Source organism: Tursiops truncatus, chromosome 18, assembly GCF_011762595.2.
Source record: "Tursiops truncatus isolate mTurTru1 chromosome 18, mTurTru1.mat.Y, whole genome shotgun sequence".
NCBI lineage: Eukaryota > Metazoa > Chordata > Mammalia > Artiodactyla > Delphinidae > Tursiops > Tursiops truncatus.
Window position 1 is genome coordinate 38,047,750 of NC_047051.1, and position 72,089 is coordinate 38,119,838.

Consider the following 72,089-nt stretch of genomic DNA (forward strand, 5'->3'; position numbering starts at 1 on the left):
AATCATTAATGTGAATAGGTCACAACTTTTTTTGTATGGCACTAAATAAAATAATTGTGTTACTAACCTGGACTCATTAAAAGGTTTACAATGTACTTGCTTAAGTTACATGGGGAACTATTTCTCAGCCATTGAAAGCATTGTATTAGGAGTTTGAATTTAAAAGGGTTATATAAATTTAAGATACAAAGTGGTAAATGAAGACATTGCAGGCTAACAGTATCAGAATTGCAAACAGCAAGTATAATTCATACTGATAACATTTTAAAATATAAAAGAAAGGAAAATACTATTGAAACAAAATCAATAAAAATGGCCACAACTGGAAAACTGCAAAACCCGTGTAATTAAATGCTCAATGTATGTGATCTTTTTTTAAGAATAAATTATTTGAGTTGGAAATACCTCTATGAATCTCATAAAGTATGAAGTCTTAGTAATAAATCATATTTTAAAGAAAGATTACATATTTTTTTCATGTAGACTTAATTTCCTCCATTCTTTTTTGGAGCCTTTAAAAAAGACTTTCAGAGAAAAATAAACTATTTTCTTGCTGGGTGATTGAGACCTCATAAAAGGTTAACGGAATGCTAGAACCTGATCATTGCATATATTTATTTCACTTCCCTCAGGAAGCTGAGTTTGATTAAGTAGATAATTCCATGTTGCAAGAGAAATGCATGTGGTGTATCTGTGCAGTAACTTTAAAAGCCAGATGAGAATGGCTTCAAACTAATTTGAAAACCACTACAACCCCAACAGGAGATTTTTTTCTAACTTGCGGAGGGAGGGAGTGAAGAGGAAGGAAGAAGAACGGAGAAGCACAGAGGGCATGGAGGTAAGCAGCGGAGTTCAGTATTGGAGGTGTAATTGAGTCGTAGGGTGTTCCCCAGGAAATGCAGAAGTGGGAGTGGGGGACGGGGAGGAAGATGGAAAGCATTATAAACGTTAGCATCCAAGACAAATTGATGAATTCGAGTCTAATCAAAACATAGAGCACATAATCCAGCAGGTTCGTATTTGGTGGTCGGAGTCCCTTTACCATGATGACGCCAGAATCAGGCCAATGACAGTATTTGGTTCTTCTGATGTTCTATGAATTAAGGCCTATTCCAACCAAAAAGGGAAGAGGAGCCTAGCACATCAGGATGAGGCTTCAGGATGTCTGCCAAGCAGGCTGAGATTCTGCACAGGTGTGGGAACATGAGGGGCACTGAAGGGAAAACCAGGAAGGTGGAATAGGGCTGGGCCAGTGGAGGTGGACACACTGGTGCAGGCCGAAACCCTGGGGAGTTCGTGCTCAGGCCTCACCCTGTCATTGAAGATTCCTAGTGAATTCTCCGGTAGGTTGCTGGCCTCACCTATTGGTAGACTGGGCTCCCAATCTACTCCAGGTAATGCTATTGATTGAGGATATGTGGGCTGCCTGCCGCGGCTCAGGACTGAGGTAGCATTTCAGAGCTTGGGGAGGTCTTTCTGTTTGGTTTACTTTTTCTTTGGTCTTGTTTTTGTCCCTCTGTTTTCTTTGTTATTTGTTTTCCCATATATGAGCAATGATTATGTTTAGGCTTTTCAAGACTGTGCAAAAGCCCTAGCAACTAAGATGGCAGAAAAGAGATTCTCTTTATTAAGGCTCTTTCTCAAATGGCTTTGCAAACGTAGAAACGTACCTAGCCGTGAATTCATTTGTTCAATTACAAGTGACCCTCTTTCTTCTAATGTTTAATATCTGCCAAATGGTAAAGTGGGGAAAACTGTCTTTATACTCTGATGCTGCGTGATATCCAGGTTATCACGCTCTTCATCTCGGATGCACAATAGCTCTGGATATCATGCTCTTCATCTTGGATGCACAATAGCCAGGCAGATGAGCAGGCAGGCATGACAGAGCCGTGAGAGGTGCCGGTTTCAAAGTGTTTTCTGTGAGTCACACATTCTACATGCAAAATGGCAGAGGAAATTAGATGTGCTGAATTTGTCTTATTAAGGCAGAAATAATCAGATGACTGGAGGCTGTTCTAAGTGCAACCAGCAGAGGGGATGCTGTATTCAGATTAATGCGAATTAAGCAACCCATTTCTGGGATATATTTCTAAATGTAATATAGGGTGTGTGTGGTGGGGGGACATTTTTTTCCAGATGAGGGAATGACGGCATGTTCATTTTAACTCCTTCAAAAATCTGTCTCACAATGACAAAGAAATGAAATGGGGCAAAAGCCACAGGAGTGAGGAGCACAGAAAGTCACACGTAGATGTGGAATTTCAATACATTTACAGAAAGTCATAAAACAAAGAAAGCATGTTTCTAAAGTGAAGGAAGCTGTAGTTCAGGACACAGAAAGTTTAGGGTAGAACCTACAAGAATCCCAGACTCACAACAAGTTTAGGAATAAGTAAGACTATATCTGACTTCAGGTTTTGCCAGCTGATGCGTGAGAGAACCCTGAAATCTCAGTCTTACCATTTCAGGCTTGTTCCTTAGTGGGTGCTCCTGACCAGGGGTTGGGTCTCCAAGGCCTGTGTCCTGGAACCTATCTACCTCCATCATGGGCTTCAGCCATCTTCACAATGTGGATTCAAAATTAAACCAAACCAAGAACTAACTAGTACACTCAGAGCAATTTGAGAAAATTTACATTCAAGAAAAAAGAACAGAATACTATAAAAAAGAATCCCTCAGAGAATGTGAAGGAACATAGAAATTTGAAAGTATGATTGTTTGGAAATTTTCAAAAGATGATAGTAAAAGAAAATGAGGGGGAAGGAAATCTCTTCTCTACTGAAAAAAAATGACATCTAATAAAGGAAAAAATGTTAATAGTATTAGAAAATTCCCATTTTTACAACATGTAATGTAATTATTAATTGAGGGATACAGGTCAAAGATCATAAATGGATGTCAGAATCATTTGATATCAGTTTGTCATGTATTAGAATATTGGAATGGAGCCAATGCATTGTCCCACAAATCATTTACTTATTTAAAGAAGAGGAAAACCGCTACAATGATAAAGATTACAGTTACTTTCTGCATAAAATGACCATACTTCATATCGTGAATAATGAAACAATCTGAAATTATGTCTCCTGGTGTGATTAAATATGAAGAACACAACGTCATCTATGAAATCATATTGCCCAGAATACTCAGCTTTAATCAAGACTTAGTCCTGTGATAACATTATGACAGCCACTAGACACATGGCTATTGAGAACATGAATTGTGCCATAAGTGTAAAGTATACACCAAATTTCATAGATATAGTACTTTTGAAACAGAAGGTAAAATATATTAACAAATATTATTAACATTTTTATGTTGGTTACATGGTGAAATGTGTTTTAGATATATTGGGTTGAATAAAATGTCTTATTAAAATAATTTCACCTTAGTTTTTTTTTTATTTTTTAAAAGTGATTATTGAAATATTTAAAATTATGTATGTGGTTCAAATTATATTTTCACTGCACAGCACTGCTTTAGATCTAACTCCCAGTTTACAAAAATACAGGTCACAAAGAATCAGGTTAATGACCCCAAGAAGAAACAAGCAAATACAGATTGTGGAATAGTCCGCTGTACAAAGTCCCTAAAGTGTCAATGAAAAAAAAAATGAGAAAGTGTTTTAAACAAAGAGGTTAAAGAGGTATAACAATAAAGGCAATGTGACCATAAATTAGATTGGATTGTATTTAGAAGAGCCATTTGTGAATGGCTATAAACTTCTTTCTGAGAATGAGAAGAAGAAATTGAATAATAAACTAGATATTAGATGATATTATGGAATTATTATTACTTTTTAAAGTGTGATAATGATACTGTGATTATGGAGGAGACTTGTCCTTATTCTTAGGAGATGCATTCTGAGTAATTTTGCAATGACAGTTCTGTATCTTACTTTCAGATGTTTGAGCAAATGTTGCGAGAAAGAGATCAAGAAAATTGGACAAGATACTAAAAATTGATGAATTTACATAGAGGATGGTACTATTTTTCTACACATAACATTTTTCTTATCAATAGGCAAGGGTCCAAAGCTTAAAGTACAGAAAGGTGGCCAACATTTCCACATTTTCTTTTCCTCTGTGGTATACTATTTTCTTCCATATGTATTTCTTACTTTGATTAAAAAATACAGTATGTAAATGTGTAATATCAAATAACATAAAAATATCAGAAGTCTCCACTGGAAAAAAACACTATTATTCTTATGTCCATTGATATTGATTTAATTCCTTCCTTTCCCACCAGAAATCATTTACAGTTGAAACACCAGATGCAAAACAGTGATAGTTATGCCAGTCAGCATCCCCTAACTGTCATTAATATTGTAATTTTTTTCTCACATAAATGTAAAACAATAATCGAATAAAATTGTATTGGACTCTATCCTGGATATTCATTGTAATTAAAACATCAAATTATGAAAAGAAAAATTACTTTTATACTCATTTGTCATAGATTTTCCCTTCAACTAGGCATCTGGACAGCTTTACAGCAACTTCACAGAACTACATTTTAATGCTATGTATCTGTCCCGTTTGACTTGATTTGAAATTTACACTCCTCTTTGTCTTCCTAATAACAGAATTAATAATCTCCAGCAGTTTAAGTGCAGATTTAACATAAAGATTATACTGAAATAAAGTCCTAGTCATCTCAAAAAATTGCAAATACACATCACATGGCTACAAGTGATACAAAGTACAGTGTTTGACAGATTTCATTAGTAACCAATCTGGAATTCAAGGAGCATATAAAAATAAATTTCAGTAAGCACCATTTGTATACTTTTTAGCGATATGCATATATTTGATAACCACTTAACTTTAAAATGTTTTTGTTTTCACCAACTTTTGACAATGGAAACTTCATAAGTGTTAAGGCACAATTATTTCTATTTAAATAGGCAACATAGCAAGGTATCTCTCTTTTTGTACCTTTTTAAGTAAGGAGTACCCCGCAGAATCTCAGCCACTATTGATGAATGAGTAACTCCTCAAAAAGCGGACGTTAGAAATCAGCACAATGAGTAAGTTAATGAAACAGGACTGAAAAATGTTCACGTTAAAACCAACACAAAAGAGGAAAGAAAGGAAGAAATAACAAGAATAGGCAATTCTATCACTTTTCTGAAAGAAACATTTGTTGCAAGCTGTATACATGATATATTGACATCATTGTATTGCTGTTTTTTCTAACTATTGACTCTAATATATTTTCTGCAAGGACATGACTAGAATTCTGATATTATAATCAGCTTATTAAATAGCAAAAAGTAAATTACTACCTGGCAAATGTGAGTAAACAACTTAATAAAAAATTCATTCAAATTATATCTTTGACAATGTATTAGTATTTATACTTGAAATCATAGCAAAAAAAATGGTTTACTGGTTCAAGGTTTCAACTAAGTTAATTTCATGAAAGATAGAAAATAACTTGTCAGGTTTATGAAATTTATAAAATACAATTTATAGCATAAATCCATATATTTAACATTTTTAGACATTTTAGTTTTAATATTCATTGCAAAAAAAGTCCTCTAGATGGCAGTGTTTACCACAGTTAGAAATTATTTTAGCTTTTAAAATGATTCTTAAATGAATCAAATAGTATAGAGTTAAAAATTGCTTTTTCTAGTAATCAGTATTTCTTCAGCATTTTTGTTTTGCTCTGAATGAATGTTTAACCTAATTCAGCAAGTTTTTGCTCACTTATTAGGTTATTATTGCAATTTAATGTGCAAATTTCCAGGAACAATTAAATTGACCCCAAAACTTTAGAATAAACATATGTGTGATCAGTATCCTTTGGAGGAATTAAAATAAGTTGTTGAGACTATTGTAACCAGGATGAAAGAAATCTTAGCAACTAACCAGATGAATTACATTACTCTTTTTTTTTTCAAGCTTGTATGTAATTGCATATATGGATAGATTTATCTATACTTTTGGGACTTACAGTCTTATAACCAAGGGAGGTTTACATCTCCTTTTTGAAGTAATTGCAGTTTTAATTTTTTGACTTGATGAACAACCCAAATAAGTCACAGATATGTCAGAGAATCTAGGGCAATCATATTTTGTCAGAGAACTTGAGAGTAGGGTAGATATTTTTTAAATTATGAAATGATAGAAATAATGATTTAAAAATCTGAAATTAACTTTTATACTGGATATATTACATACTAGTATAAAACCAATAAAAATGTCTCATTAAGAATCTTACATTTTGAAAACAAAGATGGACAGAAATGGCCAAGATTAGGCCCAATGGTTGGTTTATAGATTTGCTGTGCCTTCTATAAAAATTGAAAATTTGTCACTAATGGTTGGAAGAGAGATTTGTTTTTTCCAGATTTCAATTAGTGTTCCAGAGACATAATTTATAACATATTTTGTCCATTTTTCTGAAGGTCATTGAATGAGCTCCAGTAATATTTTAACTCTTGGTTTGGCTATTAAGAGATGTAATTAGAAATAAATTTGGTGAAACTAATCATAATATATAAAAATGCAAATGCTACACATCTGTTTTCCCCAATTTTGGCACTACAGCCAGTTTCAGCCAGATAATAATTTGGGTTGTGCCTGAGTGAGTGTGTTTGTGTGTGCGCGCGCGCCGTGCGTTGGGGTAAGTGGGGGAGGGGCATTTCTATGCATTGTGGACATCTGGCATCATCTCTGGCTTCTACCCCACTACAGGGTCTCCTAAGCGGTAAAATCACCTCAAGCTGAAAACCACTAATGCAAACATTTGATTGTTTTTCACTCTTCTTATTCTCCCTTACAATTATAACAAGTAAATCATGTTATCATAGTTCATATTTTAGTCCTTCATAGGATAAGTTAATCAGGAATAGAGTCAAGCAAAACTACCAAGTTGCTGTGGTTAGTTCTTATATTAGTTAGGACTCTTGGTTGCAAGTAATAGCTATTATTAAAGCTAATAGATCTTAAGAAGCAGTGGTGGGGATATAATCGGACATCAACAATGAACTGGAATCAATTAATTAACTACCATAAGTGGTTCTCCATCTCTGGTTCCTTCTTTGCATCATCTTCATTTTTATAACTCTTTTCTCTCAATTTTCCTTTGGGTTTCTGGTCTATGTAATGAAAACTACTGTTTCTAATTACTCCTGAGTATACATCACTTCCTGTTCAGAAAGTTATTAGATTGATCTTGGAGTATCTCTGTTGTAGAACTAGGTTCTGCGATAAAGGGGTTCATTGGTCCATCTTGAATTTAGTATCTTCATAAGCATAATCAAGTGTTGTCAAAATGGAATGCCAATTTCTGGCAGGGTAGGAGTCCACACCATGTGGCTATAGCTGCTTTGCTTTTCATGTGTATGGAATATGGGGAAAATCATTTCAAAAAAGTAGGAAACCTTTGTGAGCTTGGGAGTCCACACATGTATTCTATCACCTCCTTGCTGACACCTCACGTACTCGTTCAGTGGCCTGGTACCCTCACATTGCTCAGTAAATGCCCAAAGTACTCCTGCTCTGTTTCATGCAGCCTGCCTTCCCCTAAAGGGGGCCAGGCTCCAAACAGCTTCTTCCTCACTCCCAGTGAGTTAAAGTAAAACAAAAATTTAGCTCAAGATATCTAATCTCTGTGGGGAAGAAAACAAACTAAATCAATTTAGTACATGAGTGATATGTAAATTTCTTGTGCCCCTGAACAGCACTTGTGTCAAAAGTATGCTTGGTAACAGAATTAATCCCTACATAGTACAGTGGTAGATATAGAGTTTTTCCAGTGCTCTTTTTGTTTTGTTTTTCTGTGAGCCATGGCACAGTGTATCTAAAATGGCTTTTAGGTCCTTGCTACTTAAAATGTGGTCCACAGATCAAGAACATCAGAATGCCCTGGGAACATGATAGAAATGCAGGACCTCAGTATCCACCCCAGATCCAACATATCAGAACCTGCATTTTAATTTAGCAAGATCTCTGGGTAATTTGTATTCACATAAAATTTAAGAAACACAGAGCAGTTTAATTAATTGTTATTTGACACATGAGTAGAAGGCAACTTTAGTATACTACTTGGTTGATGATAATAAACTCAGTAAACATTCTGGAACAATATGAAGATTAGACACAACTAAATGCTAGTGTATTTATGTATATTATCAAGAACTTGCTACTGAGCCTTAGAACGATTGATTAATGTAATAAGCAAATTTTTTTAAAGTCTAAAATATAAAGGAGAGATATTGTGATGAGAATTATCAAAGTAGAAAGGACTCACAGTATAGTATTCCTCACTGCAAACAAACGAACCGTAAGAACCCTCAGCTGAATTATGCTTGAAATATAGCTATTTGAATATTTCTATGCTGAGTCTATAGGATGGTTTTTAAAATATAGTAGGGATTTTTAGGCATTTTTAGATAGTGTGGTCTTTAAATTAGATTTTTGAATGAATTAATGAATAGATTTATGACACTAAATTTGTCCCATATGTGTTTTATAATCTTTTCATGTAATTCTCACTTTCCACTTTTTCCTACGAATTGTGGTGTTTACCTAAAGTGTTACCTGGTCTTTAGGATCTACTTATCTATTGTAATACACCAAAAAGTCAGCCTACTTCCATAGTGAGGGACAAATATTATTGGAAGATAGTTAATCTTTTGTTTCATTACTCTTCCAGTATAGCTGTTAACGACACTTGCATTGGTATAGTTGTTACTTTTAAAAACTAAACAATGAATTTGCAATTAGGCCTTAGATATACTGATATTGCACTCAAACATGGGTGCAATTCACTCCCCAAAATAAACACATTGCATAAATATCTTTGTGACATAAAGAAATGTTTATAATCATTTCGAAATTGTTTGGGGTATTTATTGCTTTTTCTTATATTTTACAAGTTATATTTTTCCAAGGAAAACTTTTCTAACTAGTCTTTCTTGTAAACTCCACGTATAATGTTTCTTGTAACATGCTATTTAAAAAAATAAATCTCTCTTATGATGACCCCATTCCATACAGCCAAGAAGTTTCTTTGAGGCTCTTTTAATCCATTCTAAAAATTCACCAATCTGTTTGAGGCTGACACACAGTCAATTCATAAGCGTAGGCTTGAAAAGATGATGTGCATTTTAGGATCTTTTAAGGACTGTATTAGTGTGTACTGCAAAATAAGATTTTCATTTAAGAAAAAAACATTGTTTTAAAGAATTATGTATATACACACACACACAAAAACACAATTTTTGTAAGCAGAGTGTTATTGACTTAAATCCCAAGCAAAGCATATCACTGTCTTGTAAAGGCTGAGCAAGCCCTATCTCCATTATTTGGGTGTCATCAGTGATATAGAGGCTGCAGGAGTCAAGGGAATATACATGGTCTCCCTGACTCATCCTAATTCAGTTCAAGGGGGACTCTCGGTTGAATTTGGTCCCTGTGAGGAGACTATATGAGAAAAATGAGGCTTATCTATCCTGCCCTATATTAGTAAGTCTATTTATATGCACATTATGTAACAAATTGGGCTCCTAGAAGAATATTATGTGAGCTTATTATTTTTTTTAAAGAGGACAGGGAAAATAGGCATAAAAGAAACATATGCATGAAGAAATTGGGGGGAGGGGAACAAGGAATGAAAGTGACTAGAATGATGTTGTTTCAAGTGATATAAACTCCTATGTTTAACAACATATTCCTATGATAAGAAATAGTACTACTGAAAGAGAATTTTAAAATGTGTACTATATTTTAACTTAAAATAGCTCTAATATCTATGAAAAATAATTTCCCAATTATCTTTGGGCAAATGCATTTGTGCTTAAAACATGTTCTTATCTCAACATTTTTCTATCTCTATTTTTAGTGTAAATAGAGGTGCTTTCAAATAATGTGCATGCTATATTCGGACATTTATCATTTATGTAAATATGAATTGATCATACTTGATATTCTAATTGAACAAGTCTTACAAAAATAAATATCATACAAACACAAGAATAGGAAGTTTTGTATATTTCCCTTGAAATTACATGATTTTAAAATGATCAAATTATTTAAACTTATATTTATTCTCTCTTTACTATCATTAAACCAGTTTTTCATGTTTCCTAAGTGATTGCTTGAGCCCTACGTGTAATGGGGAAACCATTTGTTATGAGAGCTATGTCTATATGAAGTCTTAAACAACCAATAATGAAATCTGAAAATTCAATATTTTCTTTATTTATATAGTAATCATGATAAAATAGTGGCACTGGAAAATGTCAGTTTATATTGTAGTAACTGTTAGAGCTACAAACCTGACATCTATAATCAGTCAGTGATAAAAATATAGCAAATTGGGATAAATTTAGTTCAGTCATTCAAATAGAGTGAAGCTTCTTGTCACCTGCTTTCTTTGTCATTTGAATACCTTGGTCTAAGTTTTCCTTAAAAGAAAAGAAAAAAAAAAAAAAGAAAGATGTTCAAAGAAAAGAGCCAATAGTAGAGCAAAAGAATGATTCAAGGAGCTTACTACACTTTGCCAGTTTGCAGCTTTAAAAGGTGTTAATTTTCTTTTTGTGGTGTTAAAATTCTGCATTGTCATTTTCTAAATAGTGGTAACACAAATAACCCTTAGCATTTTTCACACAATTCCCGCTCTACCCCCAGGAAATACAGTACAATAGTCTAGCCTCTTCCGCGAAATGGGGACAATAAAACCTGCTGTGACATAAAAGTCCCTGTGATTGATTGATTAATGTCGGTTAGCCACAAGAAAACATCTGGATTAAAGGAACTTTTGAAGTACAGGGCACAATAGAATTTTATTTTATTTTATTATTTTATTTTATTTTATTTTATTATTTTATTTTTACCTTTGATTGGAATATAGAACTAGTACATTAGAGTTGAAAATTTTAGTCTTGAAATCCTTGAGGAGGTCGTTTGATCATTCCAAATACCACAGTCTATGTCATTTATAGAAAATGTAACATGAAAAAGCTTTTATGATCTCTGTGTGAAATGTAATTTTAAAATGCTGAGTGGTAACTAGAAAATCATAGGTGAAAATCCAATTAACAAACTGAACTGCGTAGTAATTCAGGTTATTAAATGCCATTACATGGAAATTATTGTTTAAATATATAAACAACATTAAATTCTTGCAATATAAAATAATTTTACTAACTCGATATCTCTTTCTGTATAAATCTGTAATAGTATTTTAGTCTTCGCTTAGCTGGCCGAAGGTGACTTAGCTTCACAAGTATCCCATGACCTATATAACCGGCAGAGAACACGAAGGTAATTTTACTACAGCCTGGATGGCATAATTCTTAAAGTACTAATCAGGTACAACACAGGTGATAATTCCTTGCTGTAGAAAACATGCATTGACAAAGATGTATAAGGGTTAATTGAAGAGATCTAATCAGAAATGTAACATGTATATTGGAAGATGTGTATTGGAAATCATATAAATGAGAATCTAACATTTTATTAAATTCATGAAAGAAAAAGGTGATTAAAATTCAGCAAAAAAAAAAAAAAATAGATGTTCCCCTACGAAAACTAAAACTAATGAATATTATCATTTCCCTAATTCATAATTATGCAGATATACCTTTTTAAAACAAAATTAGGAGAGGTGGATTGTGAGCAGCTCTCAATATGCAAATGTTTTATATTGTGGTTTGGGCAGAAGCCTCAAGTTAAGATAGCAGAGAGTTAGGAAAATGACCCTTCATATTTAATTTTCTTCCAGGAATATTAATAAGATCTCTAATAACAGTTCTCCTTCAAGAGTTTAGCAGTTCAAATATAATAGGGCAAACAAGCTTCAACTATTCTAGCTTTAAGAGGTAAAACTATTATGATTAAAGAATCCCACTAATTTATACATGCCAAATAAACACCCATAAGATGGAATGCAATGAAGTCAGTAGCTCTATTTCTATATTATACTCAATGGCCTTTGAAAGGAATCTACATGGGCTTCGTTTTGGGGCTTTGACCTGTGGTTTCTGTTAATTGAAGTCTCATGGTCATAATTTTTTATAATGTGATGATATTTTTCTCTTCCTTAACTTTCATCTGTGTTCATACTAAGATTTCATTTATGAGCATAGGATAATAATGGGTCCTGACTACAAGCAACTACCCCTTAGCAGACAGAAACAATTCCACTTAGTGATAATGTTAATTATGGCTAAGCTATGTGTTGTGACTTTGAAATGACTACGGTATGATTAGAATAAGAGTGTGAGATAACTGATGCTTACAAAATGAACTGGAAAGTGGCTGTGCTGCTATGTTTATTGTAAATGTATCAGAATGATGGTTCATTTACCATTTTAAACTAGTTCAGAGCATAAAATCTGTGGCAATTGGAAAAATGCACTAGCTTTAATTGTAGATTTTGTGAACAGCAAAATGATCATTCACTGTGGTAAAATAAAAGAATCTTCAACTCACTTGCATTATTGTATGAGGTAATATTTTTCTTTTGACTTTTTAGCTACTTAAGCAGTCCTTTTTGTTCTTAAATTTTGTATATTCTAATCATACAAAATACTACCATAAGAGTTATCTAGCCATTTAAAAACAGTATCAACCTATGGTCTGCTAGAAACCTGTTTTATATTTCACATAGAAGGGATTCATGTATTTTACAGTGGGCTTTGAGGCACTGCACTTTTACTGTGTATATTCACCTGAGGAAAAGTCCGAAAAAAATCCTTACATTTCCATAGATGTGGAAAAATTGCAATGTCAAATGAATTGGTTAAATAATGGAATTATTTATACAATATCTAAGTTTGGTAGGTTTGCTTAGTGATTTTTTTTTTACTTTTAAATATCTAAAAATAAGTGTTCATATTTAAAAAGGAAAGCCATTGTATTCAAAAACAAAAGGTGTTCCTGAACACGCCATCGCAGTGCATAACTACATGAAAGAGCCTTCAAGGCATCTTCAGCCCAATACAGAATGGGAAACACGGAGGTTTAAAATAGATGCCCTTTATCCTCCCTGTAAGTTAGAACAAGTTATTCAATCATGCATTAAGACCTTCTCAGACAACCTTTATAGGTCATGCAAAAAAAATATTATATTTTTTGTTCCAAGTGAACTGTTACTATTATTAATGCTTCTAACTTTACTCAGGCATCTGGCGTCGTAGGTACAACCCATAAAACAAACCTTCGTGGTTTACTGATTTTAAAAGATCAATCAAATATAGATAGTGCTTTCGGGGCCAATATTTAAGGAAAAAGGGTAATCCTTTCGAGAGTCATTCTATCCGGCTCTTGCATGAAAATGAGAAACGCGTGAGGATACTCGACGGAACAGGAGTCAGAGAAATGAATTGCACAGGGAAAGACAAGTACTACATGTCAAGTTGGAATCAGCAGAAAGTGTAAGAGGAAAGGAAACGTTCCACAGCTTGGGGAGCAGCTGGACAGGACTCCTTCCAGCCTCTCCCGAGCAAAGTTTGCAGTTAGGTGAGGTGAAGCGGCTTTTGCCGCAGCCGCACGTTCGGGCGAGCTCGGGTTCACAGGTTCTGGGCGCGGCGGGAGCAGAAGTGCAAGGACAGCCGGGATCGGCCGCCGCGGCCCGTCCTGCTACTGGAGACAAGACTTCGCCCCGCTAAGCAGACTGGCCTAGGGCTGACTAGGGTGACTAGGGGATCCCAGAGGCTGTCATTTTCCCTTTCTCCCGGCAGCTTCCGTCACCCTGCACGTAAGGAGGGCTCAAATTAATTTTCTTTCCGGTCTTGATTGAGATTCGAATATCCTCCGTCCCGACCTTTCCTATCCGCCCTCTCTGCCCTTCTTGCCAATGTCCTCGCCAGCAAAAGCCTCTAGTTGCGGCACCGGGAATGTAGCCCGTTTAACGCGCTCCGGGGATCTGCTGGGCCGTGCTCTCCTCCGAGGGCCGACAGTGAGTCTTGGACCCCGGGTGGACTCTCCCATCTGTGCATTTTGGTCCCTCCATTTAGCAAAGAGAAGTGTGGAACGTGCGCCGGCAGCTGAGCCGCCTCGGCATCCCCCAACCGCCCGCAACGGTGCCCGAGGCTGCCGGATCCCCGCCCGCACGCCCGGCCGGCCTCCCGCTCCCCCTGCTCGTGCGACCGCCGGGTCTCGGCCGCTCGCTGCCCTGTGCCGTCCGGAGCAGCCGCCAGCCCCTCAGCGCCCGTGAGAGCCGCGTCCGCGGGGGCCTGGGGAGCGTCGCCTTTTCCCTCCCGGGCCGGACCCTGCTGGGCATGCTCAGTGCACCTCCTGGAACCCGGCTCTCCCGGGGCCAGGATCGGGTCTCCGGGTTTTCGCGGCTGCCGAGGGGACGATGGGGAGGAAAGGCTGGCAGATAGTCAGCGCCTTGTTCCACGCCCAGCTGCGGCCGCCCGCACCGCAAGATACGGGCCAATCAGGGGCCGGGGGAGGGGCTTAGGCCGTCACGCCCTCCCTCTGGGTTATTGAGAGTTCTATCAAGAAATTCAGTTCAGAGAGAGAAGGAGAGAGGGGCAAAGGAGAAGGGAGAGAGGGAGAGCGTGCCAGACAGGAAGGAGCGCCCTAGAGTCTCCGAAGCACGAAAGAGATAACCAATTAGGAATTTTCGGGCACTGTCACCCACCCCGAAAGCAGCCAGAGACTCACCATCACCCCAACTCTGACGTTTCCTACAAGAAGTTAGAGACTTAAGCAGTATTGACATCGGAGGGAAATGGTATGTTTGATGCTGTGGAAAATACCCCCGAGCTGAAGAAGTGCAACTGGATGTTGTGTGTGCGTTAAATACCAGAAGAGCTCAGACCCCGTGGGTAATAGAGACGAAATGTGGAGAGAATGACTAACGACAAATCTGTGAATTTGTTCTCTGGAGTTGCTAATTTGCCAGCCCGAAGCAACACATTTTACAAGGAGGAAACGTTTTGCTGCTTCTGATTTCTCCCCAAAGTGGTGCTACCAGACGCATGGCTTTCTATATGTTGGAACAGCTCATTTCTAACTGCAGCATACCGGGAAAGGGGAAAGGTTGAGGCAACTAACGTAAGTGTAAAGTTTCGCATGCACAATTGTAAATTTTGTGTTTAGATATGTCCTCGGTGTAGACGAGGGATGTTTGTAGTTGGGTAGACTGTTGGGGCAGAGCTCACCTACTAGGCTGTATCTGCATCCCTACCTGCATCACTCTGCCGGAACTAATCGCGGGCATCAGCTACCGTGCAGCCTAATGCCGAGAAGATTAGAGCCTGGGTACTGACCAGTTCTACTCAAGTAGGTAGCTGTCTGGAGCCTTGCACCCGTTTAAATTGCAGTTAGGAGGGCATCTAAGCAGAAGGCTTTTTACCTGCGTTATTGAGTTGCAGTATTTACGTGTGGCCGATGTTACTAATACTACAACCGGAGATCGGGGTTAAGAAACTGCGTTTTTTTCCCCTCTTTTATGCTCAGTAGAAAATATTGTGCTGTTACATGGAAATGTTAGCTGCGTTTCACTTATATCTTGGCACCCTCTTCCACCTCTAGGATAAGGAATCTTATGTTATTATATATATTCTAAAAGTTTTAATGTGTTTCTTAATTCTGATGGTGATAATTTGGCAACATGGAGAAATGAGAGCAAGGTCTGGGTAAGAAACTGAAGGTCTTGGTATTGTGCTTTTAGGCAATGAGGTTATACAGTGGCCAGAGACTTGCTTCTGTCGCTGCAGCAGCATGTCCGGATGCTTGCTTCCCAGTAAAATTGTATTTAGAAGGCAGTTGAAGAACTGGGAGGAAAGAAAAAAGATAGTCTTTTTAGAAGAAAGAGATGACTCAGTGTGGCAGAGAAGAAAACGCATCACGTATGACATGTGAGAAAGCAATTAGCAGGAACCATAGCTAAGTTAGTGTTTTTCACTGGCTCCTCAAAAAACTAAGGGAGGTCGGTTAGAAGCCAGGAGGCGGGTAAGCCGGGGGGAGGGGGGGTGTGAATGGGAGGAGATGGGGGGTGGGGGCGTGGTGGTGGTGGTGGAGGGGAAGAGGAGAACAAGGACGCATGTTTTGAATTAAACAGTATCCTGAAAACAGTGTGGGTGAATACAGGTAAAAATAGCAGCTGTCTTTAATTCAAAAGTAGATAATTTCATTTTCTCTGGGCAAATGTAACAAGCCTGGGATATTTAGTATTTTTATCCACAGAGTTAAGTTGCAAACAGTGGCAGAACAAACTGCCATGTTTACTAATATGCAGTGGGAAAATGTGTTGTGATATTTCGTGACTGTGTGCTTTTGTTTACTGAAGAATAATATTGTCTATATGATTGTGTTGACAGTGGCTGTCTCCAAATAAGTCATGAGATGTAATGCATCCTCCAGCCCATGCACGCTTCCTCTTGCAATTTGTGCATCATTCCTCAGTGGAAACCTTTAAACCCTAAAACCCAGGAAAAGAAAATAAATACATTATCATGGACCTGAGGGATTTTTACCTGTTGGCTGCTCTGATTGCCTGTTTAAGGCTGGATTCTGCAATAGCTCAAGAACTTATTTACACTATTAGAGAGGAATTGCCTGAAAATGTGCCCATAGGAAACATACCAAAGGATCTGAACATTTCTCACATCAATGCTGCCACAGGGACCAGCGCTAGCCTTGTCTACAGACTGGTTTCTAAAGCTGGGGATGCCCCTTTGGTGAAAGTATCCAGTAGCACTGGCGAAATTTTCACGACCTCCAATAGAATAGACAGAGAAAAACTCTGTGCTGGAGCCTCTTATGATGAGGAGAATGAGTGTTTCTTTGAACTTGAGGTGGTGATCCTCCCCAATGATTTTTTCAGGCTGATCAAAATTAAAATAATTGTCAAGGATACCAATGATAATGCCCCCATGTTTCCATCTCCTGTCATCAATATTTCCATCCCAGAAAACACTTTGATCAACAGCCGCTTTCCAATTCCATCAGCAACAGATCCTGACACAGGCTTCAATGGTGTACAGCATTATGAATTGTTAAATGGGCAGAGTGTTTTTGGACTGGATATCGTGGAAACTCCGGAAGGAGAGAAGTGGCCACAATTGATTGTTCAGCAAAACTTGGACAGAGAACAGAAAGATACCTATGTGATGAAAATCAAAGTAGAGGATGGAGGCACTCCACAGAAATCCAGCACAGCCATACTGCAGATCACAGTAAGTGATGTAAATGACAACAGGCCAGTGTTTAAAGAGGGTCAAGTGGAGGTGCACATTCCAGAGAATGCTCCCGTAGGCACCTCTGTAATTCAGCTCCATGCCACTGATGCAGATATAGGCAGTAATGCTGAAATCCGGTACATTTTTGGTGCCCAGGTCGCCCCTGCAACCAAAAGACTCTTTGCTTTAAATAATACTACTGGGTTGATTACAGTTCAGAGGTCCTTAGATCGAGAGGAGACAGCCATTCACAAAGTGACAGTGCTGGCCAGTGATGGCAGCTCCACTCCCGCTCGAGCAACGGTTACCATCAATGTTACTGATGTAAATGATAACCCTCCAAACATAGACCTCAGGTACATTATAAGTCCCATCAATGGCACAGTGTATTTGTCTGAGAAAGATCCTGTCAATACAAAGATCGCCCTAATTACAGTTTCAGATAAGGACACAGATGTGAATGGCAAAGTGATCTGTTTTATTGAAAGAGAGGTCCCGTTTCATTTGAAGGCAGTATACGACAACCAATATTTGTTAGAGACCTCCTCTTTGTTGGACTATGAGGGCACCAAAGAATTCAGCTTTAAAATTGTTGCCTCTGATTCTGGGAAGCCCAGTTTAAATCAGACTGCTCTGGTAAGGGTTAAGCTTGAGGATGAAAATGACAACCCACCAATTTTCAACCAGCCTGTAATTGAGCTGTCAGTTTCTGAAAACAACCGACGTGGGTTGTACTTAACAACTATTAGTGCCACAGATGAAGACAGTGGGAAAAATGCAGATATTGTTTATCAGCTTGGACCGAATGCCTCCTTCTTTGATCTGGACCGAAAGACAGGAGTTTTGACAGCCTCCAGAGTCTTTGACAGAGAAGAACAAGAAAGATTCATTTTTACAGTAACTGCCAGGGACAATGGGACCCCTCCCCTCCAAAGCCAAGCGGCTGTGATAGTTACTGTTCTGGATGAGAATGACAATAGCCCCAAGTTTACTCATAATCATTTTCAATTTTTTGTGTCTGAGAATCTGCCAAAGTATAGTACCGTGGGGGTAATCACAGTGACAGATGCAGATGCTGGAGAGAATAAAGCTGTGACTCTTTCCATTTTAAATGACAATGATAATTTTGTGTTGGATCCCTATTCTGGAGTCATAAAGTCAAATGTCTCATTTGACAGAGAGCAGCAGAGTTCCTACACTTTCGATGTCAAAGCCACTGATGGGGGACAACCACCCCGTTCCTCTACTGCAAAAGTAACTATAAATGTCATGGATGTCAATGACAATAGTCCAGTTGTCATTTCGCCACCTTCTAATACTTCTTTTAAGTTGGTGCCTCTCTCAGCCATTCCTGGCTCCGTGATAGCAGAAGTTTTTGCAGTGGATATTGACACTGGGATGAATGCTGAACTTAAGTATACAATTGTGAGTGGGAACAACAAAGGCCTGTTTCGGATTGATCCAGTAACAGGTAACATCACTCTGGAAGAAAAACCAGCACCTACTGATGTGGGCTTGCACCGATTGGTGATCAACATAAGTGACCTGGGATACCCTAAGTCTCTGCACACACTTGTGCTTGTTTTTCTTTATGTTAATGACACTGCTGGCAATGCCTCCTATATCTATGACTTGATTCGCAGGACTATGGAGACCCCATTGGACAGGAACATAGGTGATAGCAGCCAACCCTATCAAAACGAGGACTATCTCACCATCATGATTGCCATTGTCGCAGGTGCCATGGTGGTCATCGTCGTGATCTTCGTCACCGTTCTGGTGCGCTGTCGCCATGCATCAAGATTCAAAGCAGCTCAGAGGAGCAAGCAAGGTGCCGAATGGATGTCCCCCAACCAGGAGAACAAACAAAACAAGAAAAAGAAAAGGAAGAAAAGAAAGTCTCCCAAGAGCTCTCTTTTGAACTTTGTTACCATCGAAGAGTCCAAACCTGATGATGCAGTTCACGAACCCATCAATGGGACAATAAGCCTGCCGGCTGAGCTGGAAGAGCAAAGCATAGGTAGATTTGACTGGGGTCCGGCACCTCCAACCACCTTCAAGCCGAACAGCCCTGACCTGGCCAAGCACTACAAATCCGCTTCTCCACAGCCCGCTTTCCATCTTAAACCAGACACTCCGGTTTCTGTGAAAAAGCATCACGTGATTCAGGAGCTCCCGTTGGACAACACCTTTGTCGGGGGTTGTGACACCCTTTCCAAACGCTCTTCCACTAGTTCAGATCACTTCAGTGCCTCAGAGTGCAGTTCCCAAGGAGGCTTCAAGACAAAGGGCCCCTTACACACCAGACAGGTAAATGAGCACTTTTACTGGTCTATAAGTACTGCATACAAGTGCCCAGTCAACCAGTATTAACGTGCCAGTGTGTCTCTTGTTTTGGTCTAACTTTAGCTTAGTTATAAAGAGGGGAAAAAAAACTTGACCCCTTTTCTATTCCTCTGGGGCTCAGCCAAGAATTTTTAGAACAGCTTTGAAATTTCTGAGTTCTGAGAATTATTTAAACTCCCAGTTTCCTTCAAATGGCAAAAGATGAAAAGAGGAAATTATTCCAAAATGTCCCAAGATAACATTTGCTGAAGAATAAAACCTGTCCTGATAGGCCAAATTCTGCTCCTGGGGTTTCCAAATTGACTGCTTCAAGATTTTCACATTACCATTTGATCTCAAAAGTCACCTTCAAATCTCAAGTTTTAAATGATGTTTGAAGGTGTGACTATAATTATGTTACAGCTGTGGTTGCTAAAGGGGTTAATTTTTTTTTAGTCTCTAAAAAAGATAGTAGAATATTAAATGTATATCAGCTGTGAAGCACATGATTGTTGATAGATTGTGACTAAGCCATATAGGAAGTCTTCTCTTTAATTTCAGATGATTTTATTGTAATATAGTAAATTGGGGGTTGAATAGAAAGATTTGCAGATTGTCCACAATGGCCAAAGTACTCTTTCAAAAAAAAAACAAAAGAAAAGAAAAGAAGAAGGAATACTTTCTCCCTAATAGAACTGGTTTATACAGAAAAGAATGAATCCATTGTAAATATTCTCTCATCTTAGTAATGCATAAGTGATCTGTCTTAACTCATTTTAAACTGTGAAATATGCCATATGAAGAGGGATTAAGAGGCTGAGAAACTCATATTTCAACCAAATCCAGAATTAGTTTTTCTTAGGTCTAATAATTCCTTGTTAATAAAGATTTAAATGCAGCGCTGTCTAATTTATTTCACTGGTGCTTGTCTTTTGCCATGAAATTTGAGTGTCAATAATAGCCTGTAGATGGCACTAGGGTATCATGTCCCTTGTGCTGGCCAGCTGCCAATCCCACAGTAGCAAGGAAAGGGAGAGGGAAAGATCAAGCTGGTACTATGGCCAAAGATACCTTTTATTTAATGATAGTTGCTCTGGAGCAACTAGCATGTCAGTTCATTTGCTTGCTCTTTTGTGATCAGCTTTCAAACACCAACTTTCTAGGATTTTGTAATCCAAGTTCTTTGTTGGTATTGAGTCCACCTATGGTGATGACCCATCTGAATTTGTTAAAAATAAGGAACATACAGATTTTAGAGAATCAAGTAAAGCAAGATAAATTTTCAGGATAGTATTGACAGTCATTGCTTAGTATTTGAAAAGTCAAGAGTTTTTCTTTTTTTCCTGTGGTGGTGGGACTGGTGAGAATGGTCTATTGAAACTCTGTCTCTCACCATCCAATGTTTGTTGCTCTGCAGTGACTTTAAGGTTTCATGGTAGTAAGATATTTATTAAAATCATTTTGGCAGTGAATCACAGAGATTCGTTCAGAACATTAAGTATAACGCCTACGATTTTACAACTAAAATCTACATTTCTTAAAAGATTAAATATCTACAGCATTTAGAAAGTACAAGAGCTTGAATGCACAGGATGAAAGGAATTAAAATAAGTCAGTTTGGAGGTTCTAGAGGAGAATACGGAAGTTACTGGATATACATAGAATTTGGAATGAGTTATTTTCATGTTAACTTCATGAGCTTTTTAAAAGAGGTTTGATGTTTTAAAGTTAAGAAAATATCTGAGTTTAGTAGAGGTTTATAAATGTTGGTAAATAGTTAATCATGATGATAAAAGTAACTTTTGAAACTAAGTGGATTTAAATATAAAGTTGCTATTTTAATGAAAAGAAAACATGGCTTTTTATTATTTGCTTTTAATGGGAAAGTCACTCAAAATACTGATGATATTTTATGATTTGCATAATATCTTGAAAAATATAACACGATTTAAAACTTTTCATATAAAATCTGAAATTTGTTTTCCGAAGAAACATGCTGATATTATTCCCACGTCATCATCTTTCTTTTCATATTATGTGTGGTAGGTATTATGAGCATTGATGTACAGACACACTTTTTCTGACTTCTTCCCCAAAGTTGAATCTATATATAGTACAGTGACATAAACGTTAAGTGCATTTCAGCAAAGTATGGGAAAGATCTTTTGTCGAGGCTTAGTCAGTCATAGGAAATTTGTTTGTATGATGTAATCTTTGAAATAAGATGCTGAGTAATTCTCTAACTGGAACTAAAGTGCATTTTAGACATTCCTTCAGACCATGTGTTACTATGCTGTTCTCCTTGTAGGCATTTCAATGTTCAAATGTAGCTATAATTCACTATTATGGTAAAGAGCTACTGAAATGGCTTTTCTTATTTACACCTTTTAGAAGTTTTCATGCTGAGAAAGAAAAATTGCAGTGTTGTAGAAAAGGAATACTTCTGGAAGTAAGGACAGGTGATGGTGATAGAAATGTGTACAATTTTACTATGAAAGAGGCATATTTTCTATGAATGAAGAACACACATATATATATACTATCCTTTAAATTATTTTTTCACTGAACTATATGGCTGTTATTAAAGATGTCCTAGTTAAGCTAAAAAGTAAAAATTCTTTTTTTTAGCTCCTTCACTTCAACTAGTGGCTTCACATAAATACAAAATGTGCTCCTGAGGCAACACAATTTTGAAAAAGTGGGGCTTATTACAACAAAAGCTTTCAAAGGAATTTATAAACTAAGGTATAATCTGTGAAGATTTTTAGTTGAGTGGGCAAAGATTGCTGTTAACAGAAACACATTTTCACTTTATGGTGCTAGTTGAAGTGAGTAAAATGCAAGATTCTTGAGCAAAGGGTTAACAAACTTAAATATCATGAGTTTGTATTGTCTGTACAATGAAAACATAATGTCTGACATTTACACCATGAGTTTGGTTATAGTGCATTGATTCTTATTTTGTCTGACTTTTTTCCCCCTGCTGTTTCCCCTCATGTGTTATAAAACACTTGTAAACCACGTTCCTCAACCACTCTACTTTACTAAACTTTCATTTTCCTTGAATATAACAAATCTGTCACTGAATCTTCCACAAATTATTTTTTATGAATTTTTGGAAGTATCCTTAATATTCACAGATTGAATGAAATGTCCCTTTTTTAAAGAGCTAAATTATATCTTGATATTTTTTCATAAATAAACAAAGTTCACTGTTATAAGGTTGAGAAGATGACAACATTATCATTTCCAGTAGGGCTTTAAATGACAAAGCTCATTGGCATATTTTCTCTAAAAGGAAAATATCTCCTTAATAAGTATGATTTTTAAAATATAATATTAAGTTTTCAAAATTTAAGGTGTCTCAGAAGCATTTGGAATGTTTCTTAAATCATGAGTTGTTGGTCCCTAATCCCAGAGGTTAGGTTCAGTATCACTAGGGTCAAGCCTGAAAATTTGCATTGCTGACAAGATCCTAGGTGATACCGATGCTGCCAATCCAGGGACCATACTTTGAGACCCACTGCCTCAGCATATTGGGACGAGAAATGTCAGCCCCTTTCCCTTTCAGATTATCATTTCCAGAGGACCTGTTTTTGCATACTCCAACTCTCAGCTCTTATTGAAAGCAGTTTTATTGTAGCTGGAGGCTTTACAGTTAGCTGTTTATTGCTGTTTCCCAACCTGGTTGACAGCATTTGGGGAATTAATTTTCTTGGCCCCATTGTGCTTTTTGCAGGGGTATAAATGAAAATGTTAAAGAATTTAAAAAGTGACCTATTTACACTTGACAACTTCTTACGGTAATAAAACAATTTGTAATAGTTGTACTGTGAGTTTGGTTCGGGGTAAACAGTTACGTTTAATTTTCTAAATGAAATGCTTATTTTAGAGCTTAAACATCCTTACTTTAACTTTTCACAATCTAGAGTATTTGCTCATATATACATTTGTGTATATATTGAAGAAATTATATATTGAAAATGTGTTTGCATGCCATACTCAAGTGTATACATATACTTTTACAGCATAAAGGGAATTACTTTATTCCCAATCATTCAGAGATACTATATTACTTTTATGATTACTTCTCATTTTTGAGACTCCCACTGCAGCTGTTACTGAAATGCTGTTATGTCATGCAAAATGCACAAGATAGTCATAGAATTTCTATTTAGAACAGTAAGAAAGAAAAATGAAATTGAAAGTGAAGGGAGCAAATGTTAACTAATGTGAAGCTAGCAAAAACTTTAAGATATTTTAAACTGTTAAATTTTGCAGTATACTGTGAGGGATGAACATAGGTGGCATATGGAAAAAAATTGCTCCTCAAGATGCAAATTATATTTAAAATGTTATCAGTTGTGATTTTTGTTTCTACTCCTTTGCTAAGTGATCTATGTCATGAAATTAGTAGATACCCAGACCCCTTGGATATTCATTCAGGAATTTGAAATAAGCGTGGGCCATCCATTCAGCCTGGCTACCTTTCCTCTTGGTTTTGTGAGACAAATATTTTATATATTTTTTCAGTTTGATACACCTAAGGTATAAAATTGAAGTTACATTTTAGCCTTTGTTGCTAATAACCTTAAGGAGAATAAAAGTAAAAAGTTACCACTGTATTGGGCATGGACATGTCTACTGATTACTGAACATTTGTTAACATAGAGAAAATAATTTCAGTAGTTAAACTATTCTATTATCTTATTTTTTTTTAATTTTGTTGCAATGAATTCTATATATATGCAACACCATAAACTGATGTTCCCTTAGCTTCAGATTAGTCATCCTCATGTTGTCACAGAACAGGCTTTGGCATCATTAAAATTACCTTGTAAATATTGTACTTATATTAATGTGTTATATTCTTATGGTGTATGCATAGTCTTGTTAGTTAAATATTTCAAGCTAAAATTTATCTTCTCATAATAGTACAAATTAAAATATAATACATGAAATAGTAAAACAGAATTTGGACTTAATACAAAAGCTCAGATCTAAAATCAGATTTCCTCATAACCAGTTTTGAATTATTTGACTCTTAAAGTTTCATTTTCTTATTGACATATAGGAGATGTATGTAAGTTACACCCAAAATATTAGAAATGACATCTTCATGAATTATTTTTCACATTACATTATTTTACATGACAGTACTGAGATAGGAAAATAAAACCTTTAAATTATCTTCTTATAAGCTCTGTTTTCACAATTATTTTTAATATGTTATTTAGATTGTTCGATTTCTAAATTTTGCGGGTTGGGAGTGGGGTAATGCAGAAATCCACCAAATGGGAAAAGCTATAGTGCTTGTGTTGGTCCAGCAGTACCAGATTGAGTGTTTGCAGAATTTGAGACCATGTCAACTGCATGGCTCATCTTTAGTACTTTCTCAGTTTGATTTTGTCAGAGTTGAGCTCTTAGCTTGCATGGAGTTAAAACAGGCAAAAAGACAACTGTGGATTGTTTACCACTTTCACTTAAAATCCTTGCAGTAAGTTTTCTCTGAATTTAGTCTGGCGTTTTCTTGAAGGGGACCCTCTGTTGAAACTATAAATTTGTCTCCGTAATATTAACACATCAGTTAATATCATATATTTCATGTAGTTGGAAACTAAGCAAGAATTGTTTTATGTGTATTTTTAAGTTTTTGCTTTCCTGACAGCTGATTTTATGTTTAATATATTTCTCAGAATTTATTACATACCAGAGCCCTAAAATTTATATCAAGTTTGTTGAAATATGACACTAATCACAGACCAGGTATTCGTGAAAATTCAAGAATGCAAGTCAACAAGGGGCTCGCTTTAAAGTTGTAAGTATCTAGAGGCATAGGAGTCATGTTCAATAAGTAATAATGCTAATGTGTTATGGCCTTTTTAAAGGTTAGCTCCCCTAAAATTTATATCGGATCACAAAAGCAAATCCAAATGTAGAAATATGACATCTCAATTACAAAAAGAAATATACTTCACTGTTTAAGATTTCATGAGTTATTTCAGATAGCTGTTAAATCTGTCCAACATTTCATTGGAAAGGAACACATGCTTTTTGCCTTTGTTTGATACAAACCTATTGGGCTGTCAGCCATCAGAAATATAGAACAAGAAAGATATATTACCATGATTGACATTTTGGTTTTGATTTATATTCTTTTTTTCCCTAAGTCAAGATTCATTAAAATGTGAAGTTCATAAATAAGTTCTACCCATTCCTTAACAGTAAAGAATGATGGCAGGAATAAACTGGGAAAACAACCCATACGTAATCTCTCTCACTCATATTGTTGTCCTATAGGCAGTTTGTTGCCTATAGAAAAGAATAGTGGCAGAATTGGAATTTTCTGAGCCATAATATATAACTTTAAAGCATTCAGAACTTGAAGTCATTCATTAAGGATTTGTTTTTACATACTTATCCGTTATTTAAATGGCATGTGAAAATATTTCCCCCCTATCTTTATTGGTTTGATTGATTACAGTGCTATACACACACATCACATTTAAAATGATGGACTTGGGACCACCTGTATAGCTGGGAGTGGTGAAGATACATGCACAGGCAAGATCTGTGAAGCACATTTGATTGATTCTTTCTAGTCATTTTACACTAATTATCCCGGAATTCCTTGAGAAAATATATGAAATTAACTTATCTGTTATTGAAAGGAGTATACTATAGCCTCACCACTCATTAATTTATGTAGATGTTGGGGGCTTCCCTGGTGGTGCAGTGATTAAGAATCCGCCTGCCAATGCAGGGGACACGGATTTGAGCCCTGGTCCAGGAGGATCCCACATGCCGTGGAGCAACCAGGTCTGTGTGCCACAGCTGCTGAGCCTGCGCTCTAGAGCCCGCACGCCTAGATCCCGTGCTCTAGAGCCCACACGCCTAGATCCCGTGCTCTAGAGCCCGCACGCCTAGAGCCCGTGCTCTAGAGCCCGCACGCCTAGAGCCCGTGCTCTAGAGCCCGCACGCCTACAGCCCGTGCTCCGCAACAGGAGAAGCCACTGCAATGAGAAGCCCGTGCAAAGAGTAGCCCCCGCTCGCCTCAACTAGAGAAAAGCCCGGGTGCAGCAACGAAGACCCAGTGTAGCCAAAAATAAAATAAATATTAAAAAAAAAAAAAAAAACACCATTCACTTTACAGCAGTACACCATATATACTCAATAAATATTTGTTAATAAAAAAAAATATGTAGATGTTTAATTATGTAGGCTGCAGGAAGGAATGGAAATTTGTTCAGTTTTACCACGTTTGTATAGTATCTTGTATTTTAACATTCTTCCTTAGTTTGTCTTTCTATCTGACCATCTCTACATTTTGGTATTATGCAGCTTTGTTAATATCCAGGCTCTGGCCTTTTTCAGTCTGTTAGCAGTTAAGAAATACTCTAATCCCTTCCAGGATATTGAGAAACTAATGGATTGCAGAGTATTTGGGTCTTTAAGCTTCAATTGTAAATAGTATGAAGAATTGTCATTGAGCTGATATTTGCATATATCTCTTCCAGTGCTAGTTATTTTGCCTCCTTTTTTTCCTCCTAATCTTCAGCTTTCATTCTAAGAATATCTATTTTAGTCGGAAATAAGCATGCCAGTGATAGAAATTTGGGATTCACTTCCAAATGAATGCCATCACAGACAGGGAAGTTCTGGCACATTTTGCATACATCGGTATGAACACAGTGAACCCTTCATAAGCTCTTAGATTGCAGGAAATCAGTGCTGAAAATTAAGTGGAGTTTTAAAGATTTGCAAAGTAGAGAGCTTTGTATAATGCTGGTATTGCCGGTGCCTATTAAATATGAAGTAAAGGCTTTGTAATACAACTAGCTAACAAATTCCCTTCCACATTAGAGTGATTTATACCTTAGGGAATTAGTCTTGCCTATTTTTTCCAAATGCAGAAATATTGGATGTGTCTGAAAGAATAAAATCTCATATACATGCCTTAGAATGAACAGATTTGCTCTTGGATAATTCTAATTATTCAAGATAGATGTTGCAGGCACTCTCATACTTACGCGTGGTACCTCTGTCCATGGTGTGGCCTTCACCTCTCCTAGAAGAATCTCCCAATTGTGTGTATATACTCTCCTCTAAACATAAATCAGATTATAACCCTAGGTATCTATAAAACTGTAGCATTACCATAATGAAGAGGGCTGGCTACTAAGTGAGTGCTTTGATCCTCAAAGGAATTGCTATTGAGTCATTTCTCAAACTGTATTTTTAGAATTCACCTTTCTCCATTTGTAAACAGTGTGTATTTGGAGCACAGCAACTCATTCCAGACATACATGGGTTTCAGTATATTTACTTTCATGACAGGGTTCAGTAAAATGCCTCACAGTTCTTCAATGCTTAATATCTTTGACAGGACAGGTCCTGTTAGATATAAAATCAGTGGAAATAGCCATGCCTATTTTTTAAAGATTTTACAAATCCTATATTTTTGCCTACTAGAAAACATATATATAATCCATGTGCAGACCACAGTAGGTACTATGGACTTGTTGAGAATCATCACAGATGATTGATTTTGAAAACGAAACAGTTTTTGTGCAAGACAATAGCAACTGCAATTCAGTAAATGAGGATTTTTTCCTCATTAAATAAACCTCAAGAAGGAGAAGCATGGAAATACAGGATATATATAATGAAGATGTATCTTTTATAGGAAGACAGTGTCTTCTGCTGACTGGAGTTCCCTTGTAGATCTTTTCTTGAGGAAAAAAAGTGCTGGTGTTTTTTTTGGATTTGGAGGTTGCAACCAACCTGTGCCTCCATGTGATAGCAGCTGCATGCTGAGGACTTTCAAATACACAGCTGCATAGGATTCTCAGGAAAGTTCTTGTAGGGGGTGCAAGTGACAAATGGAGACAAAATGGAGTGAGTTCTGAGTTGTGAGTTGATGCCCGCCTGTGTCATATATTCATGCCATTGAACCGATTTTCACATTGGAAGCCTGGAATCACAGTAGCCTTCCTTGTTTGTCAGCTGTGAACACACCTGGACTGGCAGCTTTTCTTTGCTTCATTTCTTGTCATTCTTTAGGTGGACTTTGTTCACTTATGTTACCTCATATACATCCGCTTTCTTAATTTCTAGATATATTTTTAAATGACAATGACACCAACTTATTTCTGTGTATCTTCCCTCCAAAAAAAAGAAATCAAACAGAAATATTTTGCTCTAGAACATCCATAAAGGGTCAAATAAAACATCCACAATGTGTCCATTCTTCCTAGAAACAGAAAATCTCTATTTATGTTTTTCCTTTGCAATTTTCAAAATTGTTTTTTTATACTGATAACATTTTCAAAGTTAAGAAATCATAATAAATTTAGCTGTATAGATTAATAATGTTTCAATGCATTCAAATTTCCAATATAAAAAAAGATGTCAGAATTTTTATGAAAATACTTTTTTTTGCTACACACTGAAGTGAGTATCAAAATTACATTAAACCATAATAAAAACAGATAAAGTCTTCAGGATATTTTAGTTTGACATGAACTCATTTTCATTCACGGTCTTGACCCCAAAATCTGCCAAGCAGTGATGGCAAACTATGCTGAATTCACTGATTGATTTTTAAACATGGTAATAATTAAGAAGGATCATTTTGACACCTAAAGTCTCTGTTTTAGACAATTAAATTCTGCTTTAGCTAAGGGTTATTGACTTCTGGATGATACTGGGAGCAGCACTCCTCAGGGTTTAAACTATTCCTACAGGACCATCTGTTATTGGCGGGGCTGAGTAGCCTCTCCAGCCATGCAGTGTCAACCCCAGGTGTATATTCAGGATCGTTCAAAACACAACCCGGGTTCCTCATGATCTTTCAGTCTCAAATGACAACTAAGTTAATAAAATACTGGTATATCATAACTTAAAGCTTAATAATTAAGGAGAATATAAGAAAGTCCCTCGAAGTAGAGACAATGTCTTACTTACCTTTGTATTTCTAAGACTAAACTTACAACAGCTCCTAAAAGAGTGAACTTCGTAGTCATTCAGTAAATGTTTACCCAATGAGAGTGATCAGCTGATATTGGAATCATGCCTTATATATGCATATTTCCATTGATAATCTCTATAACAACTACAGAAAGAAGACATTACCATTCTTATTAAAATTATATAGAGACTGAGAGACAGAAAATGTGTTTTTTTCAAGTCACATGGCTAAAGCATTTATTTCCAGTTTAGAACCTTACCTCTGCACTGGTATTTCTTCCTCATATGTGCCTACTTTTACTTGAAAAACACTATTTTTAGGCCAGATATAAGTTTGAAACATTTTCTTCATTAGGGACATTATGCAATTCATTGCACCCAAAATTGTTCTTCCTGCAATACCTCCCAGTAAACTAACTCTAGACCATAAGATTAAACTGTGGTAAGCATATGACAACGAGGCCTAAACAAATAAAGTATATATGGGGAGAGTTCTGATTGTCTGGTTTCAGCTACTGTCCCTATTTTCTTCTGCAACAGCTGGGACTTGATGACAAACTCTCTAGTTAGGTTTAAGGGTTTTTTTGGGTTTTGGGGTTTTTTTTTTGGTGGCTGACGAGTCCCCATAGTCTCTAATCTAAGAAATTTTGATCTCCCTAGACACCTCCATTCATATTTCTGGAGGTCCAGTGAAGACCAACTAACCTAACCTCATCCTATAGATGAGCAAGTGTAAGCATTCTTAGACTCTGCATTTTGACATTTTGATTTTTGTAAACAGTGAAATATAATTAACACCTTTATATGCTTTATCAGTGTCTTGACTCACTAGTGATTTCTGCATTTGTATGAGAGAGAGAGAGAGAGAGAGAGAAGCAGAGGGTTAAAAAACCGCTGATTCTAATGTACATGAGCACACTCTCATATCACTTAATTAGAGATATCTGTGGTTTCCGTTTTCTCCCTCACTTCTTCCACACCACTGTGTCTGCCCATCATAATATCTTTATTCATGTTAGGCTATAATAAGAAGGGAAAGAATGAACATAAACAGGATCAGATTTCTTTTCTTCGAAAATTCCTCATCCAAAATTTTTATTTAAACCTTTGATTACTTAGATAATTGAGTGATTACTTCTAAACAATAATCAATAGATTCACTTTGATATCTGCTTAATAGAGACAGTGTGTTCTGGAGGAGAAAAAAAAGTCATCATTAAAGTTCACTTAATAGACTTTTGAGCCATCCAGACGACACCATAGAATCACATATGAATCCTATAAAAAGCAGCAAAATAATAATTGAATAGAAAGTGGTGTCTAGCTACTATATTAATTTTAGAAAGATAAATTTAGTGTCTAATAGAATTTACAGAATAGTTTCTCAAGACTCAAAATGGACCTTTGAGAATATTTGGCCTATTTAATTCCTTTTCCACATGAAGAAAACTGAGATTACTACAAAAAGTAGTTTGATATTTGAAGTAAAAAAAAAAAAAAATGACTTGGAGAACTGCTATTTTAAAAACTGTGTCACATAGGATATATCATTTGTACCATTTCTTGCTTTCCTAGCCTGTAAAATGGATGTAATCAGGCCTAATACATAAGGTTGTTATTAAATTGTGTGCGTACATGGGTGCATGTAGATTTCTGGCCCATGGTAGGCAGACACTCCAAAAACCTACCTATTTTTCGCCTATTTTTTCCAAGGATACCAACTTACCACTGACAGAGGTGCCCAATTTCATTTAATACATGTTCTCTAAGTTTTGTTTTTGGTGGTTTTCTTGAATTTAAGTTTTGTATCTTTTTTTAAAATTTTATTTTATTGAAGTATAGTTGATTTACAATGTTGTGTTAGTTTCTGGTATACAGCAAAATGATTCAGTTATACATATATATAATGCAAACTATCTTTTTAAAAAGCAAGTTATCTCTGTTAATCTGTTTTAGGTTTAAAACACTGTTTTTGAGTTATCTAGGATTTATGAAAAGTTGATCTTTGTAACAGCATCAGAGAACAGCAGATAGGATGTTATATTTTCTTTTGATCTCAGTCCCTATTGTTTCATATTTGTATAATTGCTTCATCTTTCATTTTGTGTATTTCACCATTTTCATTTGCATGTTGTGTTTTAAAATTATCTTGCTTCTTTTAGTTTTTGTTATTAATTTACTTCCCCATGAATTACCCATAGGAACTCCACCCATCTGGGGATTTTCACCTTATACATCACTCTATTACAAAACAACATACAAGAGAGGGAATCTGTTTCACAGTCAGTACTTAACACAGCTGGAGCCATTTGAAACCTGCTGGGTTTTGCTTCCAATTATTCCGTAGACTAGAAAGCATCCCTGTTGAAGTAATGGCATACATGGTATAATCATACTAGTTAAAATGCCTTGGAGTACATGGATCATTTTTCTGGGATTCATCAAATTTATGCCAGAAGCACAATAATTTTTTTTTTTTACTATTTCTCTGAGTCTAAATTAATATATGTTCATTTATAAGTAAGATTTTTAAAATATTTATTTATTTATTTATTTTTGGCTGCGTTGGGTCTTCATTGGTGCACACTGGCTTTCTCTAGTTGCCGCGAGCAGGGGCTACTTTTCGTTGCAGTACACAGGCTTCTCATTACGGTGGCTTCTCTTTGTTGCGGAGCATGGGCTCTAGGTTCCGTGCTGTTTGCTGGGGAACACGGGCTCTAGGCGCGTGGGCTTCAGTAGTTGTGGCACGCGGGCTTCAGTAGTTGTGGCTTGCAGGCTCCAGAGTGCAGGCTCAGTAGTTGTGGTGCACGGGCTTAGTTGCTCTGCAGCATGTGGGATCCTCCCAGACCAGGGCTCAAACTCATGTCACTTGCATTGACAGGCGGATTCTTAACCACTATGCCACCAGGGAAGTCCCTATAAGTAAGATTTTAATGTCTTAATATGCAAGTTTATAATGTTTGAGTATGTATGTGACACTATAACATAAATGAGACCAACAAATAAAAATATTACACAAATGATAGTACCTGAAAAAATATTTTTTCTTAATATCCTGAGGCCAAAATCATTGCTTTATGTTGGAATTGGTGAAATCATCAAGATAAAGTTAATGATTTGGATTTGGAGCAGAATGTAGTGGGGATTTGTTATTCATTTAGTTAATTTTATCAACTAAATAGAAAGTAGATACAGTCAAATTTCAATTGGCCTTGCTGTGACTTCGATCGTAAAAATTAAATTTTTAAGTTCTTGTTGACCTTTACGACCCTCTCAGTGCTGTTTGATTGTTTTTGAACCAGTCTTTTGTTTTAGTTATAGACAGTGCCTCAATAGGTAGAAAGGACTTTAAAACAAAACAAGCTATGATAAGAAAACCCACTCTTTGTGCTTGGAAAAATTTAATCTAACAGAGAATGCATGGCAAAGTGGCATGATTTCCTTTAAACCACTGCCTGTTTTATGCTAAGATGAGATGTCCATCATACAGTATTGGGGTACAGAGCAGGGTGGGGACATAGGATGGATGTTACCTTGGGTATCAGACATCATGGAGTTGTAAGAATTATAGCATGGCATATAGGCAGTGTTTAATAAATTCTAGTTAATCCCACCACAAGGGCAAACAGCAGATAATCAGGCAAAATGAGGGTGTTAGACACATTCTAAATGGCAAGAATCAGGCTTTAGGTATTTGGGTTCATAGTTGTATTTGAGATATTTAGCGTTCTCATGGCATCAAGTGTATATACGTGTTTACTACATATATATAGCTAAATTTAAATTAAGATGACCACCATTTTATGTTGTCCCTATCAATGATCTATTCTGTTAACTCTTAGAATGGAGAGGTGAATGTGTATCCCAGGAATTTTATGTAAATTCCAGTTCAGATAATGACTAATTACTTTATTCTATGAGGAGAATTATATTTCTTGCACCATTCATGTCTTTCTTTATGTGATCAGGGCTCACTTGATTTTCTCATTTAGCAATGCAAAGGAGTTTTTCTGCCTGCTGAGCACTTATCTTATTCAGGCATAAGCCTGACAACCAGACAATATCCAGCCTTATCACTAGAACACTGAACTATATTATATTTTCCTTAATGGATACTAAAACTTATTCCAGAATTATATATTATAGTTTTAAAATGTGTATTCTATTTAAATTCTGCCTTATAGAACTATGAAACTTTTCTGCTGCCAAAGAACTGTGATGTGATCCACTGATATAAACGCAAATTAATCTCTTATTTTTCATTAATTCTGTTATTCAACAGACATCTATTGAGTAATAGCTGTGATCTAGGAACAGTGTTAGACAATGGGATTTTTTTTTTTTTAATGAATAAGACATTGTCTTTGCTTTAAAAGATTCCAGTGGTTTTAAACACAATACATTTTTTCCCTTGGAATTCCCTTATTTAAGAAAAAAATATATGAGTTCTCTCTCTCAGTTTTAAATTGATGTCATCATTTCCCTGAAATATATTTTTTAAAGTCTTTTTTTTTTTAACTAGTGCTGGAGACTTGATCTTTCAGTAGGACAATAAAATTCTAAGATCTATTACTTTAATTAGAAGCATGCCAAGTTTAAATTTATCCTTTGGTTAATTTAGAGGGAAATACACTTTTCATCCTTAAAATCACACTTCTTCTACAGGCAAAGGTGTTAATAAAATATGGTTGCAAGTAAAACTTCATTTTTGTAACTATATAAGATTAGCATATTTGCTATATTAAAAAATCACTTTAAAAACATGGCACACATTGATAATGTTGAATAATAATTCGAGTTAAAAAGGACAGTGTTCTCTAAAAATGGAGTTTCATAGGGATCCATTTTGAAAGGGATATTTTGAGTCATGATATTCTGCAAAAGAATGTTCAGCCTTAGCCCTCAAAAAGACATAAGCCTAACATAGACATGGAACATAGATGTTAAACTCTAGCTAGAATAAATGTTTGGTTTAATTGGCTTTTACCTCCAGATGGTTCTGAATTGGACAAGTCCATTTTCTTATGAATATTTATCACAATATTTAAAAGAATGGATGCAATGACATAAATTTGAAAATAGAGACCTTTGTTATATAAACATTTTTCTTAAATTAAGAAACATTCATATCCTGAAATTTTGGTTTTCTTTAATCATAGAAGAAAATGTCATAATTGAGCTTTACGTTTCAGGCAAGACAGTATTGTTATTTTTAACTTAATCATTTCTAAAGCACTAATTTACATATGGGTGAATGTTTATATGAGCAGGTTGTTTCAAAGTTTCAACATAATATTCGAGAAAAAAATCTTTGTTTTTGCACTTTTTTGCACATTTTTGTGCAAATGTATTTTTAAGAAAAAATCTTACTGCCAGAAAATGTACTATTTTAATTGTAGATAGGCTTCAGTGATAACCATCAAGCTGGTGCCTAACTCCAAAAAGATCTTTCCAACTGTTCTGTGGATATTTAGGCAACTGTCTCCAAGTAATTACTGTAATATACATGAACTACAAAATTGAAACCTGGTAAAATATATAGACCTCAGGAATAAGGTGTGTAATAGCTCTTGTTAATTAAGTTTATTGATTAAAACATAAACATTTTTTGGAAATTATAAATGTATTATATGACCAGTCATGAAAAAAATGTAATTCACTTTTCAATAATGTGAAAATATGGATAATTTGGAAAGCTAATTTAGAACCAAACAACAGGATAGATTACGCTTAGTAACACAGATACATTTAAATAAAGGATGGTGTGGAAATCACATGAGGATTACCCTGTCTGTTTTAACTAACTTCTACATAAAATCAGAAATGTGGCAGTCTCACCATCACTCACAATGACAATGACATTTAACTTGGCGTTATTATGTAGTTTTAATTCCTTGCTTATTATGATTTTTATAAGTAACTATGTGTTGCTTTACCAAAGAAAATAAACCACTGGTGGTTAATTTAAATAAATACTTAGATTTTCCTATTTTCAAAACTTTGATACACATTATTTTCTAATTTTTGGCAACAATAATATCTATTCTAAACCAGTTATACTTTGCTAAAATTTCACTTAGCATCTTGAGAATTCAATTTTCTCATCTGAAAAATAGATCATTGGATTCAGTCATTTTAAAATTTCTATTATTAAAATTTAAACTACAGCTTTTGTTAATTACTTAGGGAAGCATCACTCTTTGGCAGGTTTCCTCTTACCACCCAACATGTGTCTGGCCTTCTTTCTATCATCAGTTGATGTATGTTCAAACGGTGCAAATCAATGTTAACATTGGCTCAAGAAAAACAATTACAAAGTAAATCATATGGTTCAGTCTCTCCTGACGATGAACGATTTGCAGTATTCTCATTGTTTGCAAGATGTATGTTATCACTCTCTTGCATTAGTATTGATAACAGACTGTTGCCATTATCTTCTTTGAGGTCTCTGCCTAATTAATTTTCTCCTTCTGAACTAGAAATTTAACATTTTCCTCCTAAATCAGAAATCACAAAACAGATGAACTTTAGAATCTCAAGATTATTAGTGCTTAGAGTTTGATTAGAAAACTGTCTATTTAAAATAGTATGTAGCTACCATATTTTTATCAGTAACATTAATTATGTTTGATTTTTTCTGTAGTAAGACATTAAGATGAATTTAGTATTTCAACTTTTGTGAATATTGGAGAATTATATATAGTTTGGGGATAATGTGTAAATACAATTATTTTGAAGTCAGACACTGGTAATTTTGATTAATGGTATCATTTGTTCTTAGGATAAGTTTTAGAAAAGCTAATTAAATCGAATAACACTCAACGATTTTATTGGTAACCTGTTCATTCAAAGACAAAATAGAGTTAAGTTGAAGAAAAATGTAAATAATCATAACTGTCCATCTGAAGGAAAATCAAGTTTGAGAATAAAAGGATTGAATTTCAAATTAGCTGAAGTAGCCCCCAAATATGCCACCTGAATGTCAAATGACAAGTGGTATTTGCTTAGAGGAATATGAACTAGAACTATGTATTGCCATAGCACAGCCTACCACACTTTCTCCAGAACACTGCAGAAACGGCCCTACAAGGATGATTCTGAAACTTGGAGAGAAGCCTAGGAGTACTTGCTCCCATAATATCTCAATGATTTCTGGACCTCAAAATTTGCTTGCATTTATCACTATTTACTTCATTACACTCTTTTATCTTATCAAAAACTTTAGGAAAACTCAATTCTATCCGTGTTTTTGGTAGAAGTATTACAAAAAGACTGCTTTATGCTGTAGGTGGATGAGTTTAGGAGTTACTTTGCAAGTTTGGGAAGTTGATATAGATGGAGGAGGTATATTTGCAGAGATGCCACATGTTGGCCACAAGACTCTTTTTTTCATTTTAAGCAACTTCATCCAATGCTCACATCCTGAGTATACAGCAACAAAGATGCCTTCCTTAACCGTATGAGTATATGGACATGATCTGTTTTCTAGGTATTTATTCCCTGGATGTAAGGTCATATGTAGGTTATTTAAAAAATCGCAAGACTATTTAATGTCACAATGCAGGTGACAGCAAATTATAAAGAATGTATAAATAATATAAAAGAAATAGATGAATGTCAAATGAATACCGTATGATTTTTGCATAAGAGGCATTTTAGCTATTTTGGGCAGTAATTGGTGGAATGAGATGTAAGCAATCTCTGACAAAGTGAGAAACTGGACAGGCCAAGGCTTAAAATCCCTTGAGTTTATGGAGCTTTGTCAGAGTCAGCCATTCTGTGGACAATACAGTGAATCACAGCTATATGATTAATCAAATCAGTTCTCTATTGTAAAAGGACAAAGAGATGATGCCCACTGGCATCTGATTTGGAATTGGATGCTTGTAGATTAATGAACTTGTGCAGACTGTGCCTTCCAATGTTTTGCCTGGAAGAGAAATAAATTTGTTAGGAATTTAGACAAAAGCAACATTAGAAAACCATAACAGAGTTAGAGTAGCCTATATAGGGGAAAAGCTAACATTAAAAAGAATAAATTCATTAATCTTAATGAATTGTGATTGAAACTAACTATTGAGTAACAGAATTAGTCATTATCACTAAAAAATGTAAAACATGCTTTTAAACGTTTATAAAAGTCACTGGCCAAAAAAAACCCCACACTAATTTCAGCTAAATAGCAAACAATTTCATGGGAGAAATGGAAGATATTTGGGAATCTGTAAAGAGAAGATCGCAGTATTCCCTTTGGCACTGTTATCCCTTTATTTCTAGTAACTTCATTTGCAATGCTTTGAAAGTAGATTTCCAACACCAAATAATGACAATCAGCCAGCATTTACTTGAGTACTCACTGTGCTCCTGGCATTCTTCTCTGCCCTTTACATGTATTAACTTCTTAAATAGGAACAATAACATTGTGGGTCATGTAGTATTGTTAACATCCCTCTTTTCCAGCTGAGGAGAAGTTACATGATTTGCTTAAGGTCACAGTTCTTGTAAATGGAGAGTAGTCTAGGACTTGAACCCTAGCAGTTTTACACCGGAGGCTTTGCTTGTAGTTGCTAAGCAATACTGCCTCTATGATTGAACTTCTAGTTTAAAAAATAAAATTGTGGCATGTCACCAAGAGTCACTTGTGCCCAAAATAAATTATTTGTATAAAGATAAAAAAGAAAAGCTGAAGTCTAATTTAACATTTCTGTTTTAAATTCCTTTAGGGTACGTATTTCAACAATAAGCATATGGCTTGATGATACAGCCATACCTGAGGCATGTGTGGCTCTTTCCAGTGTACAGTGAACATTCATGGACATTACATAGTAAGAGTAGTAATAGCATTAGTGTGTTTTATGCAGTAGCATTCTGGATACTTTTGACAAACAGTATATTTTGGCAGTGAATTTCAAACATTCTGCTAATTTCAAAATAGAAGAATTTTGTGATTTTTTTTTTAACTACTCTTTATAAGGAGGCATCTAGAAGAGGGGGCGGTCAAGCAATAATGATGATAAAAAGATCTCTCTTCTCCACTAGACTAGAATGATGCTTTCCTGTTTTAAATTTTTTTTTTTATTCCAGCCCCTGCTCTCCAGTGTATCAGAAGCAACATCCACCTCTGCACAAACTTGTCCACTAAGCTCAGCATGTGCCTTTTCCCAACCTATCCGTAATGCACTAGGAGACATATCTTCATGTGTATTTAGAAATGTGTATAATAAGCTTTTATTATTGTTTATAAAATTTTAGCCCTAAGTTTTTTCCAGTTTTATCACCTACAACTACAAAAAGTATCCAGTAATTCCATACAGTTTTATAAATCTACCATATTCATTACTGGCTTCTTAATGTGTCCTTGCCTAAAACTCTAACAAGAGATGGGGAACACTTGTCAACCACATGTTGGACACTCAGGATCCCCCTTAAATCTGAGAATTGGAGAGAACCATTTCAGCCATATAGTCAGATAAAATTTGTTTATCATGGATTATTATAATGGGTGCATTTTGGTAAAATTCCTAAATGAGAAAATTGCAGTTTTAATTTGAGGTGCATTTGAAGGTGAAAACGAAATAGCTGAGTTGCACAGTTTTTCCTATTCCATTTGGCAAAGGAAACTGATCCTTGGAACAACATGCTAACTTTGTGTCCACTGTGTGTAGTGCATGTGGATCGTTGCATTACTCATGGATGCTATTCTTATTTAGAATATAAATTCTGCCACATTCCTAGAGAATAACAAGGATCTGCTCTTTTGAAAAATGTCTCTTGATATGAGACAGATTGACTTAAAATTCCAAAAGTCCATATTTTTGAAGCTCACATTGCTTACATTTTGATTGTGCTTACTTTATTTTGGGCAGCAGCTTTTTCTTGATGACCCTTACTAATAAGCTTCAGTAGGCAGAAAAATTTCAATTATTCTAATTAAAGACCAGTATTGAACATGTTGACCAAATGTAGATTTTATGTTGTTAATTAGACAAGAATTTGGTAAGATTTTAGATCCACCATTGATACAAGAAAGCTAAATTCACCTGTGAATTTGTCAATGAACTAGAGTGGCAGGATTTCCTTGGTTTAAATTATTAAGGTAAGAGATTGGAAAAGCATAATTCTTCGATATGTACTCAAAGACATACAGGCAAGTTTACTTTGAACTCAAAAACATATGCAAGGCTAGAAAGCAATAGGGATGACAGGTATCATTTTTGTCTGTATATTTGTTTAAAGAGTCATTTATAGAGAAGTAATTTGTTTAAACGACACTTTTTGATGTAACTCACATTTCATGAGACCAAACATAAAAGCAAAAATACTTGTAGTAATCACTTTTTATCAGATTCAGGTAGAAGAGTGCCAAACTGTTTTGATTTCACGATAGGTTATAGTCCTGTGATGGAGTTCCCAGTTGGGGTTTGGAAACTAAAACCCTGGCATGCTGATGTTACTGCCCTAACATGATGTGTTGATTTAGCTTTCCAGATGACTTAAAATATAGCTGGAGTTCTCCTTTATCTAGGGACTAGACACACAAGGCTTTGTGAGAAACTAGATTAATCTTGCATTGACTTTCTGGGTGTTGCTGATAATTTGTAGAGACATTATGCCTATTGGTTATGACGGTGACAGGCAGACTCTATCCAAACAAACATTACAAGAGCCAAATTTAATAGTCTTAGCATTGGAAATTTCTGCCTTGATTAGAGCAGAAGCTTTCCAGCATGTGCTTTGTTTTCTACTCCCACAATTATGCATTAATATACATCAATTCCAGACAGCTGAGGAATGACATAAGAGGATTAATTAGAACTAGACAACATTACACTAGTGGAGTGAAAATTCTGTAATGGTTTTTTCTGCAGTGACATGGTAGAAAAGGCAAATGGACACCAATTTCTAGCCTTTACACATTCAGAATTTCAAGAAAGTGGATGAAAAGGGAAGTGGAGAATAATTCTGTTACTCAAGCTGGTATAATTTTTCTCATCAAATACATAACTCATTTTTCGCAAATATCAAGAATTGATTCAACTGAGTGATTCAGTATTGTATTCAGTGTATGATTTTGTCCTTTTAATTACAACCACTTTTATCTGTTAAAAATAATCACAGAAAGGGTATAGTTAGTCTGTGACCACAGTAAGAAAATGAGATGCAATGAATACACGCAGGTCTCATATACTGTTATATACCTATTGCTGTATGAAATATCTCTGAAGTGAAAATATATTTTCATACCTTACCAAAAGTTTTAATAAAAACATTTAACTATAAAGTGTTGACGTCTCCCCTACCTCCAGCTGTTGTTTTTTTCTTGCTATGAAGCTTATCTATCATAGAAGTAGATTTATGGCAATATTTTTTACTACTAAGACTGTATATTTATTGATTCAAGTTATCTGAGAACTTTTTAACTGTTCTTATTGCAAATTGATTTTTTCTGTAGTTGCACTTTAATAAAATTAGTTTTGGGATTTTAATTTGGCAAGCTGTTGAGTATACTTTTACATAGACTTCTGATGTGGGTACTAATTTCAGATTTTTGACAGTGTGATTTTTTAAGATGTCTCTTCAGTAAAAAAAGGGTTTCTTATCCTTAATTGCGTGCATTCTATTGTTTTAATCACAAAATGTAATTGAATGCCATGCATGGATTGGCAAAAATGAACTAGAGCAATACGGAAATGACTTACTCGGTATCACTTTTACACGTTCACTCACTTAGGCAATGGATTCTAGTAATTCACAGAACTTTTTAAAGCTTTTTTAAAAAAATATTGTCTCTTAAAATAGTAATATTAAAACTAAAAGGATCAGGAATATGCTAAATTTAAGATGATCATTTGAAAAGGAAATCACAGACTTGTTAATCATACTGTATTTGAAGTGATTGTAAATGAGTTTTGATATACAGAATGGTAGTAAAATAGAATTATAAAGTCTATTAACCATAATGATGGAGTTCTAGATGTAGATAAAATGAGATGATTGTATTTAAGCTTTCAATAAATTTGTTACCCAGTTTAGGGATATTTGTAGTTTATGAAACCTTGTTTATATTCACTTAACTTCAAAAAGTTAAGAAAGAATATTTGAAGCTCTATTATTTAGTATCCAAGTTTCTGAGAGAGCGGTCAAGAGACTGGAACTGTCTTCACTGAGTGTGAATGTCCACATACTTTATAATTAAACAAATCATGCTTTGCTCCTGTCAAGGTTTTAAAGCACAGAGTGCTGAGAAGACATAGCAATTTGCTTAATTAACCCTGTTCATTTTACAGGGGAAGAAATAAGATTACTCTTTGGCAATCACATGTTACTTGAAGTATATTTAATCTTTTACTACCCTGAAAACTTAACAACACACACACACCCTAATGCAAATATGAACAGAAGTAATACCCCTACTCATAAGTGAGCACATTTATTCCTAACATAAATGAATTAATAGCTCTGATGGCATTTCTCTCTGACAGAAAAATAAGGTGCCATAGTTAGTAAGGCAAAGCTCATGCTTCACAGGTTTATGGCCTACACTAAAAGTAGGTTAAGTCTGCATGTGTGTGTGTCCTCCATATCAACTGACTTCTGATAGAAAATGTCTATGCTTTTCATTCTGACCAATAAAAGGCAACTTGGTGAGTTATAGAGATTGACTGGGTGCTTGACATGTGGTGCTGCTCTGTTAAAACGGTGGGCAATTGGTACTGGGGAGGTTTAGGAGAATTTAACTTGTCTTGCTTGTTTTTAGATATGCTTTTAGATATGTTTATCTCCTAATATTCTGAAAACATAAAAATGCAATATCAGTTCACAGCCAACAAGTTTCTTTATGTTGCTTTTCTAGTCCAAATGTAAAAAGAAAGTGATAATGTGCTCCTAATCATTCTATGCTTGTGTTCTAATATTACCAGGAAGCTTTTGTAGACATACTCAAATAAGCACATTTTTCATTATTTAAATGCAAAATGCATCTTTTCAATTATTATTGTCCAAATAATTTTTAGAGAATGATCATTGCATGATCCCTCTCCCCACTTCACTACTCTAAGATAGGTGGATATGTTTAATTCTTTTTCTGTACTTTCCTTTATTATTAAAAGAACCCTACAAAAAATAAAACATTTGTTTTCAATTAAACAACAACAACCCTGGTAATTTATATTCAGTTTTACTTCTGCAAAATAGCCACATTTTTTACATAATCCAAACAAATTGTCATGTTAACTGTATGCTAAATATGATGAAATGTGGCTTAAAATAATCTCTCTTATTGTGTTACAATGTATCAATAATTTTAAATGTAAACACTTGACATCACCTGTTTCTATAATATCATTATTCTGTAGGTAGTATTCACAGTACAGTATATTCTATTGCTACTTGGTGAAATGAACTCTTGAGATTCATAATAGGGCACTACACAAGCGTTATTATTAAAGAATTATAGGGAAAATTTTCCCAATGGAAAACTGATAATTAAAGGTATTATTTAAAATAAGTATAGTGAAGAGTAGATAAGAAGTTCAATGTAGCAATATCTTTCTATTTTGATTTCAAATTAAATTTTTATATACACACAAAAAATTTGGCTCAAGAATTAGCTGATATAGTTTAGATTTTAACTAGCCAAAATAATGTTGCAGTGTGTTATATTCATAATTTATCAATAAAATGATTACTGTTAATAACTGGTAGAATTTTTTCTTCCCTGTGCTAGTGATTTAAGTTGAATGGGAATTTAGTAACGTGTAGGGATGCATCTTAATATCTATATTTGTTGAACAGTGTTAAAAACACAAAACTTGTCCTCATTAAAATGGACTTCTGTACACTATAATTTGAATTAAGTAATGCATATATAAAGTATTTAAAAAGTTGTATATCAAAATGTATAACGTTCCATTTTTCACTATATTTTGTAAAACATTTTTGGTGTAATCAGTATGACTCACATATGTCAAACAAGTATTCTACTATTTATTTAAACAGATATATACCTAATGTATTTGGAAGCTTATTGCACTCATATAATTGTATATATTGTGGCCTCAAAAGTCTGTACTTATCCTTGCTTTAAAAAAGTAGTATGTGCATTTCTTTCCAATTTATTTTAATTAATTATATTAAGGAAAACATCCTTTACTAAATGTACCTTAAAATTCACAATAAAGTTTCAGAAATTGTTTTCTACAACTTTGAGATTTTGTGTTGAATTTATTTGTGAACATTTTTTGAAATTGTTCTCTGATTTTCTAATAAGGAGTCCCTGAATTTAATCTTATTGATAAAATGATGAGTCAAAACATGCAGTGTGGTGAAGAGCTAGCCCTTGTTTAATCGGGAGGCTGCTCTCCTAAGTGATGAATTGCTCACACCTGTGCAACCTGGCTAAATGACACCAAATGGGCTTCCCCCTCAAAGCCCTAGTTACTCATTATGTCCACTTTCCAAACTGGAATGTCAAGCAATTTGCACTTTAACTGAGTGTTCTAGACTACAGAGAAGAAGTTACATGGAGATAATGTGGAGAAAATATATGTAGGTCTGTTCATCAAACTTTTTTATGCTCTATTTACTGAAGTTACATAGATATTTAAGAAAAAATTTGGCATATGTTACTTTTGACATCCCATTAAAATGTAAGGCTAGACTCTCAAATATAGTAAATATAAATATCCACATTTGGTTCAGGTTAGTCCACTGAGGGATAGACTCACTTATTTTTCTAAAAAAAATCAGATTCTGGGGCAATCCCTGTATCATCACATTTTTTTGTTGTTGTTTGTTTGTTTGTTTGTTTTTTATGGTACGCGGGCCTCTCACTGTTGTGGCCTCTCCTGTTGCGGGGCACAGGCTCCGGACGCGCAGGCTCAGCGGCCATGGCTCACGGGCCCAGCTGCTCTGCGTCATGTGGGATCTTCCCAGACGGGGGCACAAACCCGCGTCCCCTGCATCGGCAGGCGGACTCTCAACCACTGCGCCACCAGGGAAGCCCCAACACAGTTTTTAATGTCACTCTTGAAACCTGTTGGAATACAACCACTTGGCTATTTGCACAGAGAAACACATGTACTCTGCATTGCTAGGGAGGGATAAATATGCATTTGCTGTGTTTTATGTTTAGATTTACAGCTATAAAAAATGGAGAGTTGAATTAAATTTTATCACACATAATCTTCTCAGTTGCAGATTGATTATTTTATTTATGTATTTATTAAAAACAAGCAAAAAATTGTTGTCATTAGAAGGTCCAAATAGTTTTTATATGAAAACCATTTTGTAATGATATTCATTTGAATTAGCCAAGATGAAAACTTACTAATTATAAATGTGGAAGTCATGCTACAAAATTGCTGTTGGTCTTAAAGTTATCTTGAGTTTAACCCAGAGAGATTTAGCCCATTCTGCCCTTTTTGCCGGATTTTGTTTTGTTTTGTTTTTGCAGATGTTTTTCCCTTAAAAACGTAAGTTCACTCAGGTCCATTCAGCAAATGTAATTAAATGAAAATATTTTTAGCTTGCATTGACATTTTCATGCTACACACAAAACAGAACACTTTTTTAAATTTACTTTCCATCCATGTAATGAAAAGTATTTTGAATACTGAAGTAATCAAATCTTAGAATCATCAGAAGCTGGGCAAGTGGCTTGTTGGTATCTTAGTTAAATAATAAACAGCCAGGGATAACAAGGTGCTTTTCCCGTAGGAGAAGAAAAAAGTGATTCCAAATATGTATTTTCCCCTTTGATTAGTTCTTTGAAACTGTTTACTGTTTTAATGCTATCCAGCATTTCTATCCATTCCTTTCCTCTTTCATATTTTGTCATGAGCTATAATTCCCTACAAGGATTTTGCCCATATTTTTTTATTCATAAATAATGCATATTTTGTTAAAACATTAAAACACATTAACACAATAAATCCAAATAATTTTCACCACTTACTTTCACTTCAAAAATGCATTCTGACGTTAACGTGGAGGATTAAATAAGTATTATTAGTCACATTTTAGAAGAAGCAAATGATTTTTAACTGATAAGAACTGGGAGGAGAAAAGGAATGAATATTATACCTAACAAGATATTCTGATAGACAACACCAGCTAATTTAGTGTATGCTTTTAATTTTATTTTTGGTAACTAGAAATAAAGTGCCTAATCTCAGAGATGTATCTGTATATTGGTATATGTTCATATATTTACATGTACAGATATAAATATCTTATAATCTGTATGCATGTGTATATAGAATATATTTCTATACATATATTTATAGAGAGAATTATTGAAACATTAATTCTGCACTCTAAAAATTTAATTTTTGTTATTTATTAAATATAATCAATTAGTTATCTATTATATAATCAGAATTTAATATATATTCTAAAGCCAACATTTACTTTTGTTATTATTTGAATAATGTATCAATTTTCTGTTTTAAAGTTTTGAATAGGTGGAATCTTTGGAATTATTATCATTAATTAATTTTTATCAACCTAAGTATCATAGACTGTCATTATTTTTGCTATATCTGCTTTTGATATTTAAATATATTTCCTTTAGCAGAGCACAACACTTAGTTTTTGAAAATGTACAAGTAACCATTTTCTCATGAATACATAAAAAATTCAGAATTTTCCAGTTAGTGTAAATGAATCATTATTTTAACTTTTGACTACTTTTAAAAAAACTACATCAGGGAAAAAAACAATTCCACACATCTTTTATTTAATAAATATTTATCGCTCACCTATGTTATGGTGCTTGTTTTTGCCAAGTGGTATCTTTACGCATAATTTGATGTGTTTCTAATGCTGCACTTACAACCTTTTGCATAGAAGATCTGTAAGGTAACTGGGTTTCTTTGGAATGGAGGGAGTAAAATTGAGAGTTTTGTATATCAACTGAGATTTAATAACATACTGAAAATTCAAAAGAAATCTGGCAGAATTCCTGTTCATAGTAGGTGCATAAATATGGACAAATGAATGACCAAAGACTCTGATGATGGAGTTGTTCTTTTAATGTATATAAGTAATTATAACTTATACTTTCTCAAATAAAATTTCACTTTATCTTGTTATATGGTAAGATGCATGTTACAGTTAATTAAATTATTTTATTTTGTTTATTTTTCTCCTAAACATATATACTTGCAAAATAGAACAAAGTGTGTTCCCTATACAATAAGGAAAATAACAACTAACTTTTTTGTTGCTTCGTTATACAAAATAATACTTGATATATAAGTGTAATGTCCTTGTAGCCCAGAAAAGTTGTCTATTTTCTACTTTAAGTATAAATATATATTTAATAATAAATTAAATATTTAAAATAATATTTTTAAAATACTGAAAACAATAAATGCTGGCAAAATTTTGTTTTGATAATCATTTGTGACTTTCTTTACATAATTACCTCTTGTCTTATATAGAAGATTAACAGTGTTAGAATTAACCCATTTATAAATCATAACTATTAATTGCTACATTTAAGAGGTTATTCTTAAATATATGTATTAAATGCATGCATGTAATATTGTGCCTTTTGGCAATTACTTATTTTAATCATTTTGGAAATGTGAGATAGCCTTAAGCATATAAATGGTTATTAATATAACAGAAATATATTTGTTACTTTAAATATTTCATTTCAAAACCAACAGTGCTTAAACATTTGTATTCTGGACTACTTTGAGCATCATTTAAAAGGTATAGGCGCATTCTCCAGAAAAATTCATACACCCACATATATAATTTCAGAACTGCAAATAGTTCAAAGTTTCCATAGACTCTGTGAGCCCATCTATGAAATCTTCCAGGGGCCTGTGGCCCTGGGTAATAACCAAATTTATATAAATTATTTGACTCTTTATGCAACTTCTACTAAATATTCTTTGAAAAAAGTTTGAAATATTTCAAGTGAAAGGAATTTAATATTCTTTTCTCAGCACTAGCTATTGTTTTAGAAAATGAACTCTCTTTGGAACCACTTCCTCTTATGATAATGGTTAAAATCCAGAAATATTTCTGCTTCCTCATCTTGTACAGTAGAAAAATAACACATTAAAACACACATTTTGCCATAGGAATGAAAACATTGGTCACTTTAATGAAATGCTCTCTGCAGAATATATATAATTGATGCTGTTAGCAGACATGAACATAAACAGTCAGAGCCAGCCAAGTGAAATAGGACAGCTTTAAATTTAAACTTGATGTATGCAGTTCTCACTATTTGTTAAGTATGATTTCTTTTTTATAGTTTGTCTACTGTCCTTTTGGTGCTGTCAGGTGCACAGATAATCCCTGTGGAGTGACATAATACAGGTGTAATTTCCTGTTCACCCTCATGTTTCCAACCTAGACTTTGCCTGATGTCTCCTTTCTCCTTACAAAGAGAATAATAGAAACATGATTTTCTTTTTGTCAATAGCCATATAAATTGATAAATTAATTTCACATAAGATTGTGTGTTTGAGTGCCACAAAAATGTTTAAATTTGATTTCTATCCCCATTTCTAAGAAAATTAAAGCTCAGTGTTTGAACGTTTTTCAAGGTCACACAGCTCCTACATGGCTCAGTTAGGATTCTTTTTAATCTTCTACCACTCATTCCAGGAATCAAGATTGATTTGAAAAAGAGACAAAAGTATTTTAAAGACAATGAAATGAAACCTTATGTAAGCATACATCAAAATGTACTTGCCCAGAATTCTTTGAAAATATGCACAAAACTTTAAATGTTGTTTATTTATAATATTTTAATAGTATTTGTCACATATGCAGAGATATTTTGCACACTACATTTTCATTATTTGTATTTTTCTCTAACTCAAGATCAAAGACATTTCAAACTTGGTGAATTAGTAAGGCTTCCTTCCTCCCTCCCTCCCTTCCTTCTTCCCTCACTCCCTCCTTCCTTTCCTTCTTTCTTGTGAATCTTTTGCCAGAATTTGAGATGAGAGTAGTTACCACTGAGTGGTAAAGGTGTCCTGTATGAGAATTCTAATTAATACAAACCGTTTCATTTTCTGACTACCATTCTCTACCAGTCAATTAAGGATAGGTTTTTTGTTCCCCTCGGGTTAAGATACCTCTTTATTTTTGGTGAATCCATATCAGTACCCAGAGCTACTATACCTAGTAATTATTATGTGTTAAATACTTCACACATGCTTTTATTCATGGATTTTTTTGACCCTCAAAATCACCCTATGAAGTAGTTGTTCTTAACCTCATTTCATTGATGAAGAAACTGTTTCATAGATGATAAGTAATGTACCCAAAACATTAGTTTCAACTTCACAGCAAACCACTAGTTTAAGTTGTAAACTTAAACTTCACCTTTAAAGGTTAGTGACTATTTTTTTACAGCTTTGTTGAGTCATATTTTAGATATCATTTAACTAATTCATTTTAAGTGTGCAATTCCACAATTTTTAGTAAATTTAGCAAGTTGTTCAACTATCACTGTAGTTTGGGAACATTTGCATCACCCCAGTGAAGATCCCTTGTTCCTATTTACCGTTGACCTCTATCTCCCCAAATTTGCCCCCGGGCAACCACTAAATTTACTTTTTTCTCTGGACATTTTATATACACGGAATTATACCATATGGAATCTCTTGTATTTTGCTTTTTAGTGATCATTTTTTATACTGCTTAAAAATGAATACATCTTTCAATATCATTACAATTATTAATACTGTGAAAATGTACTAACACCTACCTATATCCCCATGAACATGAATCATTTCCCCCAAAAGCTTTCCTAATTGGCATTGGTTCTTATTCCTGAAAAATATTTGATAAAATCTAGTGACTTTTCTGGGGGTGACAGATGATTATTGCACCAAAAACTGGTGTTTGCAACTTCGTTACCTATTAAATAATAGATTACCTACTAAATACTAGGTGAAATAATTACTTTTAAAAATCTTGAAATGTGTGTAAACTAACAATGTTAATTTTCCCATTGAAACTGTACTTACTGCATTTTCATTTTTGTCAGTGGTTTGGGCTCAGCTCTGATGACTTCCTGTTATGGATATTTCTCAGTTGACACAAATGATCCAGGAGTCCACTCTCAATTAAACTGGCAATTTAATTGAGGCATATATCACACCCATTGTTGTAATTACAACTGGCTCTCTTGGTAGACATTTCCTTCTTTATATTAATGGTGTTTCTTCATTATGCTTTTGAAACATTTTGTTTTTTCTACATTTCAGCATACACTTTAATTGCTGAGTGGTTTCAACTGTGTCACTCTTGTCAGAAAGCTTCAGAACCAGAAAACTTACTAATTTTCCCACAGTAAATTAAATGAATGGAAACAAAATACTTACTATTTCCTTGCAATTATTTATAGAGATCACTAGAAAACAAAAACTTCAAGTTTTAAAGGGTAATAATCTAATAGAATGATAAATATTAATACTATTTTATTTGACAAGTGTAATAATATATATTGCAAAACAGCAAATGGTCCAAATTTTATGTTTTTTTCCTAAGATACCATTCCTGCATTCTTGGTAGCAAGTTTAATTCCTCACTTTTAATTTTTGAGCAAATATTTAAATGATTTTATTATTGAATGAATATTAAACAGGTAACATGAAGAGATGAGCAGACATGGTTAATAACAGAGGAATAGTTCATTGAAGAGTCATATCTTTCAAGGGTGGAGTTCGTAAAGATAATGGAGATGAAGGTGGAATTACAAAGCTTATTTTAGTCTTCAGTGGTCACTATTGAATTTTTGTCTTTGTCCCCTATGTTTTAATTTGAAGCCAATGATTTTGTGAGTGTCTCAACATTTGTGAAACAAAGAAATAGTAAATGTGTTAACATCTCTATAGTGCTTATATGAGTGCAATAATCAGTGAATTAATATTTGAAAGAGTTTAGTATATTGCCTGGAACATAGAAACTATCATAAAGTGTTTGATAAATAGTATTGCTAAAATTTCCAAAACAAAGCTTTCTTTTCAACTTAACTTTAACAACTATTTTTGCTTAAAAGTATTCTGTCATACAGGATCTTTAGTTGCGGCATGCAGAATCTTTACTTGTGGCATGTGGGCTCTTAGTTGCAACACGGAGGTTCCCTGACCAGGGATCAAACCTGGGCTTGCATGCCGCAAAGAAGGTACCATGTGCCTCAACTAAGACCCGGCGCAGCCAAATGAATAAATAAATATTAATTTAAAAAAAGTATTCTGTCAAATCAGCTTTTAAAAAATGCATCCCATGTTATATGGCAGAAAATAACTGAAGTAATCTAAATGTACAAAATTGGGAAGTTACATTGATTCTATGTGTGCATGTCTAACTTACTAGTGATACTAAAATTAAATGTTTGTACAATAAAATCTGATTTAGCAGAAATATTTAAAACTGGTTTCACTTCCATAGAAATATGGACGTAGTAAAGAGCTATTGCCATGGGGATTAAAAGAGATTATGAAACTGAAAAATCACAACAACCTTTCTTTGAATCTTCCATAAACCCATAACTGTAGGCTTTCTCTTTAATCATTACTTGTAATTAAAGTATTTTTCCTACTTATAAGGAAGTGAACTGAGAATATACATTCAAGGTAATATATAGTAATATAGGCTTTGCATGAAAGGTTATTTTTATGATTTATATCTTTTGGAAAAGCTCATATTTCAGAGTTTAACAGATAGGTAATATACAGGGATTCATATTCATTTCTTAACTCTATTCAGCATCAAACCAGATCTGAGATACCCCGCTTACTTTTCTGCATTGATTTTTCTTATATTAAATATAGTGAAAACTGTAAAGAGGAAAAATAGCTGAATTACTATACACACATAAAAAATGTGTGAATGGAAAGGACAAATTTATAAGCGAAGTGTGCCAGAGGCTTTCATTTTTTTTCTGTTTCTTTTGTGTTGGGTATGTTTTTAATCTCCTATAGCAGATAGCATGATTCCTTATATATAGTTGACCAAGAACTAAAGCCTCAAGGAGAGGGAAGTTCTTATGATAACAACCACTTAGGTGTGGGCTTACCTTATCAGACTTCTTTATTTCACTAGACTGAAGGAATTTATCCTAGATGTAGTCTGAATTTGGCATGTCACTGGATGTATGTTTGATTACAAACAAATGTGACTTTAGTCAGACATATATGGGCTCAGTAATTATGCTGTAATTGGGTTTTCATGTACATATTTTCAGTATATCTCTCTACTTTTTACAAAAGCAACATGGATGTTGATAAATTGGGAAAGGAGCAGCTTGAGGAAGGAACTCTCCACAGAATTGAGCAGTGAGGATGGTTCCTGTTAAGAAATCTTCCCTTCCAGCTACCTGATGAAAGATGTTAGAATCTTACATAAACATTCTTTACAAAACACATGGAAGTTATGCATGCTTCTGGCAATAACTCAATGAACAAGGAATTTAAATTGAGTGATTTTAAAAGTTGCAGCTTTGTACACAAAAATAAAGGACTATCCCTCTTATAGTTTATCTATATTATTGTAAATGACAACTCCTGAGGAATCTGCTTCACTCTGATGAATTCTACTTTTCTGAGTTTAGCCACCAATGCCTAATCAGCTTTCCTTCCATTTCATGAACTAGCCCAGGACCTTTCTGGTATATTTCTAACCCTTCCCCTCTAGTTTTGAATTCATTTTTACTAAGTCATACTGAGTATGTTGTTGTCATTTGGAATCCAGGATCCTAAAGATATATTATAAAAACACATGTAAATCCATGGATTTATATTTATAATATTAGGAAATATATATGTAGCCAACATATACTATAGGAAAGTAAACTTTTATTTATGACTGGGATGGTCAGGAAAACTTCACAAAAGAGACTGAAGCTCAACAAAAGTGTCCCAAAGTTTAAATCAATAGTAACTTTTAATATCACTTAAAATTTTTTTTCTCTCAATTGTTCACAAAAACATTATGGGTTTGAATGGTCAGGTATTTTTTCCACATCTTTTCATTGACAAAAGCAAGGTTGAATGATGGAATTCTTGGTAGAAGAAGAATATATATTCTTAATAGGTGCTAAGACCTGCATGAACCCCTTTTGAGTCTTTCAGCAATCCTTTTAATTATAGACTGAGTTACCCCAATTTTTACCAGTAAGAAATCACAGTAGTAAAGTGACTTGCTAGGGTCACATGGAGAGCAGGTGGTTTAATTCCAGTAAGACCCTTGTTTCTGATTCAATTCAGATTTCTTTCTTTCATATAGTTTCTTGAAGGAGAATTAGCAGCGAAGGAAAAAGAGGGAGAAGGCCTGAGGCAGGGCTGGTAGAGGAGAGGTAATAGCATTCAGAAGAATGTAAGGCAGGTCTAGGTAAGAGTGCAGCTAGTTTGATCAGGCAGAGATTTGTGCAGAAAAGTGGTTAGACATATGCCGAAGTGTCAGACTGACATTAGATTATAGTGAGCCTGCAATAACTTTCTAGGTGTTCCCATTGTTCCAGCGTTTTCAAACTAAATTTTGGGGATATGTCCCTAAAATTATGTAAGATGATGTATTGTTTTCTTTCAAAATATTGGAAATAGTTTTGGCCAGTGGAAGCAATTCAAGAGTTCAAGATTGTGAGCAGAAGAGGACAAGAACAAAGTAGTAGACTGTATAGAGAAATTCTTCAGATTCATTCAAATAATTATCAAGTATTTATTGAAAACTTGTTATATATTAGAATCTGGAACAATAAAATGAGCAAGACTTCCTCCCTATTTTCAAGGAATTTATATTTTTCAAAGCATGTACGTTTTCTAAGGAGTTTGCATTCTAGACAAAGAAATACAGTAGTGATATAATGTGTTAAGTATATATTTGTTTTACTTATGGAATTGAGATTTAGCTCATAGTAAAGATTACAAGCTCAAAGAATGAATTATTTTCCTAAAAGAGAGTATTTTCCTAAAAGAGAGTATTTTTAGAGTATTCACCAAAGTATTAGTGGATATTAAAGCATCAAAAACATAATTCATTGCTTTGGGAGATTCAGGCTTAAGAGATCACATATGAGTAACAAAGCCCTGAGAACTTGTTGTGCAATCATCCCTTAGTATTCTTCAATAGGAGAGAAAGTAGAAATCACCAATTTGACTTTTTTCCCCATCTTCTACTTATCTACAAGAAGGTTAAATGAAAAATTAGCCTTCATTTGTCATTTTTAAATATTACTATTGGGAAGGATCAAGAATTTAAGGGACATAGAACACTGAAAAAGCAATGTTTATTCTAACTAGAAGGTAGAAAAAAAGTGTTTTGCTATGGTATAAAATATATCATTTAAAATTGCAGAAAAGTTTGAGTTATAAATAGAAAAACTATTCATATTAAGGAAAATGTTTTTGACGAATCTATATTATTTAATGCATTTGAGCACTTATCTATAATTGAATTACTAATTTTACATTAACAGCTTTTTACTGGATTCTGACCACTCAGTATGTTGGATTCAGCGTTCTTAAAATAGAAATCCAAAGTTCTTTCTTGGAAACTGCATTATTTGATTTGCTAGTGCATCTTTCTCAAAAGGATCCATTAATTGCTCATATCTCCCTTGATATTGAATTCACTACAGACACAACAAAATAAAACATTTCTTCCAAATTTAAAGTATCAATGTCTAGGTGAACTTGCCATAAAGAAATCTGGTAGTTTTAAATTTGAGGAAAGTAAAAATTAGCCTTACTACCATTCATCCATTAACTCACTAACTTAATAAACATTGCTATTGTATTCACAAGTCACTACTATCTAAAATTTGATGTATTAGAGATACCAGGCATAGCACCATCAAGCAGGAAGCAACAGGGCTGGATGTCAAAGGGCCTGGTGATGGGAATCAGGTAATACCCTGATGTCTCAGGCTCTTTATCTGTACAATCAGGAATTTTGAGTAGAATTTCCAAGATTCTATGCATATTAATTTCAAGAGGACTTCCACAAAACTTTTTTGATATTTTAAGCCTTACAAAATTAGATTTGCAAATAAGCTTTTAATTGATAAATGTTAATGTCAAAAGTATCATAAATGTTTGATGTGCCTTTGTGACAGTATCTAAAGTTGTATTACTTTTAATCATTTTCTATTAAGAATATTTGTTTAGTGGATTAGTTTACACTCACTAATTCTATTTATGTAGATAAATTAAAACATCACCCGTGTCTCTTGAAGCTTACTTTTTCCTCAGAGTATTAGTTTAGTAACCCCTTTTGCTCTTGCTAAATTCCTTAAATGTGCCTGGAACATTCTTTATCCCATTGTCATGTGGCATTTTCCTTCATTTCATTCACATCTCTGTTCAGTACTCCTCCTCCAATGCTCTCTATACTTTCATTTATTATTTTTTTGGCAACACTTAATATTACTTATATTGTACAATTATTTATTTTTTAACTGTATTCATATTTATAACTAATGAGAAATAAGCTTTATGAGGCTAGTTTCTTTGTTTACAGCAAGGTTGTATCTCTATTGCCCTGATTTGCTATGCTGTCCAATAAAGTAGATCCTAGCCATATGTGACAATTTAGTTTAAACTAATTAAAAGTAAATAAGATAAGAAAAATATTTCCTCAGTCACATGCCACATTTCAGCTACTTAATAGTCACATGTGGCTAGTGGCTACTGTTGCTGACAGTGTAGATGTAGAACATTCCCATCATCCCAGGAGTTTTCATGGTCAGCACTACAATGATTGATACATAAATGATGCACAAATAACAATGAATGATCAAATCCAAAACCTTACATATAAGTGAATGTTTTCAATTAAGATCTATCATTTTTTCTTTTACTTTAGATGGAATTATTCCCATACAGTGAAAAATACTGTAAAAGTGAAAAGGTGAAGACAATTTCCCAGACACTTGTTCACTGGTAAAGTCAAAGATTTCCAGGACAACTCACTGCTTTTTCCCTCTTTTCAAATGTTATTGAAATTATGTCATTGAAAGAAAAGATAAGTTTCTTTAAAGGTAAATACCTTACTGAAATTAACAGGGAATTATTTTATGTTAGGAACATAGAATTAACATTACCATACATGATCACATGAGGAATTATACCTCCCTTGCCAATTGAAAAATACTTTTACTAAAATGGTTTATGATTTCTTAAGTAACAACATTATCAAAAAATGTCCACAAAACTTTATTTTTAAAAAACCAACATTTGCTTCTCATAGGAATAAGAAGGCTGAGTATTTATGACAGAAAATATTGTCTTTTATAATAATACTAGTATAGCTTTGCTGACACAAAAAAGTGACTAAAGTCAGTAAATTATTATCAGTAAAATCAGAAATCTCACAAAGTTGCATATAAATTGGTATGATAAATATAAGGCACAGTTTTTTTTCCACTGTTGCTTAAAATTAAACTTCATTAGTAAATCATAAGACATAAACTGCCTTGTTAGTTTTAATACCAAAATTTCTTATAAATTTTTACAATTAGATTTTACTCTTGAAATTGACTTGCTCAACTGAAGAACATGGGCTTGGAAATCGCTGTCTTATGGATATAGTTGCATTTTCCCTTAGCCTATATCAATAAAATGAAAATAGGTGTGATTTATGAATTTTATTACAATGTGCATATACATGTGATAACATTTATGATTATATGTATTCATAGATAAAGTTGTACAAAAACTATGATGCAATTCAGTAAGAGCATTTTTTGGTCAGTTATCCTTTAGGGAAACAAATTTAGAGAGATACCATTTAAAGAAGTTAGAAGGCCTTCTGCTGGAAACATAAAGTATAACTAAGAAAACCCATTATCTAATCTACAGGTTGTAGCAGACCATACTGTGTAAATCAAACCCATCTGTGCACCCTTTTGGTGCATGTTTCTATATTCTATCTTTCCTCTATCCCCAGAGGTTCAACAAGACTTGAGGAAAGACAGTTATGATTGTTTTCAGTTACTGAAGAAAGCAGCTTTTATATTTACTGGGAGGATCAGAGAGGCATTTGGAAACCTGGAGAGCTTCCTTGGCTCCAGTGTTTAACTCACTGGGGTGTGTTTGTTCTTTTGTTTGTACTTTCAGAGCTGCATGGAACAGCATGACCATCATGTTCAGCTTTGATGCCTGTGGGGATAGGTTAGATTTGAAACATAGTTCAGAGAAAGATAGATGCTTGCTGCATTTGTATTGAAAGGTTTAGAGGAAAAATGGTAAAAGCATTTGGGCCCACCTAAATTGATCCATATCGTTAATTTAAGTATATGCTCTTAAGATCCAAGAGAGTGGAAAGTATAATTCCCTCCAACAGCAGATTGTTTCATATTTATTGGTACATTAATTATGTTTTTGTACTCCAGAAGAAGTTTTAGCTTTTGAAAAATTGTGAATGCTTATTAAAAATATTTCCAACTAGTTGAAAATTATCAGTGGTAGAGGTGCATGGCTAAGAGAATATTTTTGTAGAAGATTTGAGATCTACAGCCTCAATGATCACATCTTTGAAAACTCTTAAAAATAAGAGATTAAATACTTGAGCAAATAAGATATTTCAAATGGTTGATTTTGGTTTATTAACTTCAGGTTATATTAGTTTCCTGTGTAAAAATTTATTGGCCTATGATGAAGTACATTGTTTTAATGTATACTTACTTTAGATTGTAATCACTTATATGTTACACATTTATATGCTAATATATTTTTACATAACTCTAATCCTGATTCATGGCATTGTATCTGTCTCCTCACACCCAAGATATTGTCTTTTAACCTGTGTTCTTCCTGTTCACCTAGTTTGTACCTTAGCCACCTCATATAATTTAACTGAGAAATTCTTTCTTCTGTCATTTTTAGGTAATTTTTAACATTTGAAATCATCTATCCATTCAATTATTTTTAATCTCAGAAAATAATTTGGAAAGTAATACCATTTCTACCTGTGTTATCAAAGACCTCATCATTAATTGTGAGGCTTAATATATTTAATAAACATTTCTTTTTCACTTAAACAATTTGCTTCTTTCTGGGCCACATATCTGCAGCTATATATCAGGGATGCATTGGATTCTTAGAATACAATACAATATTGCATAGGAATTTTCAGAATGTCACAAAACTCTTCTTAGAAATCTATTTTTTATATATATATATATATATATATATATATATATTACACAAAGTAATACATAGTCCTATATTTTAAGAAGCTCAGTCATGTTAGTTACTAATTATAACACTAGCTCAATATTAATGTATTTTATTTAATTCTGTGCAAAAAATAGAGATTTAATTTTAATGTTTTACTTTATATTGTTCATCATTGGTGATGGGTTTTCACTATTCCCCACTAAACAAGTGAAATAAAGGAGTACCCCCAAATTATTCAATGAGAGTAGAAATCTATAGTACAGAAATACTGTTAAAGAAAATATCATATAATTTATCCTCGGTGCTGGTGGTGGTATTTTTTTTCTTTCTCTGTTTGTGTGTGTGTGTTCTGTAAGAACACTTAACATGAGAGTTATTTTCTTATTGTACATTTTTAAGTGTCCAATACCTTGTGTTGTGTTCTTTTAACTTTTCAATGAACTGTAAACATTTATTTTAATCGCCAGTCTCTCTAATGGATCAAGAAATTAGTGTAACATGCACTCTCTGCCCTCAAGAACATTGCTAGGTATAAAAGATAGAGGAGATGAGTAGACAAGTAATTATATAAGGTATATAGTATACAACAGTGCCCTGAGGAAAGTCTTGACTCTGTAGTATGCACATTCTGTGGAAGGAGTTACTGCAGTCAGTTGAGAAGTCCAAAAAGACATGCATTAGGATGAGGTTTGAAGGATGAACCACCTTTCAGCATGTCAGGAAAGGTCACTCTAGCTGAATGGAAAATAGTAAAAAACTATACTGTTTCTAGAATTTGTGGTTTTATTTGCCAAGATAATAAAATTACTTTCCCCAATAACATGAGACATGAAGTTTTCAGGGTAGAGTGGTCACTTACAATTTATCAACATCCCTCACCCTGCCCATGCCTTAGTTTTAAAATCCTGTAACTCCACAAATTCACAGAAATCTAAATGGATTTGAAATAAGATTATCACTTGGACAAAAAGAGTGATTTGTTCAGAATTAGCACAGAATCCAGTGCATGAATGGGACCTTGACCCCTTTGTTCATTGTAACCTTCATCTTCACAATTTTTGCTCTTAAAGAAGCTGGGTGACTCTCATTTCCAGTGTTGTCCCCTGTGTCATTTGATGGGATGTTCAGACACCAGCCGCCTGGGAGAAGAAGCTTTATCATACATTTCCACTAATCAGGTGACTGTGAAATAGCAACTAAGGGAAGAGACACTGTTCTCTTTCTTCCTCAGGCATGAAACAGAAAATTTAGCTACATACAATGATTACTAGATGTAGAAAGAGGCAAATGTGGTATTAGAACACAAATTTTCTCATTAACACCATGCATTTAAGTAAGAAGAGAATTATCAACGCGTCAGAATGATTTGCAAATATACATGGAAAGATACTGCAATTCTACATCTTAAATTGTAATTTTTAACCACTTAATGTTGTTATTTTTGTATATTTACTTATATTATTTTAAAATGTAACAATGATCTTTCATTATAAAATTTAAAAATTAGTCAAATTGCTAAAACCATTTCTTTTATCTCAAACTTCAGTCATAATATCATTTTGTTTGTTTGTTTTGCTTTTAAAAAATATAAAGTATGGGAGGTTTTGTAATTAAAAGTGACTGCCTTTATCCTCTGAGGCACTCCTCTTTAGCAACATCCCAAAGACCTAAGAGATGTCATAAAAATAGCAACTGAGATATCTGGGGTAATGTTTGGACTCAGAAGAAAAGGAAGGAAGCACGTATGGATGCAGGGACTTGTAAAGGATCTAGTTCATAGCAAGCTTTTTCAAAAATATATTTACCTACATTGCCCCAAATTCTACCTCACATGCCAACTTTGTGTTTTTTTCTTAGTGGTTAGAAGTCCAGGACCCGAGTAAGTAATATTGAATTTCATTCCTGCCAATTGCTTCCTCTCTGATTTTGGGCAAAATTTTAACCCTCTGATCCTTATTTTTTGAAATGTATTGTAATGAGGTTCAAATGTGCATAAAGAACTAAGCGCAAAATACACAGTAATTATTACTTTTGTTACCATTGATATTGGCTATGGTAGTAGTAACAGTAGTTGTAGTAATCATTCAAATCTGTAGATAAATTAATTGAATCCAATTAGTTCCTCCCAATATCTAGCTAAGACATCTGCACTGAGGAAATAGAGACACTCTTTTGTTCATTTTCCTTTTTCAAGAGATTGAAAGGAGAGTAATTTTAGAATTTAGATCCTTCCTGCCATGGCACCTTCTAAACACTCCAAGGAAGTTAAGAACAGTAGTGAGGAGCTTAGGGACAGGGACAAGTAAAGTAAGAGATTCCCCCCACCCGCAATAAATTTTATCTGTCTCCTAACTTTTCCAGGAAGGACTAGTAAGCACTTTATTCAACTTCCTTCAACCTGTGGTTCCTTAGTCTGGGAGGTGAAAATTTACCCTCAGTGTTTGAGGGATATTCATGAGCTCAAGAGTCTGAAAAGTTCAGTTCATGTAAGGTCTAACCAGCAAAGATTTGGGTTGTATTCTGAAAGAGAAGAGGAGTGTCTGAAAGGTTTTCAGCAGCAGAATAGCTTGATATGACCTTTGATTAACACAGTCCTTCCAGTTATTACGCAGGAACTGACTTTAGTGAATAAAGAGTGAAAACACAGAGATAATGGTAGTTTGGACCAGGGTATATAGCCAAGGCGGCTGTAAGGAATGGTGAGATAAGGGATATTTCCTACATATATAGTACAGCTAACATGTCATATTGACAAATTAGATGGGGGTGGGGAGGAAAGAGAAGATTTATATCTAACCTATTGACTTCTCAGGTTTTGGTTTGAATGAAAGGGGAAATGGGAAATCCTGGGGCTGGAGTAGATTTAGGAGAGAAACTAAGAGTCCTGTTTTAGGTGAGAGAAGCTTAAGATGCCTAATTGACATCTAAATAGAAATATCAGGGAAATGTTTTAATTTATGAGTCCTGAGAGGGAGCAAGGCTGTATCCGGTGACATATATGGGATCCATCTTTACACAGTTCAACGCCCTGAAACTAGATATCAATCTAGGTAGCCTGTGAGAGAAGAGATCCAAGGACAGTGCCCTGAGACAAGTCCACATTCAGTGGCAGGAGGAGGGAAGGCACCAAAGCACATAGAGAAGTGGTCAATAAGGTGAGAGACAAATTGGGGACAGTGGTGCCCTAGAAATCAAGTGAAAAAAGTGTTTCTGGGAGAGGGAGTGATTTTCCAGTAAAATTGTGTTGACGGTACATGAGGGCATTAAAAGACAGAGAATTGAACATTGGAAGATATTGTGTGTGGCCTTGAGAATAATGGTTCTAAAATCCAACTTACAGTTTTTTCATGCCCTGCAGTTTCAGTCACTTCTATGTCTCTTTGGTGACTTTAAAAGAAACAGCCTGAGTACAGTGTCTCTCCATCTTTCCAAGATTAACCTATATTACTCTGCTTTTATACCTACTTATAGAGCCAGTACCCACTGTTATTCTCACTATTTTGAGATATTTTTTATGGAATGTTCACTTTATTCTGTCTTCATTACACTATTACCCACAAAGATTCAAATACCATCCCATCTTAACAAGCTAAAAAAATTATTTTAACCTCCAGTGCTTTGCAGTTGTCTTTAAATTCATTTCACAAACATATTTTTCAAATGATCCATATCCTTTTTCCACAAGGTCCTCTTTCTTTCTCTCCCAAACCTCTTGTAATATGACTTTCCCCTATGACTCTACTGAAATTGTTCTGCTAATGACACCAATGATTTCATAAACATTGAAACTGGTAGCTTTTTATGATTATTCTCTCTATGCAGCTATTTTAAATAAAGTTGAAAAAAATTATTTATACTATTTGCAAGTTTGATTTACCATGACTTCAATTTCAATAATAAATCCCCAGGAACTCCTCTTTTGACTTAAGCTTTTCATAGACCCTACTTTGAAAGCCACTGATCTAGAAAACAAGGATTATGTTAATGTCTTTTATGGAGGACAACACCTAAGGTAAAGACCAAGCTGATTGTCTCTGGGTACCTACACATCTCCCACTGTTAAATTTCCCATTAATTTGAAAATGATTTTCAATAATTAAAATCACAGTTATATTAGCCTCTTGACACAAATTTAAAATGAAGAGCTTTAACTTTATAAACGATAATGCTTACTGCAGTTGATGGTGCTAAAAGGTAACAGTACAACTCTGTAAACATATTTGGAGTTGCTACCCTGAACATAAGCCAGCATCATAATCTGCTTATCAGTGAGAAATGTTCAGGGAGTGTGAAATTCAACAAGACAAGCCAAAGAAAATTAATTCAGACTTGCCTCAGAAATGCCAATTGACCTAATCTTCCCCATCTATTAATTCTGAAGGTAGAAGGAGCAATAGATAGAAAAGCCTAGGGGGTAATCATAATGACACAAGACTTAGGAGCAGCTCACAGAGCCGACTCTGCTCCCAAAGATGAACCAGGGAATTTTGAATAGTCATTTTAAATGTGAATAGGCCATGTAGAGTCTTACAGGTCAAAAACAAAATCCAAACATCAATAACAAAAAGTGAATTAGGAAAGTTGAAGACATAAATAATGTGATGAGTCGATTTAATGCAAGTGACTCTTGGAGTTGGAGGCATCCTGTAAAAACAGAGAAGTCATGTCATTCAGTGAGCCATACCAGAAACCAACAATGCAGCTTCACTAGCAGATTTAGAGATAATAAAAGCTTTGAATCCTAATACTCATAAAATGGTGTAACTATAAATCCTTTTCCTGAAAACTAGTGCCGGTTACATAGCATACGGATTGTGGTTGTGAGTCACGGTTTGTATGCATCAAGCTCCACTGCCTGTCCATTCTTTTATTCTCTGTTAGAAATAGTAAAGCAGAAAGCATCTGTAATTAAAAGATGAAACCATTCTTCTAGGAAATATTACATATTGTTAAAAAGCATTTCAATATATCATACTTAAATCAGACATTCATCTAAACTTCCAAGCAATCAAATTTTGTAGAAAGAATGCCTAAGAAATAAAACCAACTGGTAGTTTGGAGATTTAAAAGTCCTAGTCTAGGCGATTAACTGAACATAAATACATGCAATAATGGATGTACTTTAGTTTGGAGTTTTCTTGGGTGCCTGACATGAAGGCCATGGATTTCTTAGCAAATCATAGTTTTACGTCTATATTTCAATCAATATTTGCTTTTCAGTTATATTTCTCTTTTCCCTTCCCCTTAACTTTGACTTTGAAATAGGTTTTAAAAAGATGATAGAAACAGATTCCCAAGAGAAGTAATGAGGGAACAACCAAGAAACTGGGCAGAAATGTTGTAGCATAGCTTAATTTTTTAACATTTTTTTTCCCAAAATAACTCTTGTTTAAAGAAGACCTATGGAGTATTTACTTCATAAATGATGACCTCAAGATGGTTTCTGGTGTTTTTAGCTTTAATTCTAATAGAGTATGACAGGCGTAAAACTAGATTTAATACCACTAATTATTATAAATTAAATACACAGCAGTTAACACTAGAAATCTGTTTTTGCTTAAACTGGTTTGTTAGGATATAGTCCCTGTAGTCTTGCTTTGACCTATAATCTAGTTACTTTTACAACCTACTTCATAGTCATTTAGCTGTTTCGTGCTGAACAGGCTTTGATTGATGGCATGTGGATAGATTGCTATGGATGAAGCACAATCACTGGCTTAAGCCTCAATGATCCCATTACAAGGACTAGTTATGCAGATGTTTAAATAAAGAAAATAAAATTTCTACATGGACTTTTAAAAACATTTTAGTTGAAGTATAGTTGATTTACAGTGTTGTGTTTAATTTCTGCTGTACAGTAAAGTGACTCAGTTATGCATATGTGTATTCATTTTTATATGCTTTTCCATTATGCTTTAATCACAGGATATTGAACATAGTTCCCTACGCTATACAGTAGGACTTTTTAGTTTATCCATCCTATATATAATAGTTTATATCTGCTAATCCTAAACTCCCATTTGGATTGGAAGCTTGGGATTACATGGATTTTGTGACTGACAGTTCTGAAAGTGAGCCCTAGCTTTGACAGTTACTATGGTTGTTACACAATAAATTCTAGGTGCTCTTTCAACCTCAGTTTTCTCTTCTGTAAAATAGAGATATTACCTCCTAACTCATAGTAGTTAGGAAAAGCAAACTCCGTACAGTATCTGAGACACAGTAGCATATTCACTTATGTCTTCCTGACTCAAAGGTTTATTGTGCCATTACTATGTGCAACAACTGTGTTTAAATGGGTATATGGACATAAATGTACAAATAATATTTAAAGTCTCTATCTTAGTGGACATCACAAGAGAGCTAGGAAGAGAATTAAACAAGGCTTTACATTGTACTATTTCTGTTAAGTATAGAGTACCAAGGGATTTTCTAGCCAGGGTATCTGTTTATTGCTCTATTGAAGCTCAGGAAAGTTTTTCTCCCTCATAGAGTTGTTTTGAGGAATGTAATGAAAGTATTTGTGTAAATCTTTGCTCAGTGTCTGGCACAAAATAAGCGTACAACAAATGTTGTCTATCAATAACATTCTTAAGATGAAATTTAAAAGATGTAAATCCAGTAGAATTCAACTAGAAAGGATGGAGGGATATGGTCCAGGAAAATGGAACAGCATGTGAAAAGCCCTGGGGTGAATGAGAGTGGCACTGAAGAGGAGCTAAAAAAAAAATTGGATATAGTAACAAGTTCAGAGTAAAGGCGATAGAGTTTTAAGGCTCAAATTATGAAAAGACCAATTATCAACTAAGTTAGAAAATGCAGACATTATTCTAAATTGCAATGAGAACTCAGCAAAAAATTTTAATGTGAAGAGATAACATAATCAAATGTAGAAAAAACAACAATAAAGAACAGTTACTGAATGTCAGAATGACAGGTATCGTACACTAAGTACTTGACATGCCCTATCTCATTTAATCCTTCCAACATAAGACATTAATTGCTCTCATTTTACAGCTGAAGAAATTGAGACATAAAAAAATAAGTAGTTTGCCCAAGATCATACAACTACACTGGTGAAAATGGAATTCTGAACTCTTTTAGTCTGACCTTTAACTTCTATGAAACATTTTTCCCATGTTAGTGATCTTAGCAAGATCTTTTTTCAGTGTATAGAGAGGTAAGATAGGAGCTGGCAGCAGTAAGAATTGAAGAAATTATATCACATGGACTAAGATAGTGGCAGTGAGATAAAGATAAAAGAAAAGGTTTGAGAGATATTTGAAGTCACTGGCATTTGGTACCTGATTGTATATTGTTTTTGAATGAGAAAGATGATTCAAAGATGACCCCCAGACCTGGCTTGGGCAATTGGGTGGGTATTGCTTCCCTTTATTGAGCTAGGGAACATACAAAAAGGACTGATTTGGGAGTGAAGGTTAGACATCATGGCTCAATTTTGGACATGTTGAGGTTGAGACATTTGGGACATATCCAAATTGAGAGGTCCAGTATAGTAAAGTATGTCTTCCTGTCTGAAAGCAGATGTTTGAAAACCATCAGTGGTAAATGGTAATAAATGGTAATTGAAGTCTTGCCCTGCAAGAGTTTGTAAGGGAGAAGAGGACAAAAGAGGGAAACACCAACTTGGTAGAATAAGCAGCAATATTTAAGGGTTATACAGAGAAGCAAGACTGTAGAGCTGTATATGCAAAGATGGACAGAAGAGGGAACAGTCCCTCTGAGCTAGCTGAGAGGCTGTCTCCCAGGCTTAAGTCCTCAGTATGTCCACCCAAAAAAGCATAATTCTCAAAAAGAGATGGACAGAATAATGGGGAGGGAGTGAAACGGACAGAATTCAACAAAATGAAAGAGGGTCAGGGTGTCAAATGCTGCCAAGATACTAAGTAAGGTAGTGGCTGGAAAGTCAGCTGGATTTGGTGAAAGGAATCCTGTAAGAGAAATTTCAGCAGAGTGTTGGAATCCTGATGGCAGTTGGGTGATTAAGTAGCGAGTGGTAACTAAGAAATAAAGTGTGAATGGAGATAATTTCAAGAAGATCAATTCTGAAAGGGAGGAAAATATACAGAAGCTTGGAGGGGTGATAGGTGGCAAAGGATTTTATGTAATGACAGAAAGTACTAATTATTTAATAACTCAATAAATGATACATACTCTCAATTTAAATTGAAAAAAGCAAATACAATTTTTGAAAGTAGTAGATCAATATCTGAAACTTTGTATGATTTAAGAGTATCCATAGCAATAATAAAGCCACTTAGATGAATGCTTACTATGAGCTGAACACAATATTCCTTATTAATAACAGGTGTTTTAATTCTTACAACAACCTATGACAAAAGCGTGACTGTTGCTCTCATTTTTTTTTTTTTTTTTTTTTGCGGTACGCGGGCCTCTCACTGTTGTGGCCTCTCCCGTTCCGGAGCACAGGCTCCGGACGTGCAGGCTCAGCGGCCATGGCTCACGGGCCTAGCCACTCCGCGGCATGTGGAATCTTCCCGGACCGGGGCACGAACCCGTGTCCCTTGCATCAGCAGGCGGACTCTCAACCACTGTGCCACCAGGAAAGCTCTGTTACTCTCATTTTTAGAGATGTACCTAAGGTAACTCAATAATTGCATTGTCATTCCTCTCTGACAGAAAATCAGTGTAGCACCTTTTTCTTTAATTTTTTTGTAATAAGATCACAGGAATAATATCTTATGAAGGTATATGGAAGTATCCTCACACGCACTTTAAAAAGTTAATACCTATGTTAGTGCAGAAAAAGAGAAGTTTCACAGAAGAACCACAAGTGTGATGAAATAGACAAGGCTAGATAAAGGTGGGAAATAATCTAGTCTTACTTAATGTTGTGCTGTAGATATTCAGTTTTGTTTGTCTAAAAATATTAGTACCGCAGGAATAAGTGAAGCTAGATAACACTATCCATTGAAGCATCTCTAAATATGTTTTTCAGTCCTAATAGAGACTCTTTATTTTTGCCTTTTGTTTTTATTTCTGGAAACCATTCAAAAGTTGCTTTAATAACAATGTTTCACCAGAATGATTTTATTCAAAAACTTCAACATTGAACTGAAAGTACCTTTTAGTTGAAGAAGAAATAAATGAAGAGAGTGGGGCAAGACGCATGTGCAGAGATTCAGGAATATCATCTGGTTAAGCATGGGGGATTGAACCTGAAAAGATTTATGGGACCCTGGGCAATTTGCTTTATGCTGGTAATAACTGCAACACTGCTTATTCCCTACTTCCTTTATTAACTTTCTCTGCATCACCGCTCTTTTTGAGTTCATCTGTCTTAATGAAGTATCCATCTTCTGTCTTTCTTTCCTGCTTTACATTTTTAGACATTATAGAGGACTGAAACTAGTTTTCTCAGCTGGACCCACTCACTAGCCAGAGGCCAACTTTGCTTCCAAGTCAGACTCCATGCAATTTCCCCCATTAGGCATTTGTTTCATCGTCTACATGAGAGCAATAAAACTTATCAGCTAGCTCAATCAAACACATCAGCTGGAAACATCTTCTTGCTGTGAATGAACAGACCAGTTAAAAAAAATAGTTTCCCTGGATTTTCTTGTTGAAACAGTCTGGATCTCTTGTTTGAACATTAGACATAGTTTCTCTGTCTGCATATTTGTACATTTCTAAAAAAAAATCTAGTGCTGACATTTTATAGAAGTAAGTGCTGTCATACTTTATGAGTTAAGGAATGGGATTGGAATTATCAATTATGAGTTTTAGGTGAGTTTTGGGAGTTATAGAAATAAGTACATACTTTATTTTATCAATTATCAGTTTGAACTAATAACCTCTCTCCAGCAACAATTAAGTTTCCATTCTCTTTCTTATAATGAGAGAAAAGGTATTTATGAGATATTTTTCATTCATCTAGGATACTTCCTGAAACTTGAATGGAAGATCTTGATATGGGTGGTTTCCTGGGCAAGTGTGAAGTGAGGGGTTAGGTGGAAACAGACACAGAAATAGGAAGCTAGTATCACCCAAAGCAACTATCATTATATGTACATATATATAAATACATACAGGATCTTACTGGGATACACACACACACACACACACACACACACACACACACACACACACACATCTTCTACTTCTTTTTTGCCATTTTATAGCCCCTGTTGGTTTCAGGCCCTGCATATGGTGTTCTCATGGATAGTTAGGGTGGTTTCTATATGAGAGTTCAGATAGCTTACCACATCAGCATGATTTATTTATAATGAATCTCGGCTTGTCGTAGGTAGAAACCACGAAGACCCTTTTATTTCTGGGGTTGTGAAAATTACTTTTCTACAATAGTAATAATTAGTTTTAGTCATTAAAAAAGCTAGTTTCTCTAAACAATATCATAAATGTCTCAGGCATAAGCACCACATTGTTCAAGCTTAAAAGATCATTAAAGACATATTGAACCAAATGACAAAGGATGTTTGCTCCTTCCCATATCTAGATATATCATGCAAAAGTGTCCAAAAGCAAATTTCCCTGCAACCTTTCAATCTGTGGAAATGCCTCTTTATCAAAGAGCATTTACCTTTGTTTAGATCTATGTTACTGAATAAGTATTTTTCTGACATAAAAGATAATTAATTTGTTTTCAAATTTACAGTGATTAATTAAACATAAATTTGACATTAACACAGAATAAATGAATAAAAGACCATTTTAACAAGGAAATAAGAAATCTGGGATGGACACATCAGTCTTATATTTAATGCTATAGGATTTGACCCACACAAGCCCATCCCACCTTTCCCCTGTTTACCTGAAAAATGTAGCTTTAGTTATTGGCTCAATTAAAAATAAATTTTTTATCACGAGTGCTTAAAATCAGCAATGTTTAAAATCCATAATAAAAATAGCACAACATTCATAGCCAGGCTTTCTATAGATAGGATTATTGTAATAGACAATAAATTCTCTCCCTTCCTATACACTTTCCCTATGCATGTATGTATGCATATATGTACGTATCCATCTATGTATTATCTGGCTATCTGCTATGAGTATATTTCAAAATTTATATATATATTTTTGTTTGTTTGTTTGTTTGTTTGTTTGTTTGTTTTTGCGGTACGCGGGCCTCCCACTGTTCTGGCCTCTCCTGTTGCGGAGCACAGGCTCCGGACGCGCAGGCTCAGCGGCTGAGTCTCACTGGTTCAGCCGCTCCGCGGCATGTGGTATCTTCCCGGACCGGGGCACGAACCTGTGTCCCCTGCATCGGCAGGCAGACTCTCAACCACTGCGCCACCAGGGAAGCCCCCAAAATTAATATTTTATATACAAATACGCAAGGACAAGTTGCATGTATATTTGGAGTGTGTGTGTGTGTGTGTGTGTGTGTGTGTGTAAGAGAGAGTTAATTTTCCCACAGATAAATATTCTTGTTAATTTAATCAATGTTTTGTCATGGAGACATATGGTCTATGAGATACTAAAGATGTTTTTAATTTTTCTTTCATTAAAAAAAATAATAATATGAATATATTAATTATAAAATTTAAGGACTGTTAATTTTTTATCCCTTTTAATGGGATAAAAACCTGTCATTTAATTTGTTGGAAAGAGTTAGCTTCTGCTTTTGTTCAAAATGTTTTTTAAAGCACAAATAATTCATGCATGCTACTCTACAAATCAACTTCTTGGAGGAGGTTTATGGTTTGATAAGAGGGTGGTGGGGTTCTGTTTTATTTTTGTCTTATAGCTAGAGGCATAAAACAGCATTTTCTGCCTATAAAGAGTACTCAGAATTCAAAATTCAAAACATACCCAGGCACACACTTCCTGCTGCCTTGCTAACCTATTTTCAAGGGTCATTTTCTTTCAAGTGCAGTTAAAATTTTTCTCTGTCGAACTGAAGTATGTACCAGAGGCTCTTGGGATTTGAGTTCACCATTCCAGACTTTTATCTAGAGCAGGTAGCCTAAGTGAATTTTCCATCTTGTGAAACTCCTGCAGCAAGGCCGCAGAGGAGAAAATGGAGCTAAGTACTGACAGATGTACCATGAGTCCCTAGATTGTGAATAAGGGTTGCAGGTGGAAAAAATATATATAATTTGCTGATCTTAAAAGATACATCTTTCAAGGGGCTAAGCTAGTCACCCCTACATTTTCTGCTTTAATACTTTTCACAGCAAGGTGGATTCAACACCTATACTTCTCAAGTGATACATTTCCCCACCTGGCACTCCTGCTTCTGGTTATTCTTTTATAATAAGTTACAAATTCTATTCATTCAAGAAGATCACTGTGGGAAAAAGTCTTAATATGGATCCTCAATCCTCTCTTCTCATGCTCCAATTTTCTGGTCTGTCTGTAGAAAGTAATCACAATAGTCTAAATTTTTCTCATGCTGATTTACTCTTAAACAAAGATTTTTAAAAGTTATTTTTAGTTTCCTGAGCTGTAAGGAACAGTTTCAGAGAGCCGAGTGACTCTTTCCTTTTTAGATTTTAGCTGCTTGTGGCTACAAAGGTATGAGTTTCTGCCTGAGATCTGAATACAGTCCATAGATTTATTTAATTTAGTCCTACAGTATTTTAAGTCTTAATTAGCTGCCAGTATTTAAGAATTAAGAAATGTTAGCTTCTCTTGAATGTTTGGGTGAACGAGCAACACCATCCTCATTCTTGAATGGCCTCAAAAACCATCAAGAATTGAGCCACACCTACCACTGTAGTATAGGCTCCCTTAAATTCGAATGGTCCCTACCACTCTATTATTCCCGTCACTTGAGGCCAAGTCTTCATTGCCATTGTTCATCTTTCTTCCCATGTAACTTCACTTATTTACTTTAACTGCCTGTTCATTGAAGTCATTTGAATTTTCTGCTCATTCTGTAGGAAGGGCATAGATATTCCAAATTTTGTACCATTTCTTATGAATGAGTGTGTGCTGCCTGGAGATGTATTATGAATGATGCTGGGGCTCTGTCTGCCTTCAGCAGGAAAGGATGCCTTCAAGAATCACACTATCTGCCAGGGGAGGCCATGAGGGCAATCATGCTAGACATAGTTGACACACACTTGTGATGAAGGACAGCAAGGTTGTCTGAAGCAGTCCCATTACAACAATTGGAAGAGAAGCTGATGCTTACTGAACATTTTTTTTTTAGACAAATTAACACACAATTCATAGATCTTGGCTCCATAATAATCCTGTTAGCCTCAATCTATAGATAAGAAGCTGAGATTCCAGGTCTCATCTGATGTGATAAAACCTAGTAAGTGCAAGTCTTAAGTTTTGAATGTGCATCTCTACTATATTGTGCTCCTTTAGTGTTTTGAAAACTTTCACATTTTTTTAGAGAAGTCAATGAAATACAGAATCCTGTAGCAGAGAAGTAGATGCTAAGAGTAAAGTCTTTTAGGGAAATCAATTCTACTGCTCCATTTATTGAGAGCTTACAGTGTGTCCATCATGCTGCTAGGTACTTTATAAAGGTTATCTCATTTACTTCTACAATTTCCCAGTTTGTAGGAAGGTATTATAATCATCACTTTATAGAAGAGGAAACTCAGGTTCTGTTGCCTCGGGCAATATACCCAAGATCACAAAACTAATAAGACATTGAGGCAGGATTTAAATCCTGAGGAATATTTTCTTCAATGCCTAATTTCTATGCACTACACCCATTAAAAGTCTTGGTTGAAATGTATAATGAAATAGGTATATAACCATATTACGAAAGATAAATCACTGCCATCACAGTTTCAACTAGGTCTACTTCCTGAGATTTTGGATGAGATCAAAGGTAGCTCAATGTTTTGGCTCAAGCCTCCGAATTTCACTTCTGACACATTAGGAAGAAGTATATCAACTTGAAACAATATTGAATGAATGAGGTTAAAGGTTTTAATGAATGGTGAGTCTTCTGTTATCAGTAGGAATAGAACCCCCAGACCCATCCCAAACTGGAAAAGTCACCTGTTACCTTCATTATAAAATGAGACCCCAATTTGTAGCTATTTATGTTTGCTTTTACCTAATTTACATACCTTATCTTCATTTTTGTCTTTTAAATATTGTTTGGGTTGTAGTGCATATGATTAATAAGAAAAATCAGTTCCTTTAGAAAAATTTACATGGAAAAGTCAAAATAAAAGTGACAAAAATCCCTCAGTGATAATATGGAGCCAGTTCATGGTAAATGGGCTTTGGTATGCTGTATTTAACATAGGAGAGATAAGTTGCTTGGGCCAGGAGTTGTCAAATTTTGTGACATCACCCTTTGATAGCTCCAGGCATATAGTGATTGTATTTCTCTCTGAGTCATGATTACATGTGAATTTTAAATTATCTCTATGGTTCTTATTTTTTACTTGTAGTAAGTATATGCCAATATGAATTTTATTATTATTTTATTATAACATTCTAATGTTATATTGCAAATATTTGCCTCTTAAGGTAGGACCTCTAATAGAATTTCCTTT

At 34.7% G+C, this 72,089-nt stretch overlaps 1 protein-coding gene across 1 annotated transcript; it reads left to right on the forward strand.

Moving 5' to 3' along the window:
• The first annotated feature begins 14,477 nt into the window (after window positions 1-14,477).
• Window positions 14,478-20,381, forward strand: PCDH9 (protocadherin 9). Its single transcript, XM_019945990.3, has 2 exons — window positions 14,478-15,029; window positions 16,298-20,381. Exon 2 carries the CDS (start codon window positions 16,433-16,435, stop codon window positions 19,529-19,531), a length of 3,099 nt encoding a protein of 1,032 aa, XP_019801549.3. The 5' UTR covers window positions 14,478-15,029; window positions 16,298-16,432; the 3' UTR covers window positions 19,532-20,381.
• The last annotated feature ends 51,708 nt before the right edge of the window (window positions 20,382-72,089 follow it).

Bases quoted from the DNA above. Each gene is read 5' to 3' on its own strand.
- PCDH9 (XM_019945990.3), top strand. From the start codon at position 16,433: ATGGACCTGAGGGATTTTTACCTGTTGGCTGCTCTGATTGCCTGTTTA.